Here is a 72089-nt window from a genome sequence, read left to right as displayed (position 1 = left end):
AGTAAAAACACTCTTGTGTCTCAACCATTTGTGAGAGTTTCCTCCCTAGGGAGTGAATACTTTTAAGCCTTATCTTGCATAGCAAGTGGCGGCACACATCCACTCATCTTCAAGGTTGCCATGGCTTCTAGCCTAGCCTTGTAGTGGCGTGCTTCTCACATTTTTTTACCATTTCTTTCCTTTCCATTTTATGTTTTCTTCTTCCTTTAATTATTCTTGGTTTTCTATGGTTTATGTGTTTTCCATTTCCTTTTCATTTTGAATCAATCCATCATCTTCTTCTCTTGAGCTTTGTGAAAGGAACCTTCACATCTAGATAGCTTGTTATTTTAATGTCCAGTGGGGATTTCACTTAGCTTTCTTAATCAACTCACACAATATTCAATAATCTTAATAAGGAACAAGATAATCCTTCATCATTTGGTATCTAGATCCTAGGTTATCTTGAATATGGTGTTTTTGATGTGCTAACATTTTCTTGTTGTAGCTATCTTGGTATGGTTCAAATCCACTTCCATGACACAAAAACAATGCTGGCAGAAAACATGATGATTTTAAAACATTAATTAGCACCAGGTCAGCGGTCCAAAAATTACATTTTTGGTGTCCAAAGAAAGCTCTTTGAGTCTAGGTTCCAGAAAAAAAAAGAACCAATGCATTTGGAGTTCTGTGGAGAAAGTTATGATCAAATTAGTGAGCAAAGGTCAGATCTACCAAGAATACGTGAATCAGCATTTTAAGGTTCTGTTGTGGCAGTTTGGCTACGGTTTTTGCACCTCTTTAAGCTCCTAAATGTGGTTGGATAACATGTCTTTGGATGCTTAGTCTTTGAGTCTCAAATCCATGAGTTTAAATGCATGATAGCTACATGTTTGTGTCTTTGTGTATGTCATGTTGAGTCTTTAAATGTGCCTAACTTTTGCTTGAGTCATATGTCATATGTTAACTTGAAGTTTTATTGTTCTTGTTTTTCCAAGTATTTGAATCTTGCATTCACTTTATGTCTTGCTTGATGTATGCTCCATGAAATTGATTTTGGCCTAAAACTTGAGGAACTAAGTGTCCAAGCCACCTAAAACTCTTTCTCACCATTTTATGAAACTAGTTGTGAAAGAAGAAAATTTTGCACCAATTTTTGCCTAAAACCTAGTGCAACCTTGCTCTTTGGTGAACTAAAAGTGTGTTTTTCACTAGGTGATTATGCTAATAGTTTTCATACTTGAGAATTGGGTGATATTGGCTAATTAGTTCCATGCTTTAACTTGGTTATGATCTTTCTTGGTGTATGCATGATTTAAGACTTGAAGATGCTTGTCAAGTACTTTCCATAGAGTCTTAAAAATTTGCTTTTCTTGTGTTAGTCTTGTTCAAAGTTTTGTCACCAATATTTTTCTTTCCTTAGAGTTTAGCTTTCCTTGTTTTTGTGCTTTTCTTGCTTGTCACTAGGTGTTCTTTGTTTTGTTTCAGTAGTTTTCTTTTCTTGAAACTCTTGGGGTGTTGTGGCCGAATCACTTGTCTTGCATTTGAAAGGTTTTGAACAAGTTTTTAAAAGTGTTTGCTTCACTCCTTTGGTGGATTTTGAGTGCTACCCTTGCCTTGTTACTTTGGGAGTGTGATCTAAACACTTGGGTTGCATTTTGGGTTGGATTTGGTCTCGATTTTCATGTTGTCTAACCCCTAATCCATTTATTTTGTCTCGGATTTGAGTGTTTTTGTTGTAGAAATCATGGCAAGTTCATCAAATGCACCTACACCAAACAAAAACAATACATTGATGAGATTGCTTCGGGATTTGGAGGTTTCTAAGAAGGAGGCCTTTGAACAATTGAGAAAGGATAAGGAGCAAAGTGACCTAAGAATCCAAGAGCACATTCAAAGGCTTGAAGCTAGGGAGCAAGAAAGAGAGGCTAGGAAAAAATGGCATTCTAGGCGCAACCCATCACAAGAGAAGCAAAAACCAAAGATTCTAAGTTCAAAGGAGAAAATGACACAAACATCTATATTGAGTGGGAACAAAAAGTGGACCAAATTTTTACCATTCATGTAGTTAGTGATCAAAAGCAAGTAGATTTGGTAGTTTTAGAGTTTGAGGATTATGCAATGACTTGGTGGCATCAATTATGTATGGACAATATTAACCAAGAGTCACTCGCAACTTCTTGGAGGGACCTTAAAAATTTGATGCGCGCTAGATTTGTTCCTTCCTACTATAGGAGGGAGACTCTTTTGAAGCTCCAAATGCTTCAACAAGGGTCCATGTGTGTGGATGAATATTACAAGTTAATGGAGTCCATGCTTCTAAAAGTAGGACTCCAATTTAAGAGTGAAGAGGAAAAGGTAGCTAGATTTGTGAGTGGGTTAAGGAGGGACATACAAGATTTAGTAGAGTTATATGAGTACTCCTCTCTTGACAAAGTTTTACATTTGGCCATCAAAGTTGAAACTCAATTGCAAAAGAAAAAAGAGGCCAAGAGGAGTGGTTCATACAATGACTGTTATTCTAGTACTTGAAAAGATAAAGAAAGAAAACATGATAAATCACCACTCAAGAGTTCCCAAGACCCACCTCCTAGGACTAATTCATCTAGGCCTTCTAATGAAACTCCTAATTCTTCTCAAGGTACAAGGACAAGTTCTATAAAATGTTTTAAGTGTTTGAGATATGGGCACATAGCTTCAAATTGTCCTACCAAAAGAACCATGGCTTTAAACCTTAAAAGAGAAGTAGAGAGTGAACATTCTTCTCCCCCTTTCCCCCAAAGTACTTCTTCCCACACTTCTTCTTCAAGTGAAAGGATTAAACCCCTTGAAGATGGATTGTTAATGATAAGGCACCAACTAAGACAAGTTTCCAAGGAACTTGACCCTTCTCAAAGACAAAACATTTTTCATTTAAGGTGCCATATCAATGACAAACTATGTCCCCTCCTCATAGATAATGGAAGTTGTGTAAATGTGGCTAGCACAAGGGTTGTGGACAAGCTTGGCTTGAAAACTATCCCTCATGCCAAGCCCTACAAGCTATCATGGCTTAAGGAAGAAGACATTAAAGTAACTCAACAAGTCCTCATTAACTTTTCAATTGGAAATTTTAAAGATGAGGTGTTATGTCATGTTGTGCCTATGGCAGCAACTCATATTTTGCTAGGTAGGCCATGTCAATTTGATAGAAAAGTCTTTTATGATGGCCGTGCTAACACCTATGCTTTCTCCTTCCAAGGCAAGAAGTTCACACTCCTACCTCTCTCACCCAATCAAGCAAATGAGAACCAAAATAAAGTGAAAGATAAGAGAAAAGATGAAAAAGAAAAAGAGCAAGTTACCTTGAAAGTGTTACTTACCTCCAAAAAAAGATTTCCAAAGCAAGATGGACATCACCATTCTTCCTTCTCTTCCAAGGCTCAAAAGGTAGACCTAATGCGCAAGCATGAGAGGAAGAATGGTCTAGAAAATAGGGATGGCCTAACCAAAGCTACGGGTAATACCCTTACAAAGGATGGAACAAGAGCTCATAAAAGGGAGGTGCAAATCTTCCCCCAAATCAAGTCAAGCTCCATCTACAAAGGCTTAAAGAATTTGTGGTCAAATTCTCTCAAAGGAGGGGAGGATGATGAAGGATTGACCCCAACCAAGGATGGAGGCACATGCTTAAGAAGACTAAGCATGTTTAGAAAGGAAGTTCACTAATCCTTCATCCCTTTCATTTTTGTTTGTTATTTTTGATTCCCAAAGTTGACTTAGTTGAATCAACTTTAGTTGACTTGTTGACCTTTGACTAAGTTTGACTTTTTGACTATAGTTGACTTGACTTAAGCCAACATGCTAATCTATGTTTATTTGTTTTGTAGGTTAATTAGGAGTAAGAAAGAAATGCTAGGGGGTGCATGGTGATTGGGGAGCATAAATGATGTGGAGGAGAGAGTAAAGCAAAGGCATAAAGTATAAAGTAAAAGGCATGAAACAAGTGTACCTATGTACCTTTGGTTTCCTTTATTTTTAGCACACTTTGGCCACATTTTGGAGACATATGAGACACATTCTTTGTTTCCTTTTGTGCTAGAACGAAATTAGCCTTGCACACACCATAGTTAGGTCTTTTGTCTCTCATTTTTGTAACCTTATTTGACCTAGTTTCTAGAAGCTAGGGTTAGGTTTTTGTAGAGATATCCTTAGGTATATTTTATTTGCTTAGAGACCCTTACACTCTTCTATATAAGGGGTGCTTCTAGACATGTAAAAGTGTTGAAGATTTTGAAGTAAAAACACTCTTGTGTCTCAACCATTTGTGAGAGTTTCCTCCCTAGGGAGTGAATACTTTTAAGCCTTATCTTGCATAGCAAGTGGCGGCACACATCCACTCATCTTCAAGGTTGCCATGGCTTCTAGCCTAGCCTTGTAGTGGCGTGCTTCTCACATTTTTTTACCATTTCTTTCCTTTCCATTTTATGTTTTCTTCTTCCTTTAATTATTCTTGGTTTTCTATGGTTTATGTGTTTTCCATTTCCTTTTCATTTTGAATCAATCCATCATCTTCTTCTCTTGAGCTTTGTGAAAGGAACCTTCACATCTAGATAGCTTGCTATCTTAATGTCCAGTGGGGATTTCACTTAGCTTTCTTAATCAACTCACACCATATTCAATAATCTTAGAAAGGAACAAGATAATCCTTCATCAGGAGGTGCACTTTGTCAGGACTCTTGATATGAGTAATGGAAAGTTATGCACTTCACTAGGGCTCTCAATATGAGTAATAGGAAGTTATGCACTTTGCGAGGGCTCGATAAGAGTAATGGAAGATTGCATATCTCGTCTAGGCTCTTGATATGAGTAATGGGAAATTGTATACTTTGTCGGGACTCACTGTGAAAGTAATGGGAAGTGACATCTTTGGTAAGTTGCGTACGAGAATACGTTGAGTGGTTGGTTATGAGAAAATGTCATACCATTAATATTACTTGGTGATAATATGTTAAAGGTGGCATGTTTGGTTGTGAGAACATGTGATAGGTTGGTAACTTAGTTAAGTTTATGCATATGTTGTGATAATGTAAGGTGAGTTATTTGTGGATATTATATTGCAGTATGATGTTTTATATGGTTAGCTCACCCTTGCATGTTTGTGGTTGTGGTTTCCACTTGCGATGATCGTATAATTTGTTATACGGGAGTATATGGTAATGTAGATGTTAGTGGAGATACATAGTTGTGAGGAACTTGTGGGCAAGATTTGGGAGTTTTATTTGAAAGCATTTTGAAAATTTTGGATTATCATGTAATAGTTCGCTACTTTGAAAGTTATTTTCATTTGGAAGGTTTTGGAACAAGTTTATTTAATAATATATGCCGAAATGATTATAGGCGAATTTTAATGATGTTTTACTTTAGAGAATAACGTTTTATTCGAAATAAAATTTTTGACAAGTAGTTTCGTAGATACGTTTTGTGAAGTTTCCTATTTTATAAGTTGGTATAAAAGGTTATTCTTGAAGTGTAGGAAAATTTTAAATTACAATCGACATCTTGGAAAGGGTGTTATAGTCGAAAAAAAGCATAACAACCATTCTTCAGGGACGTGAAACTGCATGCATCAATACATTCTCTCTTCAAGCCCAAGTGTTGAAAAAAGAAGAAGATTGATTAAAAGATTTTGATGATGATAAAGATGCTGAAGAAGATACTAGAAGATATTGAAGACAATATATTTTATGTTTAAAGATTCTTATTGTAATAGACTTAACTTTTTCTAGTTAGGTGTACGATTGTTAGAATATTGAGTACTGTGTTGTTGCTAGGAAAGCTCGTCATCCTCTATGTGACTCAGGGGGAGCTTTTGTTCTTCTCTTGTGGTTGTTCAAGAGAGGTGTTTTCTAATCCTTACTCTTTTATAATTTGTTCTAATCTAATTATTATAGTGATTGAGTTAATCTCTTTGTTTAAGAGATTAACAACTAGACGTAGGATCTTTTGATCTGAACCAGTATAAATATCAGTGTGAATCTTCTTCCCTTAACTCTTTTATTTATCTGCACTTGCATTTAAAGTAACTGTGATTTTAAGTTAATTAGTTAAATTCTGAGAAAATTTCTTAAAACCTGTTAAAACTTATAAAAATCCAATACTGCCCCCTCTTGGTTTTTGACCATTGTTTAGTCATTCTGCTATGTGATACCAACAATTGGTATCAGAGCTTACTTTGATAGTTATTCAAATTTTTCGAAAATGGTAGGGGCAAACCAAACTTTTGCTGAAGGTGCGTCTATCAATAGACCTCCACTTTTTACCGGTGAAAATTACCTTTTCTGGAAAGTTAAAATGAAAATATTCTTGGAATTAGTTGATAGAGGTATTTGGGATGTTGTTTTGAATGAGCCATTTGTTCCTGTTAACATTGCTAATGAAGTACAGGAACCAAAGTCTTTTGCTTAATGGACTGTTGATGAAAATAGGCGAGCTCAATATGATGTTAAAGCAAGAAACATCATATCATCTGCTCTAACTCTTGATGAGTTCAACAAAATTTCTGTTTGCACCAGTGCACGCGAGATGTGGGAAATCCTTCGAGTGACTCATGAAGAAACTGATGATGTCAAACGGGCTAGAAAAAACTCTTTGATTCAAGAATATGAAATGTTTCGCATGCAGCAGGGAGAAACCATCTATGATGTGTCGAATAGGTTCACACACACCGTCAACCATCTTAGTGGGCTAGGTAAAAGCTTTGATACTGATGAACTTAACATAAAAATTCTTAAATCCTTGAATATGACTTGGCAGCCAAAGGTGACGACCATCACAAAGTCACAAAATCTTGCAACAATGACCATGGCGGCTCTCTTTGGAAAACTGAGAGAGCACGAGCTTGAACTGGGTAGATTGAATGATGAAGAAGATCAAGGACGAAAGAAAAATATTGCATTCAAAACTGAAGTTGTCAAAGGCGAGAAGCAAAAAGAGGAAGAATATTATGATAATGATGAGAACCTTAGTCTCATGATAAATAAGTTCACAAAGTTCATGAAGGCCAAAGGCATAAATCAATTCAATAGCAATAAGAAGGAGAATCAAGGAACCTCTTCAAACTTTAAATGTTATGGATGTGGAGAATCTGGACATGTAAAAGCAGATGGCCCAAATTCAAAAAGGAGTGATGAAAAGAAAAGTAGAAAATATTATAAGAAAAAGGCATACATAGTGTGGGAAGATAACACCTCAAGTTCATCCTGCTCTGGTGAATCTGATGAGGAAGAAGCAAAATTTTGCCTAATCGCTAATAATGATCACTCTGACAGTAAGGTAAGCCTATCTGAAAATGAAAATGATTATGATTCTCTTTATGATGCCTTTCAAGAATTTCTTGCTAAATCTAGTTAACTAGATATTGCTCACGAAAAATTAAAAGGTGATTTTAAAGAATTAAAGAGCAATCTTGAAAAATCTCTTGAAGAAGAAAAGTTTTAAAAGATAAAATCTTAATTTTGGAAAATAGAGAAATTGAGACAGTTGAATATGCATCTTGCAAGAGCTATATGTTTGATTTAATGATTTTAGAAAATCAACTTAAAGATGTTTTAGAAAATAAATCTTTTGAAAACATGTTTTTGAGAAAAAGAATTTAAGTAGAAACAAATATATTCCTAAAAATAAAATTAAAAGAACTCGTAGAAAATGATTTTGAAAGAGGTAAGATAGAATCAACCTTGTTTATTAAAAGGGTAGGAAAACACATTTTATTGGTTCAAGTTTATATTGATGATATAATTTTGGATCAACTAATAAATTTCTATGTGAAGGTTTTGCAAGTATAATGCAAGGTGAGTTTGAAATGTCAATGATTGGAGAATTAACCTTCTTCCTTGGATTAAAAATTAAGCAAATGGAAGAAGGGACATTCATATCCCAATCTAAATACTGTAAGGAAGTACTTAAAAAATTTGAAATGGATACTGCTAAAGCAGCAAGTACTCCTATGGTAACTTCTTGCTATTTGGATAAAGATGAATCAAGTATTAAAGTAAATCAAACTATGTTTAGAGGTATGATATGGTCTCTTTTATATCTTACTACAAGTAGACCTAATATTATGCAATCTATATGTGTTTGTGTTAGATTTCAAGCCAGTCCTAAGGAATCACATCTTATAGCGGTAAAAAGAATTTTAAAATATCTTAAAGGAACTATATCTTTTGGACTTTGGTATCCTTCTAGGGCCTCACTTAGTTTAATAGGGTACTCTGATGCTGATTATGGTGGCTATAAAATAGATAGAAAAAGTACTAGTGGTACTTGTCACCTCTTAGGAAGCTCATTAGTTTCTTGGCACTCCAAGAAACAAGCCTGTGTGGCTTTGTCAACTATAGAGGCTAAATACATAGCTACTGGAAATTGTTGTGCTCAAATTCTCTAGATGAAACAACAGTTAGAAGATTATAATATTTTTCTAAATCATATACCTTTGAAATGAGATAATACCAGTGCTATTAATTTAACAAAAAATCCTATCATGCACTATTGGACAAAACACATTGAAATTAGACATAATTTTTTAAGGTATCACATAAGTAAGAGTTACTGTGAGATAGAATATGTAGATACAAAACATCAATTAGCTGATATTTTTACCTAACCTTTAGCCAAAGATAGATTTTATGAACTTAGGAGAGATCTGGGAATTTTAGCAGTGTCTTAAAAATGCACCAAATTGAAAAAAAAAATGCACAAATTCACACTTTATAAAAATTTCAAAAAACAACGTCAATAATCGATTACCACTTATGGTAATCGATTACCAGGTCATGTTCCTGTTTCTGGCTTCTCAAATTATGAGCAAATAATTGATTACCACTCATGGTAATCGATTACCCAACTTCTCTGGACATTTTATTTTTCCAGATTATGAGCAAATAATCAATTATCACTTACGATAATCGATTACCCACCTTCTTTGCCCCTTGATGGACTTTGAAACATGAGCAAATAATCGATTACCACGTTTGGTAATCGATTATCCTTCGTCGTTGAGCTTTAAAATTTCCTAAATTAGCCGTTGTAACATCTAGATTCTCCATTAATCAAACCGTTTTCCTTCTCTTTGTTATAAAATCTTCTTCCAAAACCAACTATTCACTCACAAACATCCAAAAGTCACTTTTCCCTTTTCAAAACCCTAAACACCTCTCCTTCATTTTCTGCAAATCAATGGCAGAATGTTGTAGGAAGATTCCCACTCGTCGGCGCAGTGCTCAACCTTCATCCTCTATTGATCTTCCTTCGAGAGATGCCTTAATTGATGGTTGGATCTCTGATGAAAACAGACGCCCTGAGTTTCTCACCCTCTTCAAAGAAAAACCATTGCAAACGCCTAAGTTTATCAACAATGGATGGTTCCGAAACCAAGGATTCTCTTGTCCTAATCTCTTCAAGGAACAAGGCCTTTGATTCTTCACCGAAATGAAAGGTGTTTACTATCCCAATCTTGTTCATGTTTTCCATTATAACCTCAAATTCAGGGGAGACATTGGCTATACAAAAGTGAAGGGAGTAGAGATCATTCTTGATGATGATATCTAGACCAACGTAGCAAGAATTCCTCCCTCTACTGAATCCACATCTATCTTGTCCACTCACATCGACGAATTCAACAGAATTCTCACATACCAATCTCTTTTAAGGCAGCTTGATCTGCAAATCAACAAAAGGTTATTGGCTAGCCGTTTCACAATTGAGGCAAGGCTGCTTCACTATCTCATTGTATGGATTTTGTGCCCACGTGGCACCAATCATGCTCAAGGCAGTGAAACCGATCTACTGATCATCTACTGTTTAACGAATCATATTATGATTGATTGGTCAATGTTGTTTATGGAAACCATGCTCAAGGCAAGAAAGCTTACTCAATATCATGTTCCGTACTCTCTTCTTATGTCTCACATATGTGAGTACAAACAGGTTCCAACCGAAGGGGAACTCTGTCAAAGCACCTCTCTTTCTAATGAAATCTCTAACTCTTCCCTCAAGCAAATGAAAATTGTGCAATTTGGAGGTGGGTATGTTCATAAAGATGATGTTCTTAACTATAAAGATGATGAAGGGACTCCCTCACGAGATCTTGTCCCTCGTCCAACCAATGATGGTTCTTCAAGCAATGCTACAACATGATCCTCCACCTCCTCAGAACACCATATTCTTGGTATGAATCAAAGACTTGAGGACTTCTTCCTTCTATCTACATCTCGCCATGAAGAGGTTCTTAGGTCTATTGGAGAAGTCAATACTAGGATCTCCAATTTAGAAACAAAATTTGATGCATTCACTCATGATGATGACATGAGTGAAGAATTTTAAGGAGAGCTAGTTGTTCAATTTACTATTATTGCTTCTTGTGTTATGACTTTTTCTTTGAATAACAATTCTCTATGTTATATTTGTCTGATGTGTTCTTACTCTCCTTCATGAGCCCTTTTTATCTTCTGATCAAAATAGGGGGAGAAAAAGTTTAAAGGGTTATTTCACTATTAATATTTCTTTCCCATAAGTTGTTTAAATGCAGGAATTTCAGAAACTTTAAACATATAATTGATCATCATCAAAAAGGGAGAGATTGTTGACAAAAGAATAAGATTGATTAAAAGATTTTGATGATGATAAAGATGCTGAAGAAAATACTTGAGAATATTAAAGACAATATATTTTACGTTTAAAGATTCTTATTGTAATAGACTTAACTTTTTCTAGTTAGGTGTAAGATTGTTAGAATAACAACCAGCTCGCAACTCCTCTAAGAGAAACTCAATTTTTGCAAAAATCAGTATGGTAATCGATTACCAACTTATAATAATTGATTACCAACTCAAAAATTCTATTTTTCGAAAATCCACTTAAGATAATCGATTACCATTACCAAGAATGGTAATTGATTATCATTGGCAGTTATAACTTGGCTCTTGAAAAATGACTCGAAATAATCAATTACCATTTTTGGTAATCGGTTACCACTGGCAGTTATAAAATTATTTGTTCAAACATGTACATGAGATAATCGATTACCATTTTGGGTAATCGATTAACACTACAAAGCTTTGTTTTCGAAAATCACTGGAATAATCGATTATCTTAAGTGGTAATCGATTATCCTTGGCAGTTTCAGTTAAACTCTTCATTTCTAAATTAGCTTTTGAAAATCTCTTTAAATAGAACTCAGTTTCCAAACTTCAAACTACCTTTTCAAGATTCAGAGTTCTTGTGCTGTAACTGCAAAGTGTTGCTCTGTGAGATTCTTAAAAATAGCTTTGAAAACTATAGTGTGATTGAGCGATAACTTTTTCTAAGTTCTTAGAAGATTGAATACTGTGTTGTTGCTAGGAAAGCTCGTCATCCTCTGTGTGACTCAGAGGGAGCTTTTGTTCTTCTCTTGTGGTTGTTCAAGAGAGGTGTTTTCTAATCCTTACTCTTTTATAATTTGTTCTAATCTGATTATTATAGTGATTGAGTTAATCTCTTTGTTTAAGAGATTAACAACTAGATGTAGGGTCTTTTGATCCGAACCAGTATAAATATCAGTGTGCATCTTCTTCCCTTAAGTCTTTTATTTATCTACACTTGCATTTAAAGTAACTATGATTTTAAGTTAATCAATTAAATTTTGAGAAAATTTTTAAAACCTGTTAAGACTTATAAAAATCCAATTCACCCCCCTCTTAGTTTTTGACCATTGTTTAGTCATTCCGTTGTACGATACCAACACCAAGAACATGGCATTTTACTCTTCGCCGATGAGATCCACAAACCTGTAAAACTGAAGTATAAACTCGTTAGTGTGTAACTATGGTTTTACTTGGAAAAATCCATGTACTTACTTGGATCTAATAATAGGATCCATGTGATATTTTATTTATCTTTTAAATATATATATATATATATATATATATATATATATATATATATATATATATATATATATATATATATATATATATATATTATGAGATATGTGATGATGTTTACGTGATATGAACAGAACCTACTCATGATTAATAGAATTCATTCATCATATTTATTATTATAAATGTTATTATAGGGAGTAATATAATCTTATAATCATTTATTAATTATAAAATCACTAAAAGATCTCTTGTTGACTTGAGTATCGAAGTCCTTGCAAATGGACTTCCCCTATCCCGATGATTCAGAGCATGAGAGCATGTCATCAATTTGGTCATCCAATTTAGGAGACTTCTTGGTCAAATTTAGTAAGAATAATATGTAAGCATATGTATGTACATGTGTATATATGTATGTATGTATTATTATTATTATCGTGTTTAGCCGAAGAGTCTCTGAAGTGGAGTGTGAGTTTCTTGAGAACCGAGTTATTGTTTCTTAATGAGAATGCTTTGAGTTTTAAAGAAAAACAAAGTGGAAATTCATATACAAAAGACTCTTTGATGTTTAAGTTAATAAAATTTAAAGGAATTGCAGAATATGTGAGTATAATAGTGAATAAGAGAATTAAGTCAATACTATTTGTGGTAACATGCTCTATTTATAAACTTCTTGAGCCTATAGATTAAGAAATATAGATATGTTAAACAGTTATGTTATTGGAATATTCATGAATATATTATATTATTATTTCATATCAATGTATCCAATTTGTTTGGGTAACAATAATATTTTTAAGAATATCACACTTACCTCCGAATACATTGAGGACTTGCTTCGGGTATATCAGATCGAGTACTCCAATAACACCTAAGTATTTTTAAGTTGGGTATATATATATATAAAGTATTTCTTTTAATAAGATAAATCAATAAAAAAATATTAACAATAAAATTGAAGCTAAATATATTAATAAAAAAAATATAAGTATGTTTTAAATTAAAATGATAGATAAAGAAATGTTTCTGCAAGAGGAACATAACAATGTGAAAGGGTTATCTATGAGGATTATTTCATGGCTCATTGATACCCAACCTCTATAGTGTATCCTTCTTGAATGAACCTAATAGTTATATTAGAGTCAATGGTTCATCTTGGTAATCGACTTGAATGATTCACAAAGGTTTCAAGCCAATGTCCTGTTATGGTAGTGATGAAGGCATGACCACCATATCTAGCACCATGGAAGCCATCCCAAGGAGAGTTACAAGAAGCATGACAAAAGGGGAGGCTTTTCCTTTTTTTATCTATATTTAGTATTGCTTTACTTTCATTTCCATGGAGTTGGCTTGGTTGACTTTTCTTAGTTGACTTGTTGACCTTGACCTTAGCTTGACTTGTTGACTCAAGATTAACTTAACCTAAGCCAATATGCTAATTCAATTTTACTTGTTTTGTGGGACCATTAAAAGGTGGCGCAAAAGGTAGACAAATGATTCATTTGGAAGCATTTGAAGAAAACATGTGGAGGAGAGAGAAGGAGGAAGACATTCTAGAGGCATCTAGAATGAATGACCACATGTCTGGGTCAATAATCCATCTAGAAACATCTAGAAACGACACCTCCTATGCCTTGGCCGAGAAACATCTTGTAGCATGCCTTAGATTTCACCATTTTGACCTATCTTCTAGATTGTAGGGTTTTATTTTACATTAAATCCCTTTTTGATATTTATGTGCTTTTGCTTAGAGACCCCTAGAGACTTCTATAAAAAGGGTCCTCTAACACTTGTAAAAGGGTTGATCATTTTGGGAAATTATAGACACATTTGTGTTCAACCTTTTGAGAGTTTCTTCCTTTGGGAGTGAATACTTTTAAACCTTATATTGAGCCTAGACTCAAGTGGCGGCACCTTCCACTCATCTTCAAGGTTCCATGGCGGCACCTTCAACTTTTTAGGTTCTCAATTTATCAAGGTTCACAATTACTCATGGTTATCAGTTTCTCACATTTTTCAATTTCTCACATTTATCAATTTCTCACAGTTCTCAATTTTTCAAGGTTCTCAATTTCTCATGATTCTCAATTTCTCACGTTCACAATTTCTTAAGGTTATCATGATTCTAAAGTTCCAATGGTTCTCAAATTCTCATGGTTCTTTGTTTTTCTAGGTTCTCAACTTTTTAGGTTCTCAATTTATCAAGGTTCACAATTTCTCATGGTTATCAGTTTCTCACATTTTTCAATTTCTCACGGTTCTCAATTCCTCACATTACTCAATTTCTCATGGTTCTTAATTTTTCAAGGTTCTCAATTTCTCATGATTCTCAATTTCTCACGTTCTCAATTTCTTAAGGTTCTCACAATTCTAAAGTTCCAACAGTTCTTAAATTCTCATGATTCTATGTTTTTCAAGCTTCTCAACTTTTTAGGTTCTCAATTTATCAAGGTTCACAATTTCTCATGGTTATTAGTTTCTAACATTTTTCAATTTCTCACGGTTCTCAATTCCTCACATTTCTCATGCACAATCTCATTAGCCCCAACGTTATTCCTATGCCTCCTATTAGCCATAGTTTGTGCACGCCACATTTTTCAACTATTCATATTAAATAGCTCAGATTATCACAAAAACAATTAATTCCTAACAATAAATAGCACAACATAGGTTCATAAACAAAACGCAGTAAGCTCACTCCCCCAAAATTCCCAAAATTCTTAAAACTTTTGCTCTGATACCAAATGTAATTTTCCTATTGGAAATTACTTAATTAAAATAAATAAATAAAGATATCAAATTCAAACGTCGTAATTTTATTATTCCCAAATGCAAGAAAATTTAAAACATTATTCAATGCACCATAATTTAAATGAAACTAGAATAATAATGTTATTACAAATTCCAAAATAACGATTACATAACATGATTAAAGCATAAATAAAATCTCGTGGTCTTGCCTCTACGGACCTCCCCGCTCGTAGTCTTGCTCTACGAACCTCCCCGCTCGTAGTCCTAATCTACGGACCTACCCACCCATATCCCCACACGAGAGTAATAAAATATGAACCTCTCCGCTCATATCATCACGTGTTCACTACCATCCATGAACCTACCCGCTCATGGAACAACATCTCTTGATCCAAGTCTCGCATCACTACGAACAAGCAACAAACACGAACACTGCCTGTAGTGTTATCGCCTGACGCAACCTAAGTGCCGCCAGGCGAAATTACTGTACAGATCGCCTGGCAGGACACCCTTGCCGCCAGGTGCCAGGCCTCTCCTAGACCTATTGTTTCAGGGTCTATCGCCTGGTGGGTCACACCTTGCCGCCAGGCGCATCGCGGTGCAGGGACTTCCTTGATGGACCTATCGGCTAGCGGGTCACACCCGTGCCGCCAGGCACTATATCAGTAGCGATACTTTACTGGTTTTAGCACCCCAAAACAGATTGGCTTACAGCCCAAAGAACTTCCAAAGGTCCAGAAATACACTCGTTAATCAAGGTTAAATTCTTGGTGTTCTACAACCCTCATATGGTTCAAGTGCCTTTCATTCATAAATGTTAATTCCCTTTCCAGACCTATGATTTTATCAAGTACCTTAACATTGCATAATACCTCAATCAAGCTTATGAAAGTGATCACCAATCTAGTATCTTACAAATTTAGGCACACTACTGCTACTACACTGCAATGATCCCAATTACATTCAAATATCCTTTAAATTACATTTATACAAATCATGAGTGATACCTAACCCAATATCGCATAATCACTTAGTATCCAACTATACTTATTGAAAGAACCATGCTTTCTAGAGCCTAAAATTCTAATTAGAATTGTCATCTCCCCCCTTTTTAATTACCATTCCTACAATTGTTCATTGTCATTAACATCTCCTCACTCCTCTCACATGAACTCATTCTTCATTCCCCGATATGCATTATTTCCTTCTCGTTTCATCACCTAATTTCTATTACGACTCACTCCCATAGGCCTCTTCCTCCTTGCCAGCCACTTAATTTCACAGAACCCAAAACATGCACCGCCAATTAAACCAGCAATAAGCACTGCTCTCCCGCCTATCGCCCGACAGCACATTCTAGCCGCCAGGCGGCACATAGCATTCTGGGTAAAACCAGATTACATTCACACCAGCAAACGACCCAAAATTCCCAATTCGCATTTCATTTAATTCCTTACATAATCTCAGACCAATTTCTTATCTCTCACTTTCGATCCACTTCCCCTAAAATTTTTACAACCGAAATCTCATCCTAATCATACCCACGAAGTCAAATCAATGAACAATCTCCCAAACCCTAACCAAGTTGCCGCAATTGAATGTGTTACATTCAATCACCAAGATACATACGCACACACAAACACTTTGTAACATTTGTGAATTTCACACTTTTCATGAATTTATATCACGCACATGACCAATCCAGGGAATCCAAACCATCATAGAATCCAAAGAATTGCAAAAATTAGTTCCAGCTTGCGTCGCTTGGCGAGCTCACCCTTGCCGTCAAGCGGTTCATCTCAAAATCCTAGAATTGGGTTAATATTCATGCGTCGCCTGGCAGCACATTCAAACCCGCCAGGTGGTTTCTGGGAATTTTCCAGAAACACGAAAAACGAGCAAAATTTTGATTATGCAGAACATCATATTCATACAGTATAACATGAAAATAATTATAGGACATCTACACACGAAAAAGAACTCCCCTAAGCTTGGATAATTCTTGCTCACTTGGAAGAATTAGGACTTCTCTTGTGCCACCACTAGTCCAGCGTTGTCCTTCTCCCAATGCACTTGATGTTGTACTCAATTCTCCTCAAAATCACTTTCAGACTCTCTCTCTCACTGCCAAATTTGTTTGCCCTTTTGCTCCCTCACTTTTTCTCTTTTTCTTCTCCAAAAACCACATTAATTAGACCATTAACTAAGCCTTAATGCTTGTTAATGATATGAAAACGAAAATGGCTTTGAATGTGGTGTTAATGGCCATTCAAATACCATTAGTGGCTGCCTTCCCAACCCACTAGGCTGCCCTTCTTGCAGCCAGGGTTTTTCTGACCTTTCATATTCATGCCAAAAGAAAATTTGGCAAAAAGAAAATTCAATTCGTTCTTAGCAAGGTTTGAACACGCAACCATTCAATCACAAAGCAATTTCACAACCAATTTATGTTTCGTGATAATTCCTATAATTTTAAGATTACATCATCACTAGGCACATTCCAACATATCATTAAAATAATTCACATATTAAAATATCACACAATTGGCATACATAGGACTTAAACCCAAGTCCTCTTACATAAACAAGTACTCTCAACCACTTGAGCTAGTACTTTTCTACATTGTAACAATTCGCATTAAATGCCATAAAGGCTTCTACTACCCACACTTATTAAATAATTATTTATTTAATTATTTAAATTTCTCGGGTCTTACACATGGCTTCTAGCCTAACCTTATAGTGACATGCTTCTCGCACTTGTCTATTTCCTTGCCTTTCCATTTTATATGATTTATTTCTTCTTCATTTTGTCTCGACTTTCATGCTTAATCCACCTTTTACTTTTGTTGTATGATTCAATCCAATTTCTCTTCTTCTCTATAGCCTTGTGAAATGCACATTCACATCTAGATAGTTTACTATCTTAATGTCCAGTGAGAATTTTCACTAGGTTTTCTTAATCCACTCTCACCATATTCATAAATCTTAAAAGGAATCAAGATAATCCAACATCAGGTAGCCTACGATATAAGTAGTTAAAGGTCATTAGTGAGATACACAAGTTAAGAAACTCAGGAAAACATACCCATAAACACATATCAAATGAGTTAGTGTTAAAATTAAAGAAAGCAAAAATAGCGAGTTCCACTGGTAACTCGTAGATATTTCCACAACTTGTGGATTCAGCTATAAGAAAAAAATTTCAAACTAGTAAGTTACATAGGTAACTAGTGAGTATTTCTACAACTTGTGGATTTGGCTACAAGAGGTAGAATTTAAACTATACAAGCAAAAACAACCATACTCTCACCATAGATCAATATCATCAACATGCATTCATTAATTTAGAAAAAAACACTACAAAGCAAAACAATACTAGCTTCCCTTACGTGACAAAGTGGCTCGACCGACCCAAATAACTCTAAGAATGCTGATTTAGATGCAATTGTAGTAATCGAGATGCTTAGCAAGTCCATAGCCATCAACGCAAGATTTGGGAAACGTTCGTTGTTACTCTTCCACCATTCAAGAATCGATAGCTATTGAAAAATAAATATCCAATGTGGGCTTGTCCAAATATGGACTTTGAATAATAATAATTAATAAATTAGAAGACAGTAAATAACTTGAATAAAATAGGTTTGGCTTCATAGAAGATGAGGATAAGGCATCACTCAGGTTACACTTTACAACATTTGAAGTTGAAGTTTTTGAAGAATATTTAGAGAATAACATGTATAATTTTTCCTTTATCTTCCCCACCTTTTGTTCCCAACAAAGATGATCAACTTTTTTAAAACATAAAGATTGATCAACATGAAAGAACTCTCCATCACAAATCAATGAATTTTGAAAAGCCAACTGACTTTTTAAAGTTTTCACCAATATATCATTGCTAGAAGCACTACCTAAAGTGATAAAAATATTTTCTTTTCAATTCCCCAATGATGCAAACATTCGTTTATCTTCTTAGACAACTCAAATCTAGTGTGAGATGGGGGAAAATTCAAAAGTTAAGAATTTTTGTATTCAACTTCCAATTTGAATCAACATAATGAGTTGTTAAACTTATATAACCCTTAATAGTGCAAAATGTTCATAAATCAGAAGATAAGCAAATCCTACTCGTAACGTTATGCAACTCTTCCTTCAACTTGTTCTTTTCTGTTCCAAATATTCTTGATTTGTCCTTTTTAATAATATTCCTAGAAACAGGAGTTGCTTCAAGATTCAACTAACTTATCCAAGTCCTAAGATCTAGGTACTCAACAAACATGAATGGTAAACCAAGTCAAATAATTAAATTAGAACACAATTCACGGGAGACCATTTAGTCTATTTTGTAGGCTTTCAATTTTCCTTGCATTACCACCATCATTTGAACCACATATTCAAATTTGGTTTTGGTACACTTTTCAACATGACACTTTAATGGGAAGTCCCGTATTTTGCACCACCAACTATATACTTTTGGTTACAACTATTACACTTTGGCTTCTCTTTTTCGTTCTCACAAACCCTAATTCTTTGTAAAGAATTTCCAAACATTAGAGGACAATACATTCTTCTTTTTCTAATCAGCTTTAACACTTTCATTATCCAAAATATGTTCAGTCACATTCTTGGTTACATTATCTGATTTGTCATGGACATCCCCATCAACAAGTTTGCTAATTGAATCTTCCATAATGATTTTCCTATTACGCAAAACTAATACTGAAACATTGAAATTAAACTATCCCTACTAGAAAAATGCAATTTAGACACCAAAATAATTTAGTCGCAAATTGTGACTGATACATCCACCGAATAATAGTAGTCACAAATTAGACACTGATTTAGTGAGTGAATGAGTATACAATAATATTTATTGCTATAGCTACTAAAATAGCGACAAAAAATGTTTAGTCTCTAAATATTATGTTTTAGCCACTGATTTAGCGACCAAAATAAATTTTATTTTGTAAAATATATTTAAATATTTAATATAGTAATTGACAACTGAATATTTTTTGTCACTAAAATATTATTTAATATGTAATGTTTTAGACACTAATTTAACAATCGAAATAAATTTTATTTTGTAAAATATATTTAATATGGTAATTAATTATTGTATATTTTTGGTAACTAAAACATTATTTATTTAATATAAATTTTAATTATTTTAATTATTTAATTTTGCATTTTGAGTAATTAATTTTTTTACTATTTAATTATGACATGATTGAAAACTATTTTGTTAATTACTATTAATTTATTCTAATAACAAGGTTTTGGTTAATAAAAAGAATAAAATTAGAAACTAATAATTTTATTTCTTATTAGAAATAAATATTATATAAGCTACCATAAATTTGTTAAGTTTTATAACCTTATAATATAATTAGAATTGTATTTGTAGTAATTATAATCTTAATATATATATATATATATATATATATATATATAATTAGATGTATATTCCAAATCAAAATTGTTCATATACAATTTAATATCTAATATTATTATATTTAAATGGTAACATATTTCAAATATTTAAAAATAATTATATTATTATATTATTTCAAATTATTTATTCCCAACAAATTTATAATGTTCTAATTATCCCAAATTTTTTTTATTTCCTCTCTTTTCAGAACTAAAAACATGACTTAATAAGTAAAACTTAAAAAATTAACAAAATTTTATGATTCTCTCTATTTATGGACTAAATAATTTAGAATCAAAAATATTTTTCTACTGTGGGTAGAATAAAGAAAAGAAATAACATTGCTTTGACCTAACTCCTTTATTGCAATGGTGAAAAGAACACTCGTTGTGCCATTATAAGTGTCATCTTGTTTCTTCCTTCTCACCGTCGGCTACCGACTCACTTCAATAGTTGCTACCAGTTTCGTCGTCTCATCGGTTCCACCTTTTCAGTTGGCTTAAGTTTATTAACTTTATCATTCATATACATCACTATACCACTATGGATTGTTTGTTTTCCTTCATATTTGACACCCATTTTTGATTATGTAGACTAAGGACCTAGAATGACCACCAACTGCATGGGAGGTTGTAGACAGAACAAAAAAAATTTAAAGAATGGAGAATGGGTCAATGATAAGACCCGTGACCTTGTAGTATGTTTAAATTTTAAGTTATAATTTAATGTTTGTTACATGGTTTCTTCATAATAATCACATTTTTATTTCATTTTTAGGACAAATATAATCAACGACGAGATGAAACCTAACAACATCAAATGATTGAAGGATCATCTTCACAGAACTTTCATGGTTCCTCCATTGATGACAATGAAATATACTTTACTATAGTTGGAAGTGGAAATAAAAAGGGTAATGTGTATGGACTTGGTTCTTTGAGTAAAAGGTTTACTACTTCTATAGGTGCTTACTCTTACTCTAGTACTAGCCAAACTTCAGTAGTTCATCAAATATAAGAAATGCATGAAACTATTTAAAAATTAAATGCTAAACTTATGGCAAAGGATACCAAGGAGAGGACACTTGAAGAAAAGATGGAGCACTTGATGAAAAATCACGAGCAATAGAGTGAACACATGCGCCAACAAGATAACACGCCAACAAGATAATGCGCCAACAACATGAGCATATGAAACTTATTTTGCAGCACATCCAATTGAATAATCCTATGCCAACTCCTCCTTCAAATCCTCCTAGTAAGGACAATATAGTAGACTAATCTTGTGATTGTAAACCATAGGACCATTACTTATAATTTTAATTGCATGATGACTTCAAATTTGCTTAGAACTATATCCATTTTTCTTTCATGTAGGATCATGTAATAGATATACTTTTAATTTTTATATTAGTTTTAATACATTATATATTTGACTTGATTTTTGTTTAGCATAATTAAATTTCTAAATATTGTGTATAAGTAGGTAAAATTCACTGGTGCAGGGAAGGGAAATGACAGCGGTTATTTTCAGTTTTTGGCTTCGGGTCCGCAACCGAGGCATATACGGCCGAGGTAAAAAGGTAGTTCTTTATGCCTCGGTTACAAACTCGAGGCATATTTAATATTTACTGCCTCAGGTCTATTTTAACCGCGGCAGAAAGGTACATTTACTGCCTCGGGTCTGTCTCAACCGAGGCATATAACTATTTAAAAAAAAAGAAAAATTTGAATTCTCTTCTGCAATAGTAGCAAGAGTCGCTCCTGAACAGAAATCAGAGCCAACAGGTTCCAGTGAAGTACGTACTAAAGGCTTCTTCGATTGCTTCTTAACCAAATAATTAGATCTTGCCTTTTGTTTTGATTTTTGCTCCATCTGAGATCGTTCAAAGCCAATCCTTAACTTCTCAAACTTCTTCCGTCCAAGTTCTTGTATTGATCGTGCCTGTGAAAAATATAAGAGTCACACAGTAAGTAGAATAAAGCAATCATTGACGTAGAACACAGTGAAGCATCGAACTATATACCTGTTTGTGGTCTCTGTTGCATTGTATTGCATTGCGTTTGAGAAAATTAAAAATATATCACTCTGCATCCAACGTGTCATGCAAGAGCCCCACAGCCACAACTGTAGAATTGGAACCAATCAAAGCCAGCAACACAACAGTCTCCAAACAATGCTGCAAGTAAGGATCCCCACTAGCCCGCATCTAAAAAAAAACACAAACAAAAAATCAATTCACCAAAAGTCCAAACAAAACCCCAACACATTCCTCACAAACCCATGGAACGTCTGCTGCTACCACAACACGAAACAGGGCCATGAAAAACAGACACGGGACTCTGATCCCTCGTCGCAGTGAAGTGGCAGCGCAACGGTGCTGGCGAAATGGCGCAACAATGGCGTTGGCGAAACGGCGCAGTAGCGGTGCTGGCAGAACAGCGCAGCAGCGGCGCTGGTGGAATGACGCAGTAGCGACGGCCACAAAACCACCTCCTCCACGGTGCAGCGGTGGTGAAGCTGGAACAAATGGCTAGGGCGCAGTGGAAGAAGAAGAAAATATTTGGATCTGCGTGGGGATGCTCGAAGAAGAAGAATGGAAGAAGATGCTTTGCGCGGCTGCGAAAGGATTTGGGTTTTTTTAACCCTAAGAAGCCATATATGCCTCGGTTGGCAGCTGGCTCGAAGCAAAAAAGCACCCTACGGCCTCGGTTATAAAGGAACCGAGGCATATTCTGTCAGTGAATTAAAAATTAAAAAAATATAACCAAGAAACTGCATCGGGTAATAAAAACCTGAAGCAAGAATGGTATTAGGCCTCGGTTCTGTGGTAATCGAGACATAAAAGCAAATAAAAATTTTCAAATTTTGTGGACAGCGCGAATTCGTAAAATTTTTTAAGCTATATGCCTCGGTTAGTATGACAACCCAGGCATAAAAGGTGCCTTTTATTACAAAAATGCCACCGCGTTTTTATATGCAGCGGGTGCGCAGGAACCGAGGCATATACTATGATGTAGAAACTCTAAAATGCACTAGTGATTATGTATACAAATGTAGCCATAAAAGATATTGTGGTTGATGTTTTTTTTGCCATCGATTTTGCTACCGAATTATATTTGTAGCTAAATGTTTCTAGTTTTTGCCACCGATTTAGCAACCGAAAAATAATTTAATTAAAAAAAATTGTTCATTATTAGTGACCGAAAAATTAATGGTCACTATTTTATCACATTTCTGATCGAATTAGCGACCAAAGTATTTTAAAATTATATCTTTTTTTCTTGTTAGCGACCGAAAAAAAGGGTAGCTAAATTTTTTATACTAGCCATCGAATTAATTACAAAATTTTTTGTGGCTAAATTGGTCTCCAAGAGTTAAATACGACGAATCCTTTTAGCAACCAATTAGCGACCACAATTTCAGTTGCCATTTAGCGGCTAAATTTCAATTTAGTCACTAATTAGATTGCGACTAGGATTTTCGACACTACTTCTGTTCAGTCTTTATTTCGGTCGCTAAACGATTTGCGATCGATTTTTGGCCATTTAGCAACCAAAATGAGTGGTCACTAAAACACTTCTTTTTTGTAGTGTATAATGCAAATGGAAAGTTCAAACTAGGTATTTTTGTATTCTAGAACTTGTGTTGACTCTTAATAATACAATATATTGTATACACACTTTTAACATGATATAGGCCATTTTTTATCATTGCCAGCACCCAAATACAACCTACCTACACTCTTAGAGCATTGCACCCATGATTTGAGCTTTTAACATTTGTTGTATACATTTTACCCTATTAACAAGCCCATGATCAGAAAAACCATAAAAATTATCCTGCCTAAGAGTTGTGAAATAGTGAAACAAGTGGAGTGAGTGTGTATAACTCAAGTGTGGGGGTGCTGAGGTGTTTCAAAGTGAAAAATTGTTGCATAAAGTGCTGAAATAGCAAAGAAAAGAAAAGAAAAAAAAAAGAAAGAGAAGAGAAAACAAGTGTTGAAAGTTGTCAAATGAAAAAGAAGCACAAGTTGCAAATAAAAGAGAGAATGAATAGCGGAAAAGAGAGCATAGTTGGTTGATGATAGTGTGATGCCAAAGGCTAAGCCAGACTTGAATTCACACCCTTAATCACTGCTGTTTCACTGTTTTATTGCTCTTGGACTCATAACCCTGCAACCTTTGTTGACTCACCCCTAGCCAAGCCACATTACAAGCTGGAAATCAAGTCCTATTGATTCTAATGTGTTTATGACAGGTTGGTGGATGTTAGAGTAAACACTTCCCATGAGAATTTGAAAGTTGATGAGTGTATACAGTTCTTTGTGAGGTCACTTCTGATGTGCACAAGTGAAGAGCAAGTTTGTTGCTATACCATCATGATTTGGACTTCATTTTACTGGTTTGGATGTCCTTGTACTCATTTTTGCTTATCTTGTATATATACACATTGGAAATTGATAAATTGACGGAGAGTGAGTGCTAAAATCTTGTGAGAACTCTATCGTGCAGTTGATATCTTGTTTTTAGTTTTGCTTACGAGTGCATATAATTTAAGTGTGGGAGTGTGAAGAGTCCCCAAGTGGTAGAATTTTCCAAAGTTAAAAACACTCTTTTAAGGGCTTGTTAGTGAGAGTCTTAGTATTTTAAGACATTTTTAGTGTAGATTAGATAGATAGACTTTTTTTTTTTGTATTTTCTCTTATTTTGGTAGTTTTTAGACTAGTTTAGTGATAATCTAGAGTAGAGTAGTGTTGTCTTAGACTTTCTTACTTTAATTTGCTCTAGTTTAGACTTTAGTTGATAGCATTGGATTATTCCATTACGTTTTAATTCTAATATTGGTTTTGTGTACTTTGCATTATTAGTTTAAGTCTTAGCTTGATTGTAGTTTGCTTATAGTAGTTTAAGCAGTGTTAGTATTAGATTCTTGTAATTGTTAATAGTAGTGCAGATTTTCTTTTCAATTTCAGTTGTTCTTTTGATTATTCAGTAGTTAATTCCTTTTTCTGTTTTTAGTTTAGGACTAGTCTTGCTTAGTAAAATGTTAGTACTAGTCTAGGAATGGTTTGATCTTAACTAATTTCTCAATTTCTTTGTATTTCTCCATGTGCAGACTTTACTTTCCTTAAGATTATACATCATTAGCATAAATAGTAACATGTTCTGCATTTCATTAACGCGTAATTATAGTAACATGATTAGACCTTATAATGAGAATTTCTTCTAACAATTGCAAAATTTTCAGGTGCACTTAATTTGAACAATGTGACCTATAATTGAAGGTGATAATGCATTTAAGCTAAGAGGGAAACCGAAACCAACCTGCATTTCATTGAGAACATACCAGCTGCTGAACCTACTGTCATGTGACTTAGGAAGGGTTGAGGCGTGAGCTGTTACCCACTAGAACAAGTTAGGAACTCAAATGATTAAATCTAAAGAGTTACAGTAACCTACAGTAGAAGGTAATGAAGAATACAACTGGAAAGGAAACTTGCTACTGGTTCCACTTGGAGAAGAAGCTGTAGGAAGTTATAACATATGCATAGTCAATGTTGTAATTCAGTGAGCACATAGTGACCATTTCTTCATTCAAGAAGTACGAAGTGACTCTTGAAAATCAAAAGAAGAATCAAATTCGTAATTAAGTTGAAGATGAAACTGGTTTGACAGTTACTACTGTTAATGTGCACTATTTCATTCCTGATTCATATACTTTTAGGTGTTTCATGTGTTTTAGCTGCAAAATTGTGTTTTTCCTAGGCTTTGCAAAGTTCCACATGCTTCTAAAACTCAATTCGAACAAGTTCAGATTAGGAATTGATGAATTTCAGTTTGGTAGTTAAATCTGTTGACTAGGGTTCTTAATTTGATAATTTTCTTTTTAATTGATATTTTGCTAAATTTCCGGTTTTAATTCGAGATTGTGATCGTGCTAAAGTATTTCTCATCATTCATTCCATCTAATTGACCATTTATGCACAAAAAAATTCATTTCGGTCACTTACTAGCCATACCGTAGTTCATTTTCATCTTTTACTGCACTTTAGTTTGAATTCAGTGATTTACATATGTTTCAGTGATAATAGTGTGCTATGACTCCTATTCCTCTAAGTAGTAAGTCTGTCAGTCAACATTTACAGGTTTTACCGGTCAACTCTTCACTATCCAGCTCCTGAGCATTCTTGCTCATGCCAAATCCTCGTCCAAGTGAATTGCACAGTCAAAAATAACACCAATTAAAACCACTCTTCGCAAAATTATTCACTAAAACTATTTATATGTGATCCTAAAACTAATGCCATTGTCAAAACTAAAATGGCATGAGTACTAATATATGCTATATTATTTCCTAAACTAACTTTCTAAAATCTATTCAATCAAAGAACTAAACTAAAAATATTCTAAACAAGGTTAATCTAATGACACTTAATAAAAGTTAAGACTATCATACTGTAAACCAAATTTGAGTCACAAGATAAGAATTAATCACTAAAACATTCTTAAGAGATAAAAGCACATCAAATTGTGTCTCATCAATTACCTGAATAGATTTCGACAAATAAAATCTCAATGTTTCACTCAAAATCCAAAACATGAACTATTAAGAATGGCATCATCAGGGTTAGAGTTTTTGATACGTAAAAGTTAGTGAATGTACTATTAAGAGATGTGGCTCAATTGGCCGATAAAGTGAGAAAAATTGAACAAATTAAATATGTAAAAGAATTGTATCAATGATTCAATAAATCTAAGAAAGAGTGACTTATGTGTGCACTTTAAGTAGTATGTCTGCGTATAGTACAAGGTCGGGAAATACTCGACTATGTTGTTTATTGAAGGCCTAGAAGGCCTGGAAGGCCAAGTACATGCATAAATCTGAGTAGTACGCGATCATGTTGTCATTAGGAGCTTGGAGGGCCTAGAAGGCCAAGTCTAGGGTCAAATAGTACTCGAACATGTGAGACGTCAATGGTGTGTGTGGTACATGGCCGAATAGTACTTGGCCATGTGGGACATCAATGGTGTGTGTGGTATATGGCTGAATAGTACTCGACCATGTGGGCCGTCAATGGTAGGGCCGAATAGTACTCGACCATGTGGGAGGTCAATGTAGAGAGTCAATGTATCTTTATCAGAATGGTCAGAGGAATGATTCGGTGGACAAGGCATTAATTAGCAATTAACCCACTTAATGGTATGGAGGTTACAAGAGGTTATTCATTGAAATTCTGATAAAGGATTGATCCCTGCCAAAGATGATGGCCCATGGCACATGCTTAGAAGAAAGGGAGTTCCTTGATTCCTTCCTTTGCTTTTATTTTATTTTCTTTAGTTTAAAATTCCATTAAGTTGGCTTGGTTGATTATTTTTAAGTTGACTTGTTGACCTTGACTTTGGGTTGACTTGTTGACTCAAAGAATTAGCTTAACCTAAAGCCAACATGCTAATTCAAAATTAACTTGTTTTGTAGGTTCATTAAGAGGTGGGGCAAGGAAGGACAAGTGGCACATTTAGATGGCTCTTGGAGAGCACATGTGGAGGAAAGAGAAGGAGCAAAACTTTCTAGAAACATCTAGAAAGGATGACCACATGCCTTGGCCATCAAGAAGTCTAGAAACGTCTAGAAAGAGCATCACCTTGCCTTGGCCAAGAAGGCTTCTAAAATGTGTCCATGTGCTCCTTTGTTGACCTACTTTCTAGACTCTAGGTTTTGTTATTTGCATTGTAATCCTTTTTAACTTATTTGTTTTTGCTAAGAGGCCCCTAGACACTTCTATTTAAGGGGACTTCACTTGTACAAGGGTTGAACATTTTGGAGAAATTAAACACCTTTGTGTATCAACCATTGTGAGAGTCTTCCTCTTTAGGGAGTGAAGTTCTTTTAAACCTTATCTTGAATCTTAATTCAAGTGGCGGCACACATCCACTCATCTTCAAGGTTGCCATGGCTTCTTCTAGCCTGGCCTTGTAGTGTCGTGCTTCTCACATTTTTATCATTCCTTTCCTTTCCATTTTATGCTTTCTTCTTCCTTTGTGTGTGTGACTTGAGTTTTACTCTTTTTATGTGCTTTCCACTCTTATTTGTTTTGAATCCATCCACTATTCTCTTCTCTAGAACCTTGGAAAGGAACCTTCAAATCTAGATAGCTTGCTATTTTAATGTCCAGTGGGGATTTCCTTGGTTTTCTTAATCAATCATCACCATATTCATTAATCTTCTAAAAGGAACAAGATAAACCTACATCACATTCATAAGGGAATATAAACGCTTATAAAGGTAATTAATGAAAGGTCAGTAGAAAAAGGTAGTTGAGTCTTAGGTAAAGAACATGTTGACTATTATAGTAGAATAACTCATATTCTTATCGATCACTAACTTGAGCGTCAGAGTACTTGTAGGTACCCGCTCCCCCTCTTTCTCTAGATCAAACGAGGACATTCTAACAGGAGCTAAACACTCTTCAATTATAGCGACAAGGACAAGGTCATACCCCGCAGGGCATATCAGTTCCATAAAAGAACATTTGGCGCCCACCATGGCTTCGAAGCATACCTAGACGGGATGGTCTCGACAAGGAATATGACAGACCAAAATGCAACGCTATAGGAGATGTAGGAAAAGATGCATCAAGAGATGCAAAGGCAACTAGAAAAGTTAATGCGTAAGAATGCAGAAGAAATTAATGCTTTGAGGAAAGACAATCAGAGGATGCGTAGGTAGTTGGAGGATACTTCCCGTCAGGTGAAAATATCCCGTCACCTGCAAATTAAGGATGAAGCAGATTCAACATGGAGAGAAGAGTCACTTGTAAATACTGTGACCAACCAGACCCTTGGAGGAACCCTTAAAGTAGGGCGACAACCCTTTGCAAATGAGATATTGGAGGTAGAACTCCTACCTAGGTGGAAGGGCCTCACAATGGACCGATACGATGGAACCATGGATCCTGACGAACATGTAGACATCTTCACGACATAAGTGGGCCTGTATGCATCTGGCGATGTCGTTATGTGTCGCATATTCCCAACTTCTTTGAAAGGGCCAACATTGAATTGGTTCACTCGATTACCTCTAAGGTCTATCGATTGCTTTGAAACGTCGACAACATGTTTTAAAACACAGTTCGCCACCAGCAAACCACATCACCTCACTTTGTTGGCTTTGGTTAGCATCCGACAAGAAAAGGGGGAATCCTTGCATATGTTTATAGAGCAATTTAGTAAGGTAACTTTGAACATACCAGATCTCGATCCAAATGTAGCCTTGCACCACCTAGTTACAACCCTTAGGCTAGGACCTTTTGTAAATAGTTTGTGTAAAAAAATAGTAGTTGACTTGGACGAGTTGAGAACTCGAGCTACAAAGTTCATGTAGATGGAGGAATTGGTAGAATTCCGCAGCACAGCTAGGGTGAAAACTCACGACAGAAAATCCAAGGAGCGGGAAAGGCGAATATCGACTTGAACGTTTATCTAGAACTCATATACCAGTAACACGGAATGCATCACATTTGAAATTTTATTACAATTAACATTTTTGTATTGCTTGATGATTAGGGGTGGCAAAACGGGCTGGACCCAACGGGCCAGCCCGTCAGCCCGTGCTAAAAGGAACGGGCTGGGTTGAAGATTTCAACTCGTCAGCCCGTTCTGGCCCATCCCGTCCAACCCGTCAACTTGACGGGCCAAAGTACGGGCCGGCCCATCCTGGCCCGTTGGTCCGTTTTAAAAAAATAAAATAAAATACAAATAATTAAAAAGATTAATTTTTTAGATTATATATTTTAAATGTAGAAATATATAATAGTATTGTAATTTAAATCATTAACACCTACAAATTAAGTTTGAATTATTAGTTATAATTGAATAATTTAATATGTAAATTTAATAATTATTTTAACTTATCTAATTAAAAACATTAACTAATCAATTAAAAGTTAAAATAATATTTTATTTGATTAAATATGAATTTAATAATAATTTATATGTATATATAAACAAATTTAAAAAATAAAACTAATTAAAAAATTTGAAAACCAATTAAAAAATTTTTTAAAAAAAACTAGACGGGCCGGGACGGGTTGTGATTATTGGCCCGTTTCTGTTTGACGGGCCAGCCCGTCCCAACCCGTTTTTTGACAGGCCACATACAGGCTGGGCCAAAATGGGCCGGGCTGGCCCGTTTGCCACCCATATTGATGATGTACTCTTTCCTATCTTGAAATTTTTTTTCCTAAGGAGGGTTTTGATCAAGGAGGTTTTAACCAGGCATCCATTCAAAAAAAGACAAACTTCTTTATATATCATGTGCTTACATTTTTTTAATTATCCTGAAATATAGGCTAAGAAGCTTCATCAGCAAGGATGATCCCTCCCATAACTTTACTTTTACATGGGTTAGGAAGCTTCATCAGCTAGGATGATCCCTCTCATAACTCTATTTTGTCATGGGCCAAGTAGTTTCATCAACTAAGACGATCCCTCCCATCACTCTACTTTTACATGGGCCAAGAAGCTTCATCAGCTAGGATGATCCCTCTGATAACTTTACTTTTACATGGGTCAGGAAGCTTCATCTGCTAGGATGATCCCTCTCACAACTCTATTTTGTCATGGGCCAAGTAGTTTCATTAACTAAGATGATCCCTCCCATCATTCTACTTTTTAATGGGTCAGGAAGATTCATCAACCTAGATGATCCCTTCCATCCTATTTCTATTTCATGAAATGTCAAAGAAATTGGGGGACTAACACAAACTTTCATCTCATGATGAAGATTCATTTTAAGGTATTTTATACTATATTCACAAAATTATTTTACCATTACAAGTCCCGCCAACTATCAAATAGGGGTTCATAGGGTTGAGTACTACTCGACCAATGAGGTGACCTCTCACCAGATCGAGAACCTCTCAGATTCAAGGACTAGGAAAATAAAGTTGAGTTAGTTTGCTTGAGTCTAACAATTGTCTTAACAAATTTTCTAAGTGACGTCCCATTACTACACCCCTTACTTGAAATTCAGAGCATGTAAAAGAGTTTTTAGAGGAGTGATCGACACTATACCAACCTTTTAAGCCAATAACGTCATGGTAGCTGCAATCCCAATTTATTTTCAAAATTTCAATTACAAATGTATTAAGTAAGGCCCCTGATACATCTAGTCCAAGATGGTCTTGATACATATAGGACAAAATGGTCTTGAAACATCTCGGTCAGGACAACCTTCAAATATTGTGTAAGGCCTGATATAGACTCTTGCTTCACTTTGTTTGTTGTGAGCTTGGGGTGCAAGTGTATAACACAAGGTCGGGAAATACTCAACCATGTTGTTATTGGAGCATGTGGGACTTGAACATACCAGGTGATGAAGGATTATCTTGTTCCTCTTTTAAGATTATTGAATATGGTGTGAGTTGATTAAGAAAGCTAAGTGAAATCCCCACTGGACATTAAGATAGCAAGCTATCTAGATGTGAAGGTTCCTTTCACAAAGCTCAAGAGAAGAAGATGATGGATTGATTCAAAACAAAAAGGAAATGGAAAGCACATAAACCATAGAAAACCAAGAACAATTAAAGGAAGAAGAAAACATAAAATGGAAAGGAAAAAATGGTAAAAATGTGAGAAGCACGCCACTACAAGGCTAGGCTAGAAGCCATGGCAACCTTGAAGATGAGTGGATGTGTGCCGCCACTTGCTATGCAAGATAAGGCTTAAAAGTATTCACTCCCTAGGGAGGAAACTCTCACAAATGATTGAGACACAAGAGTGTTTTTACTTCAAAATCTTCAACCCTTTTACATGTCTAGGAGCACCCCTTATATAGAAGAGTTTAGGGGTCTCTAAGCAAATTAAAGATACCTAAGGATGTCTCTACAAAAACCTAACCCTAGCTTCTAGTAACTAGGTCAAATAAGGTTACAAAAATGAGAGACAAAAGAGCTAACTATGGTGTGTGCAAGGCTAATTTCGTTCTAGCACAAAAGGAGACAAAGAATGTGTCTCATATGTCTCCAAAAAGTTGTCAAAGTGTGCTAAAAACAAAGGAGACCAAAGGTACATAGGTACACTTGCTTCATGCCTTTTACTTTATGCTTTATGCCTTTGCTTTACTCTCTCTTCCACATCATTTATGCTCCTCAATCACCATGCGCCACCTAGCATTGCTTTCTTACTCCTAATTAACCTACAAAGCAAATAAACATAGATTAGCATGTTGGCTTAAGTCAAGTCAACTATAGTCAATAAGTCAAACCTAGTCAAAGGTCAACAAGTCAACTAAAGTTGATTCAACTAAGTCAACTTTGGGAATCAAAAATAATAAACACAAATGAAAAGGGATGAAGGATTAGTGAACTTCCTTTCTAAACATGCTTAGTCTTCTTAAGCATGTGCCTTCATCCTTGGTTGGGGTCAATCCTTCATCATCCTCCCCTTCTTGGAGAGAATTTGACCACAAATTCTTGAAGCCTTTGTGGATGGAAGTTGACTTGATTTGGGGGAGGATTTGCACCTCCCTTTTATGAGCTTTTGTTCCATCCTTTCTAAGGGTATTACCCCTAGCTTTGGTTAGGCCATCTTTATTTTCTAGACTACTCTTCCTCTCTTGCTTATGCTTTGGGCTTTCCTTTTTGGCTTGGGAAGAGAAGGAAGAGTGATGCACATCTTGCTTTGGAAGAATTTTTTTGTAGGCAAGTAAAACCTTGGTGAAAGCTTGCCCCTTTTCTTTTTCTTCTTTATCTTTTCTTATTATATTTCTATCCTTATTAACTTCTTGAGGTGATAGAGGTAGTAAAGTTGTCTTTTTCCCATTTTTGAAGAAAATGTATTGGTTGGTATAGCCATCATGTAAAGTTTGTTTATCAAATTGCCATGGCCTACCTAGTAAGATATGTGTGACTTCCATGGGAACAACATCACATAGCACCTCATCTTTGTAGCTTCCTATAGAGAAGTTAATTAGGACTTGTTTATTGACATTTATTTCTCCCTCTTTACTTATCCAAGCAAGCTTGTAGGGCTTAGCATGAGGAATGGTCTCTAAGCTAAGCTTTTCCACCAACCTTGTGCTAGCTACATTGGTACTACTTCCTCCATCAATAATTAGAGAGCAAACCCATTTGTTAATTTTGCATCTAGATTGAAAAATGTTTTCTCTTTGAGTTGGTTCAAGCTCACTTTGATCTTGACCTATCATGCGCCTTAATAACATAGGGTCTTTCTCAAAATTTTTAGTTTTACTAGAGGAAGAAGATTCTTTTGAAAGAGAATGGGGAGATGAGTGTTCACTTTCAACATCATTACTCTTCTTTAAGATCATGGTCCTCTTGGTTGGGCAATTTAAAGCAATGTGATTATAACCCAAACATTTAAAACATTTAATGGAACTTGATCTTGAAGAAGTGGAATGGTGAATGTGATCACTTGGAGACTTACTTTTACTTGGTGGTTCTTGATGAAAGTTAGAAGGGAACTTATCATGTTTCTTTTTATCCTTTCCCTTCCATGAGTGACTAAAGTAGTGGTTGGGTGAGTAACTCTTCCTTGCCCTTCTTTTTCTTTTCAATTGAATTTCAATCCCAAGGGCAAGTGTGAAAACATTTTCAAGAGTGGAGTACTCATACAACTCTACTTGGTCTTGTATGTCTCTCCTAAGACCACTCACAAATCTTTTTATTTTCTCTTTGTTAGTCTTTTTTATTTCAACCCTACGCATTTGAGACTCTAATTCTTTAAAGTATTCACTCACACTCATAGAACCTTGGTGAAGCCTTTGAAGCTTCAAAAGAAGTTCCTTCCTATAGGAGGGAGGAACAAATCTAGCGCGCATAAGAGTTTTAATGTCCATCCAAGAAGCCGCGGGTGGCCCTTGGTCATAATTCTTACAAACTTTATGCCACCAAGTATTGGCATACTCCAAAAATCCTAAAACTACTAGATCAACTTGTGTTTGATCCTTTACATCATTTTCATTGAAAATTTGATCAACTTTAGCTTCCCAATCAAGGAAGACTTTGGGATCACTTCCTCCATAGAACTTAGGAATCTTTGGAGTTTCCATCTCTTGTGATGGGTTGCGCCTAGAATGCCCTCTTTTCCTAGCCTCTCTTTCTTGCTCTTTAGCTTCAAGCCTTTTAATGTGCTCTTGGATTCTTATGTCACTTTGCTCCTTGTCTTTTCTCAATTGTTCAAAGGACTCCTTCCTAGACAACTCCAAATCCCGAAGCAATCTCATCAATGTATTATTTTTGTTTGGAGTAGGTGCATTTGATGAACTTGCCATGATTCCTACAACAAAAACACTCAAATCTGAGACAAAATAAATGGATTAGAGGTTAGAAAACATGAAAACCGAGACCAAATCCAACCCAAAATTGCAACCCAAGTGTTTAGATCACTCTCCCAAAGTAACAAGGCAAGGCTAGCACTCAAAATCCACCAAAGGAGTGAAGCAAACACTTTTAAAAACTTTCAAAACCTTTCAAATGCAAGACAAGTGATTCGGCCACAACATCCCAAGAGTTTCAAGAAAAGAAAACTACTAAGACACAACAAAGAACACCTAGTGACAAGCAAGAAAAGCACAAAAACAAGAAAGTTTAACTTCTAAGGAAATTTTGTTTTAAAGACAAAACTTGAACAAGACTAAAGCAATGAAAAACACTTTTAAAGACTCTATGGAAAGCATTTGAACAAGCCAAGATTATACCTCAAATTATGCATACACCAAGAAAGATCATAACCAAGTTAAAGCATGGAACTAATTTGTCAATATCACCCAAAATCCAAGTATAAAATTTGGTAGCATAACACCTAGTAAAAATGGCCAAATGGATTCACCAAGCAACACATTAGCTCTCGGCCAAACTGTTTTTGGTCATGAAAATAATTTTTCTTTTCAAAACTAGGTACTTAAGATGATGAGAAGGATATTTTAGGGTGTCTTGAACACTTAGTTCCTTAAAAATTAGGTCAAAATCAATTTCAAGGAGCATGCTACAACAAAAGACATAGATCTCATGCAATAGCTCAAATACTTAGAAACAAGAATAAGAAAACTCAAAGAACAATACGACATGACTCAAGCAAAAGTTAGACACATTTAAAGACTCAACATGACATACACAAAGACACAAACATGTAGCTATCATGCATTTAAACTCATGGATTTAAGGCTCAAAGACTAAGCATCCAAAGACATGTTATTCAACCACATTTAGGAGTAAGAAGAGTAACAAAAACAGTAGCCAAAACTGCCCAACATAACCTGAAAAACGTTGATTCGCGGTGATCTCGGCAGCTCTGACCTTTGCTCACTATTTCAATCATAACTCTCTCCACAAAACTCCAAATGCATTGGTTCTTTTTTTGTTAGAAACTAGACTAACAGAGCTTTCTTTTGACATCAAGAACGTAATTTTTGGATCACTGAGCAAGTGCAGTTTAATCTTTTAAAATCGTGAACAGTTTCTACCAGCATTGTTTTTCTGTACAATGGAAGTAGATTTGAACCATACAAAGATAGCTACAACAAGACAAGGTTAGCACATGAAAAACACCATATTCAAGATAACCTAGGCTCTAGATACCAAATGATGAAGGATTAACTTGTTCCTTTTTTAAGATTATTGAATATGGTGTGAGTTGATTAAGAAAGCTAAGTGAAATCCCCACTGGACATTAAGATAGCAAGCTATCTAGATGTGAAGGTTCCTTTCACAAAGCTCAAGAGAAGAAGATGATGGATTGATTCAAAACAAAAAGGAAATGGAAAGCACATAAACCATAGAAAACCAAGAACAATTAAAGGAAGAAGAAAACATAAAATGGAAAGGAAAGAAATGGTAAAAATGTGAGAAGCACGCCACTACAAGGCTAGGCTAGAAGCCATGGCAACCTTGAAGATGAGTGGATGTGTGCCGCCACTTGCTATGCAAGATAAGGCTTAAAAGTATTCACTCCCTAGGGAGGAAACTCTCACAAATGGTTGAGACACAAGAGTGTTTTTACTTCAAAATCTTCAACCCTTTTACATGTCTAGGAGCACCCCTTATATAGAAGAGTTTAGGGGTCTCTAAGCAAATTAAAGATACCTAAGGATGTCTCTACAAAAACCTAACCCTAGCTTCTAGTAACTAGGTCAAATAAGGTTACAAAAATGAGAGACAAAAGAGCTAACTATGGTGTGTGCAAGGCTAATTTCGTTCTAGCACAAAATAAGGTTACTCTCTCTTCCACATCATTTATGCTCCTCAATCACCATGCGCCACCTAGCATTGCTTTCTTACTCCTAATTAACCTACAAAGCAAATAAACATAGATTAGCATGTTGGCTTAAGTCAAGTCAACTATAGTCAATAAGTCAAACCTAGTCAAAGGTCAACAAGTCAACTAAAGTTGATTCAACTAAGTCAACTTTGGGAATCAAAAATAATAAACACAAATGAAAAGGGATGAAGGATTAGTGAACTTCCTTTCTAAACATGCTTAGTCTTCTTAAGCATGTGCCTTCATCCTTGGTTGGGGTCAATCCTTCATCACCAGGCCAAGTGTAGGGCTAAATAGTACTTGAACATGTGAGACGTCAATGGTGTGTGCGGTATAGGGACGAATAGTACTCGACCATGTGGGACGTCAACATAAAGTTAGCGTATCTCAGTCAGAATGGTCGAAGGAAAGATTATGTGGACAAGGCATTAATTAATAATTAACCCACTTACTAGTTTGAAGGTTACACATTCATAAGGGAATATATACGCTTGTAAAGGTAATTAATGAAACGTCAGTACAAAAAGGTAGTTGAGTATCAGGTGAAGGACATCTTGATCTCTTTGTTATAGCAGAATAACTCATATACTTCTTGATCACTAACTTGAGCATCGGAGTACTTGCAGGTACCCGCTCTTTTTTTTCTCTGGATCAGGCGAGGACATTCTAACAAGGGTCGAACACTCTTCAATTATAACGACAAGGACAAGGCCATACCCTACAAGGTATATCGGTTCCATACAAGAACAGTATGAAATGTTAGATATTGATGAAGATAAGAAGAGTGAAGGAGGGGTTGATAACATAGCCGAGTTAAGGGTATGACCACCTTATACATGCAAATTACTACAAAAGGTTATGTAAATGAAAATATGGCCAAACAAATTTACTCATTTGATGTATCGAAAGTTAAAAAAATATTTGATGTTTTGTTGAAAGTTAAACAAATACATTTAAGTGATGATCATAAACTACCTTCTATGGAACAAAAAAAGGGGAAAAAGGTATTGTAAATTGGATAATGTTTATGGTGACATGACATATAATTGTGTGTATTTTAGGAATCTAGGATGTTATTGAACAATGTGGGCTTAAATATAACAATCTAGGATGGTATTGTCCCCTTCCAGAATCAAGTGGGGTATATCGAGCCATGCTTCCACACTAAGGATGGTGTTGGTAATATTGGGTGTGTGAACATGAGAATGAACACATTAGAGGAGAACGATGCACCATTGTGTCCTAAATGCAACACTATATTTGATTGATTTGCTTTCAAAATCGAAAGAAGAAAGAAAGCTAATATTACAAAGAATAAGTAGCAGGTAAGCCAAATGGAGGACGAGCAAAGGACAATGAAGAATTTTCTACCACAAGCAAGCATATCGTTGAATAAATGGGTTGGAAGGCACTCATTCTACCTCAGGTACCGAGGATTACCAAAGGGTAAGAATGTGTTTAATAGGCTTTCCTTCAATCTGAACACAAGGGGCGATTACCTATTCCAAAAGTAGTTTTATCATAAGGCATCACGGGTTAAGAGGCCACGACCTTTGTAGAGGCAGGTACAAGAGAACAAGGTTTTTGAGCATGGTAACTCGAGTGAGCCTAAAAGTAAGATCTTTGCAGAGACGTTAATTACCAAGCTGGGGGCATAGACGCGAGCTACCAAGACTTTAATGTTGGTGTCATATCAATTCTTCATCACAAGTTTGCAAACCAATATGAGAACAACTCAACGATATATGATTTCCATTGAGAATATCATTATAAACCAAATATTGAGGAAAAAGTGATATGGGTTCAAGAGACCACATGTAAGAGGCTTCATCAATCAGGATGCTGCATATATCAAACCACCTTTCAAGGAGAACAGGTTCCACCTTAAACCATTAATGATGTAGGTGGACATAGAAGGCTAGATGGTGGATGAAGTACTAGTTGATGGAGGAGTAGCAGTTTGTATCCTACCCAAAACCATGTTGAAAAGGTTTAAGTTGGGTAAAAAGGACTGGTAAAGAATAATATAATGGTGACCAATTTCAAGGAAATCTCATTTTGCTCAAGAAGAAGTTTCTAAAGCTAGAATTCCTTCTCCTTAAGAGGATGTTAGTAGATGTTGCTTTGATTGATAAGATGAAACAAATGAAGCATGAGTGGGTGAAGGAAAATTTGAATGCTTCATCTTCCTCTGATGCTACACACCTTCTCCACCCAAAATTTTGTAGCTTCTTTTTTGAATTTGTATTCTTCCTTTGTAATTTGATTCTATCCATAAAAAAATTGTTTCCTTCGTAATATATGATCCTTATATTTTATCCTTACTTATCACCTTTGTCATGATTGACAAAAAGGAGAGAAGTGGAAATGAAACATGCAAGAAACATAAAGATAACAATTATAAATCATGGGGGAGAATATAGGAAAGTTGATTTAATAAAAATAAAGACAATATAGACATATAAGTTAAGGGTAGTATATAGTAAAAATGGACTTAATAGAATACAATCCTAACAAGTGGTTATCAACAAAATATAAATGTATATAATAATCAAAAATTGGTGTATGATTTATATGCTAATCTTTACTTGCTTATTCTTTGATAAATTATTGTTTTACTCTGATAATCAAGTTTAACTCTGATATTGATACATGTTGCATCTTATAAGAAATAATTCAACAAGTTATATCAATTTAAGTTAATTGGCAACTAATATCAAAATGAAAATCAAATGATATTGTGATTAACAATAGAGTCAAAATTGAATGTTAATTCTGTTATCTATAGAAAGAAATAATTCTTTTAACACAAGCAAGATAACATGTGTTTACATATAATTTTATCATCATAAAAAATGGGAGAAATTGTTAGCATTACACACTAGAAACCCCATTAGATGAGCTTTAGAATGTATATGTTTTGTTAATAACAAATTGTGTAATGAAATAAATAGAGATATGTCAATACACATATGTTCCAAATAAGCTTATATTGACTAGAATTATATATTAGATAAAGCTTTGGACATACGAAGGTCAAGTCAGGTAATATACTTTATTAGAAATACATACATGACCATTAGACGACTCAAAAACCCATGAATTGATTGCTTGTAAATATGAATATGCATATGTATATTTTATTAAGCTAATGTTTGTTCAATAAGTTTATGCCAAGCAATGCAAAATAAAGAACAAGTTAACAGTTCAAGAGAGAAGCAAACACATGAAACAACAAGGCTTAGACGAGCATAATTGAAACCACTAAGTTGAAGGCTAGATCATACGACCAAGGTAATGAAACAACCAAGTTATCAAACAAATCAAGTTCTACACAAGTGTTACACAACTTGGACTAGTTGGATGCATTAAATGACCTAAGATTTCATGGTCAAAATACAAGGATCAGATGACTTAACAATGTATAGCAAAATGAATCCAAGAGACATCTATATTGACTAGACGAGTTAACTTAAATGGTAAAGCACTGGACTTCTACAATGGAGTTGAAGATTTTAAATAAGCATCATAAATAGCTTATATAATGGATTAAATGAGCCAATGTTGAAGCACACAAAAGATACCATATAAGTATCTATTAGACAAGTCAAGTCAACTTGTGAAGCAAAATATTGAAACACCTATCAAATGACTAGTTCCATTAAGTGACCTAATTGAAAGGTCAACTAGATGAGTAAAAAGTCAAAGTGCAAAATGAGTATTAGATTAATCAAATAAATCAAGTTTAGAATGGCATGAAAGAATCTATCCAATCACATGGTGATCAAGATCAACTATAAATTGACCCATAACATGTGAACATTGAAATTGATGATCAAGTCTCAACATTATTAGAAGATATTCTTATTGAAGAGAATTGAAGCATTCTTTGATTGAATATTACAACTGTTGTCATATATTCACCAAATAATCACTTGAAAAAAATACTTTATAGATCAAAGACTCCAAGAGAATAACCAAATGATTGAAGCTACAACTTTATAATATTTGAAATTCAAATTGTTGTCTGGCTGAAAATGAAAGAATTGATAATTCACAAGATGTAATAAACTATGATTGATAATCAAAAACTTCCAAGTGAAGAATGATGAAGATATTTAAAGATATGAAGATATCATACATCATAGTGTTGAAACACTATCAAATCTATTATTGAAGAGAAAAGAGAAAGAGATAATACTTTGAGTTTATATTGTTAAATCCAATTGTTAAAAAGTAGTGATATTGGGTTGAGCAAAAACCATTGTAAATCCTTCATTGTGTAAATTCAACCTTGTGAGCGTGATGGTAACTCTCCAACTTGAGAGATCATTTTGATAATTGTAATTATAATTCTTGATCTTAGGTGGAGAGAGAGACAAAATACTTGGAGAGTTTAAACTCATTGTAACCTAGAGAGATTTATACTCGTATTCCTAGAAAGGACAAACTCGTGCACTTAGAGAGGAATGACTTGTTGTAAATTGGAGAGGTTGTTACATATTGCTAGTCAAAGTGTTGATTAGTGAATTTATTAAGTAAATGGTTTAAGAGGCTGGACGTAGACTCAAGTGGAAGTGAACCAGTATAACTCCTTGCTCTATTCACCCCCCGTCCCTTTTAAAGCCACATTGCACTAACAAGTGGTATCACAACGAAGTTCTGTGGGAGTTCTTAACATGACTAGAGGATATGTTCATGTAGACAATATGGAGAACACTGAAAAAAGGTATGATCTATAGAAAAAGAATATGATAGCATTATTGAGTACAATCAATCAGGATGTGGTAAACATCACTAAAAATGGCATTCCCACATTGCTTGATGATAAGGGAAAATTACTTCCTTGAAATAGTTGGTAAAAATAAGAGATATAAATCTAACCCATGATGAATCCAAGGAAAATTCTAACATCACAAAATCATAATCAAATCATGAGAAACATTCCAATCTCATGGCAAATGTTGTAGACGAACCCTCATCATACAATACTAATGGAGGAGAGGTAACATATCTAATTTAAGTTATATAACGACTATTCCTAATTATCATATGGTTGTTAAATCACATAAAGCACTAAATAAAATTCACATAGAAATGAAAAATTAACAAAATTACAAGAATAAAGTCGTTCAGTCTTTTAATGGGAAAAACAGTAAATCTTCATAATTAGTTGGGGATAGAGTATAACGAGAGAAATAAGAAAATTTGTGAGCAGAGAATATACTTTCATCATTCGAATAATAACATGATCTATAAAATTATTAAAAGGAAACTGCACATAACATCAACATATAAGTTTAATTGGGATTTCTTATAATTGGGTTTATTGAGCATGAGATAAAAAACATGTTAAATAATTATCTAGGCAATGTCTTATATTTTATTTGATATTTTTAAATATTATCTTATTTAATTTTATCATAAAATATCAAAAGATAATAACAACCAGATCTTTTTAAATATGGCAATATCTTCTTAAATCCTTTTAGATCTCCATAACAAACAAATATATCTTGAAGATATTGGATTATTTAGAAGGTAATTGGAGAAGATTGCAAAGGGATGATTTGGAAAATTAATCTATTTAATTATATAAGAGATTATCAACTAACTATATTTGTCAAATAATTTTAAAACTGACTATATCTCTTCAAATACTTTTAGATATTCATAATCACTGTAAAGATAAAGAATATTTAACTTTATCTTTATTTTAAAATATATTTGAGAGATTTCAGCAACATAAAAGCCCAATCCAAGTCCTATTAAAGAGGCCAAGGGGGAGCAGAAAAGAGAAGCTCGAAACCTCGAAGTTTAGGAACCCTTTCGGGGATTTAATTTCTTTCTCTCTCCATTCTTCTCCTATTTTTATTTTATTTTGATTTCATGGAGTGCTAAGCTTCAAGGGTTGGTTTCACTATAATTTCATTATGGATTCTGAGGTTACAATGCAATAATTGGTTAGTTCATTTGATTATTCTTGTGATTTGTATTTTTCTATGTCTTTTATATATGAATCAAGAGTAATGATTTTAACATTGTAGCAATTTAGCACGGTGTTAGATCTACATAACATATTAATCATATGAGTTCAAAGACTCTGGACCAAGTACCACAAACTCTCCATCCTGTTGCCAACACAAAGGTGTCCGACATCTCCTGCCATATAAGGCCTCGTAGGGTGCCATCACAATGCTGGAATGGTAGCTATTATTATAAGTAAACTCCACCAACGGTAGCACATCACTCCAAGTCCCGAGGTGATCCAGAACACATGTTCTCAATAAGTCCTCCAGAGACTGTATGGTTCTCTCAGACTGGCCATCCGTCTGAGGATGGTATGCCGAGCTCATTCTCAACTGAGTGCCCAAAGTGTTCTGCAACGACTGCCAGAACCTCGAGGTAAACCTCGGATCTCTATCCGATATGATACTCTCAGGCACACCATGTAATCTAACTATCTCCCTGACGTACAACTCCGTCAGTTTATCCAGAGACATCTTCTGATTAATAGGTAGAAAGTGAGCGCACTTCGTTAATCTATCCACTATTACCCATATGGAATCATGCCCCTTCACTGACCTCGGTAGGTGAGTAACAAAATCCATGGAAATGTTGTCCCATTTCCACTGAGGGATCTCGAGAGGCTCTAACGTACCACCTGGCCTCTGATGCTCTATTTTCGCTTTTTGACACACTAGACAAGATGCCACATAATCTGCCACATCAGTTTTCATACCAGTCCACTAGAAAGTCGCCTTTAAGTCCTTGTACATCTTAGTCATACCTGGGTGTATGCTAAGACGACTCTTATGCCCTTCATCCAAGAGTATTTTCCTCAGTACCCGACTATTGGGTATACACACCCTCTCTCTGAATCGCAGGATGCCATCTCTACCCATCCTGAAGTCTTTTCTCTTCTCTATGCCCAACTCATTAATGATATGCTGCAACTCCTGATCCTTACCCTGTTTCACCCGAACCTCATCCAAGAACTCATTAATGATATGTTGCATCGTATGTGATATGTCTCCATATCTAATCCCAGATTCATATCTCGCAGCTTCTCGATCAACTCCAACTCCTTAATCATCATGGCAGACACATGAGATTTCTTCCTGCTCAGAGCGTCTGCTACGACATTAGCCTTACCAGGATGGTATAACAGCTCAAAGTCGTAGTCCTTCAGGTATTCCATCCAGCGCCTCTGTCTCATATTCAATTCCTTCTGATCAAACAAGTATTTCAAGCTCTTGTGATCACTGAATACCTGAAACTGTGCCCCATACAAGTAGTGCCTCCATGTTTTGAGATTAAAAACCATTGCCCAATTCTAAGTCGTGAGTAGGATAATTTTTCTCATGCACCTTCAGTTGACGAGATGCATAAGCAATAGGTCGTTTCTCCTGCATCAACACACAACCTAGACCTTGGTATGAAGCATCACAGTACACCTCAAACGTCTTGGCGGTGTCAGGAATAGCTAATATGGGTGTAGTGGTCAATATCCTCTTCATATCCTCAAAATAGACCTCACACTTGTCTGTCCAAGAGAAAGGCTGGTCCTTCCTAGTGAGTTGAGTCAAGGGACTCACCAGCTTGGAGAACCCCTCCACAAATCGCCTGTAATAACCTGCCAGACCTAAGAAGCTCCTTACCTCAGTAACTGTTTGTGGTCTCTCCCACTTCACCACTGTCTCAATCTTCGCTGGGTCTATTGTTATGCCTTGGGTTGAGCTTACATGGCCCAAGAACTATACCTCATCTAGCCAAAACTCACACTTTGACAGCTTCCCATACAGTTTATGCTCTTTGAGAATTCCTAGCACCACTCTCAGATGATCTGCATGTACATCCCGACTCTCCGAGTATATTAGTATGTCGTCAATGAACACGACAACAAACTGATCCAGGTATGGTCGGAATATTCTGTTCATGTAGTCCATGAAAATAGCATGAGCATTTGTCACCCCGAACGGCATCACTACATACTCATAATGCCCGTAACGTGATCTGAATGTCGTCTTCTGCACATCCTTTAGTCTGACCAAGATCTGATGATATCCAGACCTCAAGTCAATCTTAGAGAACACTGCGGCTCCCCTCAGCTGATCCAATAGATTATCTATCCTCGGCAGCGAATACTTATTCTTTATGGTCAGCTTATTCAACTGACGGTAATCCACACACAACCTTGAACTACCGTCCTTCTTCTTTACCAGGAGTACTAGTGCTCCCCAGGGTGACGCCCTTGGCCGGATGAACTTCTTCTCAAGCAAATCTTCAATTTGCTTCTTCAGCTCACCCAACTCCGCTGGTGCCATTCTATAAGGCGCCATGGATACTGGGCTAGCTCCAGGGATGAGATCAATGGAGAAATCCACATCCCTACTCGGTGGCAACTCGGGTATTTCATCTGGAAATACATCGGCATACTCCTCCACGACTGGAATCACACTGATATTCTCGGCGGTACTATTCTTCTCTGCATGAGCCACTATCATAAAGCAGGTGGCTCCGGCTTCGGCTTCGTTCATCGCCCTCTGCGTCGAGATTAACTCCAATCCATCTTGTTCTGGGAATACCAAACTGCGCCGTCCACAATCAATTATGACGTGATTTTTAGACAGCCATTCCATCCCCAAGATTACATCCAGTCCCTTCAAAGGCAAGCACACAAAGTTCACCTTGAATCTGCAACCTGCCACTTCCATAGAATGACCTGAGGAGGGAGTTGACACAAGCAACTCACATCCTAAATCACGTGTCACCAATTGCAATCTCCCCACGCACACATTAGAAATAAAAGAATGGGTTGCCCCGGAATCAAACAACACCAATACCAAATTACCAAACATTACACAAGGTTCAAGGATGAGATTACCCGACTGTGTAGCCTCGGTAGTGGTCAGGGTAAAGACTCTGGCCGCTGCCCTAGCTCGCTCTATTGGCGATGCTACTGCTGGTTTCTCCGCACCAGGGCTCTTCTTCTCAGGGCAATTGTTCGTGAAATGACCTGGTTTGTCGCATATGAAGCACTTGCGACGATCACTAGATCCCCCTACCCCTCCGGTCAGCTGTGGACAATTTCTTTTTAAATGGAGTCCTCCACACTAGTAATAAGTAGGACCCTGAGACGTCTGTGGCCAGCTATACGGCTTCTTCATTTGCTGTGCCTCTGCGACATTCCTCTGATGTCTACTCACAATTGGGCCAGGGCCCTTCTCCAGGTGCTCAGCACTTTTGGCCTATTCCACCAAGATTAGGAATCTCCTCTCTCGCAACGGTGTTACCACCCTCTTCAACTCATGTCTGAGTCCTCGTTCAAACATTAAACATCTCCATTCTTCAGTAATGGCTTGCGAGTAATACCTCGCCAGGTGCTCAAACCTGTTCACATATTCCTACACCGTCATATCTCCCTGCTGCAGTGCAAGGAACTCAGCTTCCCTGTCTTGTTTAGCCGTGTCAGGAAAGTATTTCTCCAGGAAACGCGTCCTGAAGTTGGTCCAATCAACCTGTTCCTCTCGGGTCCGCATCTGTTGTTGCATCCCCCCCACCAGTACTCGGCATCATCATTCAAAAGGTAGGTGGCAAACAGTAATTTTGCTCATCCGCGCAGTTCATCACTGTGAATATCTTCTCACACTTGCAAAGCCAGGCCTCCGCTTCATCAAGAGATGCTTTACCAGTGAACTCCGCTGGCTTGTGGCGTAGGAAATTCTCCACTGTAGGCACCATAACTGTAAGACCCGCTAAATTTAAATAATTAAATAATTAATTATTTCATTAATGAGAGTGGGAGAAGTTTTATGGCATTAAATGCTAATCTTCATGACGTGGAAAAGTACTAGCTCAAGTGGTTGAGAGTACTTTGTTTGTGTGAGAGGACTTGGGTTCGAGTCCTAAGTATGCCATTTTGTGTTATTATTCATTATTATTTTAAATATATGATGATCATGTTGTGAAATAGTATGTTTATTGGATAATGATTGTTAGCATGAAACATGAATTTGGCTTGATGGTTTGGCATTGACTTGGTATTGATATGGTCGTGGTTCAAGTCCTGCAGAGCTCAAATTAAACCTTATATATTTTTATGGTAGATTTGGGCGGAATGGGAAGGGTTAGAGGAAACCCTAGCTGACCTAGCAGCCAATGGAGGTTGAAAAACTGTCAAGGAGGGGTCATGAATGGCCATTAACGATTAATTAAAGGAGAAATCCGTTTTTACCCTATCAACTTAAATTTAGACATTGTTTAAAAGGTAAAAATGGAGTGTTAGGAAAGATTTTGTCAAGTCTGAGTCTATACTAGAAAGAGAGCACGAAGGAAGAGTGATTGTGAGTATTGGGAGAGGTTTGGGGTCTGAATTGGTAGGAGAGCAAGAGGGTGATTGACAAAGAAGGAAGAAGTAGCACTTTTAGCAAATTGAGCAAGGAATCCAGGTTAGGGGAGTTCCTATTGTTTTGTATGATGTTGTTTTGATTTATCATCGATTGAATCGTGATGTATGCGGGGTTGGGATTACAATTTTTGTGAAAAATCAGAGATGAAATCGGGTTTTTGGAAATTTTCCAGAAACCACCTGGCGGGTCGCGCATGACCGCCAGGCGACACAACCACCAGACCCAGTTTCTGGGTATCACTGATGAACCGCCAGTCGGCACGAACCCAGTTTCACTGTTTTTGGTCATTTTTTATGTTTTTGGGATACCTGTGATGTGGACGTGATGTCTGTATGCTTGAGGGTGAATTTTGATGTTGAAAGGCTCTGCATATGTTGATTTTGTTGCAAAACACTATTTTTCGATATGAAATTGGGGGTTGGGATTATGATGGCCTCAGTGATCAACAACGTAAATCATGTAAATGCTTGGTGGGGATGGCTTTGCAGAATTGAGATTAATATATTTGATGTATGATTTCGGGAGGGTGCTTTGATATAAAACTATGTCTGTATGAAGGGGAAGATTGGATAGGCAGGTTTGCGTGCGTTTCGGTGCAGGAAAATAATCTGGAGATTTCCAGATATGTATGCACCGCCTGGCGGTGCGTGATCTGCCGCCAGGCGGTTTGGGAGTGCAGTGAGTGTTGTACAGCTCTAACAGGCAAGTTGTAAGTGTATGATTTAAAGAAAATTGAATACAAAAGGGAAAAATTGAGTTAAATAGGACTAAGGGGAGATTGAGATAAATGAAAATGTGAGGTATGATATAAATAGTAAATTCTTTTAAACGTGTGGGTGTAAGTAGTAATATAGTTTCAGGTGGTATGTTAATTTGAGAATAAGAGTAAGATAAGGGTATATGAAATGGTATGGTTAGTGTGATCTTTTCTTAGGCATGTGTTGTGATTGTGAATTGTTGGTATGGTACATATGTAATATGGATTAAAGTGTAATGTCATGCGGTATATAAATTCCAGAATGTGTGGTTTTATGATTGGGAGTATGCGGAATGTATGAGATATGTTTAAAAGGGGTAAACGAGGGTGAGTATGGATGCATGATAATATTGGATTGGTTGGCATGCCTAACTGAGTGTGATGTAATTTGTTATAGATATATGACTGGTAAATCATAATTGTGTTATACTTGGGTGATTCGTATGTTTGGAGATCCGTTGGGATCTGTTGAGGTGCTTAAAAACCAGTAGCATTGTGCTACTGGTATAGCTCTTGGTGGCGTAAGCGAGCCGCCAGGCGGATGGGAAATTAAATCAGTGATAGTGGTCACAGCGGAGCGGAGCGCCTGGCGGAGGGAGTGAAGGCGCCAGGCAGCGACGACGAGCCAGGGAGTGATGCCGCCAGACGGTGACGGTACTGTGAGTGTACTGTGGGCGCGTGGCGCCTAGCAGTGTGTGATGCCCGCCAGGCGGTCTAGAGTCAAGTTTCGCCTAGGGCGTGTGATGCGCGCCAGGCAGTTTTGGTTCAGTGATGGTGCGCGAGGAAAGTTTTCTACACCGCTTTAAGGGATGTTCATGATGCGATGCTTTGGCTGGGGGCCTAGTTACAAGTGTAACTTGTATTGGGGTAACACGTAACCACTCCAGGTTGTAGCCTGGTGGTTTAGGAAGTCCAGTGGAGTGTGCGAGTTGTGGCTCGTACGGCGAGGTTCGGGTGATTGCCCTCTTCAGAGTGATTCTGATAGAGATATGGTAGTCTGGAACAGCTACAAACTTATGTTTGTTTTGGGGAGCTCCACTTGGTGTCACGGTGAGATGTTGTGGCAAGGTTATTCCCATGTGTGGACTATCAGGTGGTGGCCTGTAGTCGGAGGGGCGAGTAGACACTCGTGCAGCAAAGATTCATCATTGTTCTCACTTAAAGGATATAGAATTGATAGACGTCTAATGAAAGTGCTGGAAGTGAAGTAGTAAAAAGGAAAAGGGGGAAAGTGTATTATTTTGGATTTTTAATTGTTAACATGGTGTTTAATATTATATTGTTGACTTTATTTAAATGAGCTCACCCTATCTGTGTGTGTGTGGCGATGATCATGTAACTTGTTACATGGGAGCAGACGTTGATGTAGGTGAGCAGGCAGATACTTAGAGACGGATATCTCTGGGAGATTTATTTTATCACTAGTTACTATGTTGCACTATGGAATAAATTGTAAAAGTTTTAGACATTTTATTGATAATATGAACGATGTGACTCATTTTCCTTATTTTGTAATGGCGCATTGAATTTTTAAATTTAAATTTTCCCGCGTTTTGGGAATTGATGATAAATAAATGAGGATGTTGTTTTATTTTAATTCTTATTTATTTTAAATAAGTAATTTTCGGGTAGGATGTTACACTAACTGGTGCAATGGCAGTCCTAGGCTGCGCTACCACCGGTGTTTGCATCGCATCCACCATCCGATGAATGGCCTCCGCAATGTCATCAGCACCACTATTCCTCCTCCTTCTGTTAGCAGCCATAGCTTGGATACGCCACATTACAACTGTTAAAACCACTTCACTTAGTTAAACAAAACCACCAATATCTTACTTACATACCACTAAATCACACACACAATCAAACGGTAAGCTCACTTCCTAAAAGCCCCAAAATATTTTTTAAAATATTTTCAAAACATTTGCTCTGATACCAATTGTAACATCCCTAAGGAATATTACTAATATTAAATAAATAAATACCACATTGATTATAACTATTTCCCAAAAACGCGGGAAATTTAAAAACTTTAATTGCAGCATAACTCAAATATTCGCAATTACTTTAATACAAAATATACCAAAGTTCAACATAATCATAAATTACATCAAAATCCATTAAATGAAAATCCTTTCAAAAGCCCCAAGTAGACCCTGCTCTCCATCTCTAAGTAGCTCCTGGCTCACCTGTCACATCATCTGCTCCCGGATAACAAATTATTCGATCATCGCCATACACATACAGATAGGGTGAGCTATGCACAATAACAATATAAAAATATATATGAATTAAATAAACATGTTTCCCCACCCAAAACAATATAAGTACAAAACTCATAATTTCTAATTCACCCAACCATGACCTCATAGTCCTTCACGATTCATATGCATGAACTAAGTCTTGGGACTTCCCTGTGCTCCCACGAAACTAACTCATTCATGGTCCAACCCTATGAGCCTATCCCGCTCATAGTCCTGCCCTACAGACTCCTCGCCTGTAGTATAAACATCCAAGTCTCATAACTTGGACCCTAGCACGCACACAATCACCATACTATGGACTCCTCGCCCAATAGTAGCCAACGGGAACATAACAGTTCCTTGCCCATCGTGCGCCCGACACATGCAATCACCATACTAAGGACTCCTCGTCCATTAGGAGCCGACGGGAACTCAACCAGTTCCATGCCCATCATGTGTCCAACCACCGAGCACATCCCAAACCCCTAATGGACTTAGTCCTTCAAGCCCAAACATCCCACCACATGCATATACAATCTATCCTTATGATGAACAGCCAAAACACCCACTCACAAGCACAAGAAACATAGTAACTCGCATAAACTCGCTTAAGCTATGGACCTCTCGCCCAAGCTAAGCCCGCAGCCTCACTTAGGCTAGCTCACTTCGCCTGAGCGAGCTTAAAACAGCAACAACACCAAGTTATCTCGCTTAGGCGAGATCCTCTCGCTTAGGCGAGTTCATCTCTCGCCCGAAAACACAATTCAACTCGCTTGGGCTGAAATACACGTGAAGCACCAAACATTACCAAGACATCTCGCTTAGGCAAGGCTATCTCGCTTGAGCGAGACTCTGGTTCGCTCAAAAACCATAAACTCCTCGCTTGAACAAGAAGTTGCCCTCAACACCATCTCGCCTAGGCGAACATCTTTCGCCTGAGCGAGAGTACGTGTCGCTCAAACCTAATCCACGTCGCCTGGGCGAGACGCTCTGGTAGCAACAGGGTTTGCGTCTCTACTAATCTCGTCTAGGTGAGCCTGGCTCGTCTGGGCAAGAATTGTAGGTCCTTACGCTGATTATGCACGCAATAGCAGTAACCAAATACCAATTTGCACTCCAATTCATACCAGGTTACTTTACACATATTTGAACAACATTTATGCATAATTTAGACCACATTTGGTTCCCAAAACACCAAGCACACATAGTTACATCATATCCAATGCATAATTCCATGGTATTCATACATTTAGGTCAAAACCCCGATACAGCAGGACCAACCCATAAACCCCAAAATTCATCTCACTCTCAACACGAAATTCATCACACAAAAATCAGTACACTTAACACGTATGACCTAAAGCATGTAAATTTGGATTTAGCTCCCCTAACCTAGATTGAGTGCTCAACAATTGTGAAGACGGAACCCCCTTGATTCAAAATCCTTTCTTGCTTCAACCCTTGCACCTCAAAACTCAGTTCACCCTCTCAAACTCGTGTTCCTCTCAAAAACAAATTCTCAGCACTGCCAAAACCCTTCCCTTTACCTAATTTTTGGCTTTTATATGTGCCTTTAAGATGGGTATTAAAAATAAGACGAACTTGGGCTTAGGGTGGGTTTTAATTCCTCTTAATGTTAATTATTTAATAGTTTTCCAACCCTCTTGGCTGCCCCCATTCTGCTAAGTTCTCTACCTTTCCACATTCACTCTAAACCAATTTTAATAAAAATAAAGGTTAAGTTATGTCTACCAAGGTTTGAACTTTTGACCCTCCACTCATAATGCCAAGCACAACCACTATGCCAATTCACATTTGGTGATATAAACAATCAACATAAGCTTACCTTTCAAATTCCACACTCTTACATATTATTAAAATAAATCATAAAACAACAACACAAAATGGCATACAGAAGACTCGAACCCAAGTCCTCTCACACAATCAAAGTACTCTCAACCATTTGAGCTAGTACTATTCCACATCACATTAAACCACAATTAATGCCATAAAGGCGCCTTCTACCCGCATTTATTAATTAATTATTTATTTAATTAATTAATTTTTCTCGGGTCTTACATGCCACACACACACTCAACATACTCTAGTCTTATAATCATACAGTCTTATATTTATATAGCTCATACCCCAATACAAAATCACACTTCCATATGTTCACAGTTTCACAATTTCAAACACACCTTTACACGACTATAAAATTTTTCTACTACTCACTCCACATGTTACCAATTTAGCATTTTCAATCATTTAACCCAATCACACGTGGTGCACGTAATTACAGTTTTCCAATAGCTTCAGTTCATATCAGCATAAGACTTTATTTAACGTGACACGTATATCTCAATCATCACATACTCATACACACTTCATGTGATATCTAATACCTGAATTCCCTTCACCTCACTACCCTACTAATCCTTATCAGACATACAAGTTATCTAGCAAAACACCTAATACACCCAATCACAACGGAAAATCAAACTGATCAGAAAAACTAAGGTGTCGCCTGGCGGCAGCCCAAGTGCTGCTAGGCAGTGCTTGACAAATCTGGTTCTGCCCAGATTTACGTCGATGCGATCTTGTTTCACAAGCACTACAATCACAGTACCATTTTCTCACACTGAGATAATTTCACATGCACACAAATAATAGAGTTCATACCTTACTTATATTATCATCAATTTCGTAAAACAATGCATTGATCATACACATAATTCATGCTTAATTATTTCCAACCCCAACATGACCCCTAATTACCCAACGTCCATTCACGAATTCATGCAATGGCCAACAATCAAATAATTTCTGATCATAATTCGTCATGTTAATGGTACACGTTCAAATGGAAATCCCATTTAAGCATCTCCACACCACTAACAAACCAACCAAAGCAGAGAAAATAGAAATGTGGCATACGTCGCCTGACGGGTCACCACCAGCCGCCAAGCGGTTCATAGGGAAACCCATAAAACTAGGCTACAACCACATGTGTCGCCTGGCGGCGCATGAGCCACCGCCAGGCGGTTTCTGGAATTAAAACACACAATAAGAAGTCCCCTAACCTGGATTCCTTGCTTCCACTTGCAACCACCTAGCTAGCCTCTTTGAATCCCAAAGCTTCCTTCCTCCTTCCACCTTTCAACACCTCTCTTCACTCTCCACGACCCTTAAGTAATCTGAAATGTCTCTCCTCACTCTATGCACCAATGGCAACCTCACTAGCACTCTCTCTCACCCTTAATGGAGTCCTTAACTATGCCTTAATTTGGTTTAATGGAAGCAAAACGAAAATTAGTTTAAAGGGACTTAAGAGTTATTAATTGACCATTAAATCATGGTTTTCCATGAACTCCTATCTTCCTCACAAATTGGCTAGGGTTTTCAGGCTCTTCACATTCATGCCAAAAATTGATTTTAGCAAAAAGAAAGTTAGTTTGCTCAAGCCAAGGTTCGAACCCATAACTTCCCAATTACCAAGTACAATGCACATACCAAGGTTCAAATTATATCATAAAAATAAAACTAAAATTAAATAACACACAAATGTTATACAAAGGAATTAAACCCAAGTGTCTCTCATATAATCAAGTACTCTCAACCATTTGAGCTAGTACTTTTCCACATCATGAAAGTTAGCATTTAATGTTGTAAAGGCTTTCACAACCCGCATTTATTAAATAATTATTTATTTAATTATTTAAATTCCTCGAGTCTTACATATATACCCTATATATTCACCTCTAGGCTCCCCTGTGCAAATAAGTTATGATTTTCAACTTGTTAGGCATATAAAAAGTCCAATTGTAGATGACCTAAGCTTCATGGATTGGGTAAATGACCAGATTCTCAACTTGATAATACCTTTACAAACTATAACATTATATCTAGAACAAAAATTAATCCAAGGTAGACCATGGCCACCACTTTCTACAAACCTTGTTCATATAAAACCAAGAACATGACCTCTATTACAAATAAATCAAAATGCAAATTATGAAAAGACATGTACCAAAATGATGCCTTATCTTCCCCCTATTGTTTATCTTAAACATTCACATCTAATTAGACCCTTACAACCTCTCTCATGTCGCACCAAATTACCAATTTAAGTGTTGATGTAGAGCCAAAATTGATTAGATTGGCCCATGTATACTATGTACCACTCCAATCTCAATAACCCTGACTATCCCATCACCTTTGATGACTAAAGGATCTTAGGGAACCACATAATAAATTTTTAAATGTTTTGCCAAGCACGTAAATGTTATTAAATCTTTTCCTATTAACACTATGCTACCAAATGCATCAAAGATGAGACAATGACTAGGTTCAAAAAAAACCTTTCAATCCTTTATCATTGTAACATCTTAGCTGGATATTACTTCTTTAAATAAAATCTAAATTATAATAAACATAAATCGACACAATTTATAAATAAACTTATTTCCCAAAGCACGAGAATTTATTTCATTAACAAGCCAGAGTTCCAAAATACATTAAATCCACCAAGGATCCAAGTCACCAATTCATAAAGTATAATAATGGAAATATAAAGAAAAGTAGTGATAAAATAGTCTCTATGAGATCCTCATTCTAGCCCTGCTCCGGCACTAAGCATCACCAGCACCACCTGAAACATTATATGCTCATGTGTAACAGGTTACACGATCATCGCCAAGCACAAACAGATAGGGTGAGAGCTCAAATAAAATTAAAAAAAAATAATGTTAATAAATTGACACTTAAACCCACGACCCTTCTGGGAACTATAATCCTAAGACTTGATAAAACACAGCTTCCATTGTATGCCTCCTGATTTTACACCCTTTGATGATATCATTAGGATGACTCTTACAACCACAAGCGCCAACTCACAGTCCATCCATCTATCAGCCACCACCTGTAGATCACACGCGAGAATTATCCAGTCACGGACTACAATTCGTAACACTAAGTGCAACTCCTCAATACAGGTCTAATCCATATTCATCACAAGACTACCAGCCACAAGTAGCACGTTCTCACCAGAATTCCAATACCATCAAGCTCCAACCTAGAATGGTCACATCTTTAACTCCCTATTACAATCCAAAACTCGTAAAGGGCCCCCAGCAAGTCATCTCCTCATGGCCTCTATCCAAAGTTGTGTAGAATCCTCCATCGTAACCCACTCTGCACATGAAATTGTCTGGCGCAACACCCGCGTCGCTAGGCGAAACAATGCTCCAAACCGCCTAGTGGCACCACACACCGCTTGGCGCCACGCACTTTCCAGAATCCTTGTTTGACAATTTTTGCCTAACAGAACCACCCTTTCCGCCAGGCACCACGCATTCCAAGGCTTCCCTAGTTTTGCCCTATCGCTTGGCAGTCCACCTCATGTCGCCAGGCGTCACACTAGTAGCGTCACTACTACTAGTTTTTTGCAATTTGGGACAGGTTCCAAGGAACCCAACACTCCTCATGCAATCCATTACACAAAAATGCCTATCTAGTCATAATAACATGACTGAATCACAATCTAACACAATCATATACATCATGAATTCATCACACAATCTCTTTTACCAAGGAAAACAAGCCTTTTATATCTGTAACCAACACACCTTTTGCACTTAAAAGAAAGTTCCCAAACACAGGAATTGGACACCACCACTATCAAAGTAAAACAACCCTTATTATACTCTTTTATTCCAATTAAGACATGTTCAACCAAGTTTAATTCCAATTTATAATCCCATGTCTAGCCTTTGTTCCCTTCCCAAGACACTTTACTAAATAGGTCAACCTCATTTAAAAAAATCCATATAACATCACTAGAGCACCCAAAGTCCACCCAGCACATCTAAAATGCGAACTTCCCCATTTCACTGGTCGGTCGCCTGGCGGTAGGATGCATACCGTCAAGCGATGCATAAAACCTGATCATGACTCAATGTTTTCTACATCTGTAAATTTGATTTCTTTCCCTAGTCTCGATCCAGGTAATCCAATTGTACAGAATATCACATTAAAACAAGAATCCAACAGGCATACTCAAATCAATTCAATCCTACCCTGATCAGCGCACATAATAGAACCCACTGATCGAGGTCGTACCCGATCAACTAAGTTTTGGCCATCAACTAAGGCCTTAAAACTGCCATCAAGCTCTCAGAAACTCATGTTTTGGCAGCATCATTCCACATTTTCTTTTACTTTGTCGTGTTCCCAATTTTAGTTGTGTACTCTCATTGTAATTGTGGCCTACTTAGGTGTCTTAGGGAACCATAAGGTGTTCAATCCTATCTCCTAAGTAGAACCTTTCTCTCCTATAGTGAAACGTTTTAGTGGTAAAAGTGTTGAAAGTTCTAAGTGCTTTCTCACCTTACTTTAGGCCACATAGTTTAGATTCATGTTTTCACGTTGCATAGTGGCTTGTTTTGTGAAACCATAGTCTCTAAAATTTTGTCAATTAGAGGTCTGTTTTTAGTGTTAAATTTCTTTGAGTCTTGTTTTCTTGTTTTGTGCTTAGTAACTAAAGTGATTCTATTTACTTAGCACTTAGACAATTGTGTGATCTTTGAAACCTTTTACAAGTGTATCTTGGCAAGGATTGACCTTGGTATTTAAGAAGTCTTAAAGACTCACCTCGCCTAACCTGGAGGTCCACTTGTGATTGATTTCCTCTTCCATACTTTGTTCAAGTTTCATAAGTTCATTCAATCACCATGAGTACATATTCTACATATAGTCCTAGGATGCATAAGCAAGGTAGTCATGAGTTGCATCATACATTTCATAGTGACATTTCATTCTTTGGGGAGGATATAGGACCAATATCATTTAGAGATTGGATATGGAACACAGAAAAATTGGTACAACCATTGTTTAGTAAATATAGTCAATTTGACATTCTTAGGCATGTTACTTCTAGGTTTATAGGACGTGCATCCAAGTGGTGGCAAAAGAGGCAGTCTAGAGTACAAAAGGGGAGAGAATCATGCATTAACACATTTTATGAATTAAAAACATGCATGTGGAAACATTTCATTCCCCCTTCATTTAGGATAACTCGAGAGCAATAATCTAGGATAGAAAACTTCATTGACATAGGTGATGCATTCATCCAAAATCTTGCTAAGTTTTGTAGACTAGAAAAAGATTTTAAGAACAATTTGGACTCGCTCTTGATTGAACAAAGAGAGAGAGAAAAATAAAAGAGAACAAGAGAAAAGCTTCAAGAGTTTGAAAAGCAAAGAGTAATAAAAAAGCTTGCGAAGCTTCGTGCTGAGGCACAAAAAAGAGAACAAGAGGAATATGAGAAAAATGAGAAGAAGAAAAGATATGAGGAAGAAAAGGAAAGAGAGGAGAGTCTTAGAAAAGCCAAAGAAGAGAATGAAAGAAAAGAATTTAAAGAAAGAGAGAAAATTAAACAAGAGAATGAGCTTGAAAGAAAATCACAAGTGGTAGAGTTAAAGAGCATTTCAAACGAAAAAAGGGAACTCATTGTTAGGGATTTGGTGTACCATCATTCACCAATTCCTTCCATGAAGACCCAATTTCCAAAGATACTTTTTCCATCTTTAAACTCTTCTCACTTTTTCATTCAATCTTTTGTTTTTTTCCCTCTCAAACATTTTGTTTTCCATCTCATTCACTTATTTCATCCTCCTCAACATTTTGTTTTACACATATTATGTATAGTGCATATCACAAAAAGTTTTTAACAACATTTTTATGTATTATTCGTATCATTTTCAAAATTATTACTACTTAGAATCTTTACAATCGGTACAAAAATGTTGCAAATTTAATTTTTTTGTAATACTTGAAAAATATCTTCTATACATTTTATAACATTTAAAAAAAAGGTTACCTATATACATTTTCTAACATTTAAAAGAATGTTACTAATTGTGTTATTTTGTAACAAATAAAAATTGTTACATATTGCCTTTTTTTAATATTTTAAAATTATTACTATTTATCTATTTAAAAAAAAAAGAAATAGGTGATATTAATTCACTTTTTATGATATTGAAACAATCATATGACAAGATTTAAGTAAAAATCAATTTTGTAGTACCATAACATGCTTCATACAAGATTAAAGGGTAATATAAATCTTTATATAGTAATTTTTCTAAAAGTACATAGTAGATTCATATTAGATTTGTAAGTTTGAGACAAAGCCATCACATTACCATGTAGATATAATATTGAGTACACCTATATAGGAAACATAATAAAGTTGCTACAAATAAGTACCTAACTACACTAGCATTATGACATGCTAGGAATCAACAATAAAGTATGCCACAATAAGAAAACATGTTCTAAACAAATTACAATTAAAAACAATGTATACAACCATAATAAAGGTCATTATTTCTTCCCCTTTTCTTGATCTTAGCACCACTAAAATTTCCTTTCTATTGTGTCATGGCTTTAAACTCATTTAACACCTGTAAAAAAAATATGGTTAAGAATAAATAGGATATTACTCTTGTATTGTGATTACAAAGAAAATAAATAATGCTTTCATCTTGAGAACTGATTCAATTGGATAGATTTCTTCAAGTCCTGGATCCACTAATTTGTGAATATCTTCTAAAGATTTCTTCAAGTCCTCTATGAATTCAGCACATCGAACTGGAAAGAAAGTTGAAAACCACAAAATATAACTCTAGAATCTATTTGATAATCAAAGGTATGGAAATACAAATATAATCAACAATCGAATGCTTAACATTTTTAGAAGTAGAGCAATTTTCCAAACATAGTTGCCACACAACAATTCCTCAACAAACAAAACCACAATTCCAAGAGACACAACATCGTGTCAATTTAGTCTTTTTTTTCAATGGTAAAATTAAATGTAAAAAAAATTAGTTAGTGACTCAATTTGACTAAAGTTTAAACCTTTTGCACTAAAATGATAAAAAAAAATAGTTAGTGAACATCCAAGTTTTGTCCATGACTTTGGTTTCCTCGTTAAAATGACAACACAGCTAACTACAATTGAAAAAAAAAGTACTAAAATTCAAACAAAATAATTTGACAAGAAAGTTTATTCTTTTCATGGGAAGAGAACTTTGACAAACAAAAGTCTCCCAAAAATGTTCATAGAGAAAGTTATTCAAATAGACCTCATGCAAACAATTTGCACAAAAATAGCCCAAGATCCACCAATATACACATAACAAGACAATATATATACATTTTTTCTCTGAGTGTATCACTAATGAATGATTAAGTTTTAAGGAAAGTGGACTAAATTGTTTAACATTGGCCTCAGGAAATGTATATTACACCCATGATGTTGGAGGATTTGAAAGATTTTGAGTTTGAAGATGCTTTACTGAGTGAATGCTCCCCTCGAGTTTTGTTGTCACATGGATGCTAAAAGAACACTATGTGTTCCTGCAGAACAAATAAGATAAGTTAGGCACAAGCGTCACCTTACCAAGTAGTCCGCTATCTCTTCGGTTGGTCTCTCTTTGATCGACACATGTCAGCTTAAACCCAGGAGGGGTTACCTGCAGAAGAATCTCCGAAGCTCAAGTAAGTAAACAATGTGCACATCAAGACAACCAAGTATTCAGCCTAGGCCGACTTAGCCTAACTTATACCAGTCTTGACCTAAACTAAACATCTAAAGGGACAACCCACACCAGCATAAGCCATCAAGACAAATAGTCGGCCTAGACCGACTACTCCAGCATATCCGCTAAGTTTAGAACCTAGGCCGACCACTCTAATGAACTCAACATAATGGAAGCGTCCACGTCCAATAAACCTTAAGGGCCTAGGTTAGGGCCCTGGCCCACTCACAAGCCCTACCTAGAGCCCAAGTCAAGGCCCAGCCCATGGAATGGTCAAACGTCATTAATGCTCTATAAATACACGTGGACCCCATCATTTAAAGGTACGCATTCATTAATCACTGATTTGACTCTCTGAGAACTTTGACTTACTTGAGCTTCGGAGATTCTTCTGCAGGTAACCCCTCCTGGATTCAAGCTGACCTGTGTCGATCAGAGAGAGACCAACCGAAGAGATAGCGGACTACTTAGTAAGGTGACGCTTGTGCCTAACTTATCTTATTTGTTCTGCAGGAACACTATGTATTCAAAGAGCTCTTTTTTTCCAACTCAATTGTGGCATGTATATATACTCTCTTATAGTTATCAAAGAACGATGACACCAAGTGGGGATCAAATATTTTTACTGGCTACAACAAACACAAAAACTGGAATCATCCTACCAAAGAACTACTGGAAGTATAGACAACCATACATTGACTCCAAATCATGTTTGCTCTGATTGACAAAATGTTTAGAATGCGTAAAATGAAAAATAATAAAGTAATTCTTATTATTTGTTTAGCTCATGACTATGTATTGTTGTTCTAGTTTTGTTTCCCAAACATCTTAGTAACTCCTCAAAAATGTATCTAATCATTACCATATTTGGTTGGATCTAGAGAAGTTCATATGTATTTAATCATATATTGAAGAGTATATGAAAGACAAAACTCTTCTAGGGTTAAGAACAAACAATAGAGACAATAAATTAAAAAAAATAGAAAAAAGACGAAGATGCAAGAGAGGCTTTGATATTAGGTAAATTATAAGTGCATGGGAAAAACAATATGACATGCTTTTGAAAGAATCCAAAGCAATTAATACAACTCACCCTAGTAATAGAAATGGAAACCTCATCCCATATTCCAGTATTCACATCTTTGCAATTATATTTAACAGCTAAATTTCTTATTGATATACAGTTCGCTCATAAGCAATGGCAAACTACTCCAAATTTTGTTTCACTTTCTTTTCTTTTTTAGTTCATATATAGGAGGACATCATAAAGTCATCAAAAGGAAAATATAAAAAACATATCCAAAGGAAATTCAAGTGTCATATTAGATAAACTTGCTCCCACTTTGATGTCTTATTTTGCCTTCAGCCTAAATGATCTTTTACATTAACTTTAATAGTGAATACAACTTATTGACAAAGTAAAAGTGTCTCCATTTGTCTAAAAAAAATAAACATTCTAATAATTCAATCACAAAAACTTTGTTAAGTGAGATATCCAATTTGTTAGTGGATATTCAATATACAAACATTATATTTCCTTAAATAACTACTTGAAACTACAAGCCTAATAATCAATTAAATTACTCTAGACATAAAGTTAATAATCAAGAAAACATGAAACAAATGCACATACATATATACCACAAAAGCATTAAAATCTTCTAATGAGTTTTTCTTCTAACCAAGCTACAATTCAATATAAAATGAGTCTTGTTATGTAAAGGCGAGACTATGATAGTTTTCTAATGAGTCCCTAAAGTCCAAAAATCAAATCAAACACACATAAACTCTACAATTTTCAATGAGCTCTAAAATTTAGTGAGGCCACTAACCAAGTAGGGAACACTATTAACTTCTATAACACATACATGCTATGTTAGGGGTTGGAACATAAAGTAAAGTTTATGTTCTATAATGTAGGATCACATAAACAAATAAAATAACAATTTATCAATATATTGTTTAAAATTTACACATTTAGATTATGAGCGAAAAGGAGTAAAAGTGGAGACAACAAAATAGTAATATAATCATGAATGTACTTCATAATAATAGAAGGCAATGTAATGGACAATAACAAGACAATCATGAATGTACTTCTGATGGAGACGTGACAATATGCAAGGGTAAGGATCCACTTGAAGAACTTGGAGGACCTATGACAAGGGCTGGAGAAAGGAAAGCAAAGGAAGCTCTTCAACAAGTGTTGTCCATATTATTTGAATATAAGCCCAAGTTTTAAGGAGAAAAGACCAAGGTTGTGAATTGTATCATGGCCCAAATGGAAAAGGAAAAATGTACCAATTTGCTACAATTTTTTTTAAGTTAATAGTTTGTTTAAATAATGGCTCAATCCTTTGTAAAATTGGCTTATCAAATTATGTTTTGGGTTAATCAATTAATGGGCTCTAGTTTGATTTTATTTCAAGTTGTTATAATGGCCCAATTGGCAACTTAGTCAACAGCCTTCTGGAGACCAAGAGGATGCATAGCTAGAATGCTTTTGGGTGACTTTTGGGTTGCAACAATTTTAGTTACAATCAACCATTAAGGGGTGGGATCAGTATTAGCTTAAGTGGGATGTAATTGCAATTAATGGATATTTTGTAATTTTGATGGTTAAAGTTTCTATATAAGTTGAATCATTTTTATCAATGAAGACAAGTTGAGTTTTATTCAGAAATATTAGAATTCATCTCTTCTATCTTAGTGAGAATGATTCAAGAACCCTTGGTTGTATCAAAGGACTTTGTCATCCTTTGTGTGTTGCCTCCTTTGGAAAGACTGGGTCTTTTCTTTCACCTTTCATATTTACCTCTTGTTCTTTCTTCTTCACCCAAATTTCATAAAGAGAAAAAAAAAACTAATTCTACCCAGATTTATCTCGTGGCCATAACTCTCATTCCACTTGCCCAAAAGTAATGTTTTTTAAGCCTAAATTATAATTCAAAACATGAAATTTCACCTCGCTTGGAAGCATGTCAATTAGAGTTTTACAACCCGAGATGTTGACATTTCCACAATACTGTCCAAACTAGAATTTGAACCTTTTTCTATTCCACATTTTCACTACTTTTCCAAGTTTCCTACAAGGTTCTAGACCAAAAATCCTAAGACAACCCTTGTGCAAATAGGGTTCACATCAACTTCACATAGCAGACTTTCATAAAGAGACCAGATAGATATTTAATACCAAACACAATGCACTGAATGAATGAAACACATTGTGGAGTCAAGTCTTAATTCATCATCACCATCCACCTCAAATTATAACAAAATATCAACATATAGCATTTGGTTTACAAAAAAACGAGCAGGCAAATCTACAAAGTCTATAAGTCCCATAATACTCTAGAAGATTGAAGATAAATTTGTAAAGTTGTGTAGTGCATAGTAAGAATGAAAAATTGTGACGTTCTATCCTAAAGTTGTCAATGAATCTTAATATATAAAAAGTCAACTATTGTCACTGATAAGTGAGGAATTTAATCATTTTTTCACATGCTCGATGAAATAGGCTTCGCACAAACCTAGCTAAATAGACTCACTTGATAAAATCATAGTAATCAATCTTGGATAATGGTGAATAGCATCAAACCCTTAAACATTAGGATTGGATCATGAATTGTAGGGAATATTTGTTATAATTATTCTAAAATTTTGAGAAGCTAATTAAATAACTTATACCACATGCAAAAATGGTAAAGATAATATCCAACAGCTAAGACATGATCATAATTAATGATCAAAATGAGAACATAGCATTGTCATGGGGATAGAAAATAAGAGTGTGGCTAGAAACTCTACCTCAACACTGGAAATATCTTCAAAAAACTTAACAAAAGTAAGAATTTAACATAAATAAAGAGACGAAGATAGTCAAAATGGCAGAGAGAAAATTGATCTCAACATAATTAGTTTAGGATATCTCTATTTACGACGAGGGGATGAACTTGAAAATAAAAATTGAGGGAAATTAGGTTAATGTGTTATTTGTTTGTGCATAAGAAGTGGAATCGCATTGTTGTTACCTCATATTCGACCTTGTGTTTATCGAAATCCTCAAGAGGAGCGTAGTATTTGGCAAGACGAGCCTTTATGTTCTGCAACTGAAAGATTCAGATCTGTGAACACGAAAAGGTAAAACAATTTACAAAAACAAAATTGAAATTGTTCTACAACCAAATGAAAAATTGAAATCATTTCTTGTGATACTAAGAATCAAAGTTCGAGTGTTGTTGTTTGTTTTGCATGCACAAAGCTTATCCTGTTTTGTGACGATCGAGTGTTGTCATTTGTTTTGCACATACAAAGTTTTTATTGTTTTGTGAAGTCTAAGTATTGCCAAGGGAGCATTGTTCTTGATGTGTTAGTTTTGTTTTTAAGAATAATAGATGATAAATTTACTTATTTTTTATTATTCAATTAGATGTGTTTGTCCAATTTAAAAAAAATAGTTTGAAGAACAAATAATTTAATAATATTATAAAATAAATAATAATATGTTTTTTCAAAAAATATTAATATTTAATATTTAACAATATTTATTAAAATAATAATATAATAAATTAATTTTATTAAAATAGTGACATTTATTTAAAAAATGTTACTATATAATTATTAATATTTGTAGGAACATCTATTTAAAATATAACTATTATAATATTTTTAATAATTGTAACAAAGAAAATATTACTAATGTAAAAAATAGTATAATGTGCTATGGTAACGCTTTCAAAAATGTTACAATATTATATTTAATAAGATTTTTACTAACATTTTTAAGAAAATGTAACTATATATTAACATTGTTAATAAATGTAACTAAAAAAAGTTACAAAATCTAGGAAATGTTGTAGTGTAAGTTTAGGTCTAGATATATTACTCATTTTTATTTTAAGTAAATTATAAAATTTTAGTTTAAGTTCCAAAAATATTTATTTGTATTTTGTTACTAGTATTATCTTGTCTTTTTTAATTGATTTTTTAAATATTTTGAAATTTTTCTTTCAATTCGTTTACATATTATATATATATATATATATATATATATATATATATATATATATATATATATATATATATATATATATATATATATATAAATGAGACACTTATGTATAGACACAAAAAAACACACTAGAACTTACATAATTTACTATAATATCTTTATATGATTTACAATTCTGTCTTTGCTTTTATTATTTAAGTTTCTTTCATGAAAATATATCGTCTTTTGTCAAGTTTGTCCCGATGAGCATCTTGTCACTTCTGTTTTTTCTTTTAAAACTTTTTATTATGGGAATCTTGTCATATCTTATTTTTCTCTATCAAACTTTAACGATGGGAAATCTTGTCATATATTCTTTTAATCAGACATGTCATAGGAGTTAAATTGATTACCTTCTTTTTCATAGTGGGTCTTTAATGTTGTTGATTTTTTTTTATTACTTGTTCAAATTTTTTCATGCTTGTTGTTGTCACTAATTCTACTAATAAACTTTGTTTTTTTCTGAAAGATAAGATGTAATTCAAGTAAAAAAAAAGCGAATTAATAAAACTCATACAAAATAAATAAAAAAAGAATTTGAATCAAAATGTTAAATTTAATAGATATAAAATATTATTATTTAAACAAAGTAAAAGTATATGATAATTATCCACCATGATGAAGTAAGTGGTGGAATTTGAAGAAATTGATATTGTTTTCTATTGAATGATTCCGTAAGTAAGGATGGGTGTAATTAAGCTTAAACTATTTAAAAGGATTAAGCCATATGAAGTTATGATTTAATGAAAAGAAGGTAGGTGTAGGTGTGAGGAATAGTATCGCAATCATAGCAGGTAAACATTCCCCATGTTGGAGGAAAAGTATAAATTAAGAAGTCATAAAATTGGTTATCAGTCGTTATTATAATTTGACCAAGACCAATAAAATATAATTGGAATAGAATTAATGATGGATCATAGATGGCACGTGACTGTCTCCTGGAATAGAGGGAATAGAGGGCACGTTCTCTGCATGATAGCAAATGCAGCAGTGGAAGAAACAAATCCAGCTAACTACAAACAAAACACAATGATTATTTGCTTGCACTCCCCCACCACCACAGCAACATAATAATGAATGTCTACAATCTCAACTATTAGCAGCATGTTCATGCTTTCTCAATGTCCTCACATGTAATTTAAGTAAACCCATGATTATTTATTTTGGAATAATCACCTGTTTAGTTCTGAAAATAGATCTCAAACTCAAAGGATTAAAAGCTATGTTTATAGAGATCATTAGTCTTAAACTCTTAAACAAGGCGATATACCTCTTACTACTAAAAATAAATTGGTAGTTATTTTTTCGATTACCTTTATATACGAATGTTTAATTAAGTTTTAGATACTATATAAATTGAAATTGAAGTATTTTTAATTAAGTTTTGATTAAAAATTATTTCATTGGCTGTTTATTTATTTATTTTTTTGTCTAGGTGTCTTGTTATTTAACTTTCTTGTTAACATGGTGACACAATCATTATTTTCATTTTTTACTTTTATCTTCAACTAGTCGATTAACTTTTTTTTCTCTCTCTTCAACTCTGTAATTTGTCTATCAACTCACTCTCAAGCAGGACATGAGTAAGTTGACCGGTGAGTTTAAGAGAAGAAATAAGTGAGTTGACTAATGAATTAGATACGGTAAAACAAAAGTAACAATCACGTCATCCTATTGACACCAAAATCCAACGGTGGAGTCTATAGAAAATTAAGAAAAAAATGAACATTCAATAGAACAAAAATTTTAATAGACACCGTAAAAAATAAATAAAAACACTAGGAAAAAATAGATTGAATTGTATTTTAAAATATTTTGTAAAATTTCACAAAAATATTGTCAGATGATGAACAATTTAACAATAGCCTATGACCTTAAAAACCTTAGTTTCAAATACTCCTTAGGTTAGCACAAATGCAATAACAATAAACTACATATGACTATGTTGGTCCAGTTGTATATTAAGGAGACAATGAGTTGGTATGGGGTGTCAATTAGCATAGTATCAGATAGAAACCTGAGGTTTACCTCTAGATTTTGGTAGACATTGTAGGAGGCGATAGGAAGTAGTTTGAGGTTGAGTTCAGCTTATCATCCTCAAATTGAAGGTCAAACAGAGAGGACTATCCAAACTCTAGAAAATATGTTGAGGGTTTGTGTCCTGGATCACCTTTGGAGTTGGGATGAAGTGCTGCCTCTAATGGAGTTCACCTACAATTATAACTTTCATGCTACTATTGGCTCTCTACGAGGCTTTGTATGGAAGGAGGTGTAGGACTCCCCTGTGTTACTTACAATGAGGGTGCAATTGTGGTTGGGCCTAAGTTCCTGCAGCAGACTAAAACAAGGGTGAGGTTCATACAAAAAAGGGTGAGAAAGAAACCTTTAGAGTTTGAGGTGGGACATCATGTGTTTTTAACAATTACTCCTACCACTAGGGTAGGAAGAGTGTTAAAATCCAAAAAGCTTTCCTCTATGTTTATTAGACCAAATCAAATCCGTTGGAAGATTGAACCAATAACTTATGAGATTACTTTACCCCTTCATTTTACCTAGTCCACATAATTGTTTCATATGTCTCACTTGAGAAAGTATAGACCAGACACAAATCATGTGTTAGAAGTAGATAATGTCCAATTCAGGGAAGACCTTTTAGTAGAAGCAAAACTAGTAAGAGTGGTGGATCATCAAACGAACCAATTAAGGCACAAAGAGATATGTCTAATAAAGGTGTTTTGGCATGAGGAAGTTGATAATGAAAAATTGGAGTTAGAGGAAGAGGTGAAGAAGGTTTAACCTTACTGATAAGGTTGTCGTTGACGCAATCAAATTATTACTACTAAACTATAACAACTTTATTATTGTTAAAATAGTAGCCAACAAAATAGAAAGAGTAAAGTCAACCCTAAGTCGTTTCCCAAAGAACACAGAATTGATTCCTAACAAGTTAGTTCTTATAAAATATATACAAAAGAGTTAGTCAAATAAAATAAAAAATACTATAAGAAAATAAAGAGAAATAAGATCAATAAATATAAAATGCAATGAAAAATCAAAGAGATAACAATGAGATAAAATAATAAGGATGAAAATAGGTTAATTCCATTGCTTTTTCAAAAATAGATTTATCATTGATCATCTAAAGATTATTGTTAAATTAATTATTGTTGTAGATTTGCAAATCAATCAATGTAAAGTCTTAATTAATTTGTTGACGTTTTCACTTTTAACCAAAGTACAATCTCAATTAAAAGTAAGAACTTTTAAATTATCCATAGGAAATTCAACCAAAGTACAGTCTCAATCAAATTATGCCTAATCATGTCTATTCCTTTGTCTCTTCTCTAAATAAAAAGTTTAATTAATCAAAGCAAAATCTTGACTAATTTTAGTTAAAGTAATCACCTTTAATCAAAGCAAAGTCTCAATTATAAGTAAAAAATCATTTAATCACATAAAATTTTCTAAATAAAATCAAAGTAAAGTCTCAAATAAATTTAAAAATCTTTTGACTAATATGATTAGCATGCATATATATTTAAACACATTGCTAATTAGCTAGAATGTAAAATAAGTTTTATTTGATTCAAAAACAAAAGGCATAGATAAATTGAAACCTCAACAATAATAAAAAGAATAAAGAAATTATTTTAACTTAACTTTAGAATTCATAATGAAATTACAGTGGATCCAATCCTAGAAGCTTAGCACTTCATGAAATCAAAATAACATCAAAATAGAAGAAAAGATTGGAGAAAGAGAATGAAATTTGGCCCCCCTTAAAGGGTTCCTGAACTCCAAAGTTCTCTTTCTACTTCTTCTCGATTTTTTATATAGAACATTCATTAGGCTTGGATTCTAACTCTTCTGTTGCTAAAATCTTTTATTATAATATTTCTCAAATATCTTTAAAATAATCTAACAGATCTGGTCAGTTTTTAAGAATAAATGGTAATTATTCTTTATTGATATGTTTTGATATAATTAAATTAATTCTTTAAATTATCAACAATTGAATTTCTATCCAATTTTTCGATTCAACCCTCTTGTTTGAGAGGAACCTAAATATTTTAAGATGGATAGTTGACACTTGGACCGTCAGGTTATGGTTTGATAGGTGCCATGCTCGCTCCTTCTCTCAAATTAGGTTTTTCTTGTTTGACTGGAACCTGAATATTTTAAGATGGATAGTTGACACTTGGACCATCAGATTAGGTTTTGACACATGTCAAGCTCCCTCCTTCTCTCAAATTAGGTTTTTCTTCCTTGTTGCATGCTCGTGTGGTTGTGGTTACTACATCTTTGCGTTGGCGGTCCATGGAAGATGAAGATCTCGTGGTGGCTGAACGTCAAGATGGCTTACAATTCTGATCACGTGTAGGGTCTCGTGTTGCTAGTGGAGTGAAGGTTCATTTCAGCATCTCACTCATGGTGGTTTTTGATGTGGAAAAGATATCTATCAAAGTTGCTTTGTGTGCATGATGCACGATTTCTAGCGAGGGAGCTCTAATGTGGTACGTCAGGATCTGGGTGCGTCGCCATCATTGCGAATTTCAGTAGGGTTGCTGAACTAACATCGCGTTCATGTTCAGGTGTGTTACAATGGTCATGAAACTCTGGCAAATTGTAGGTGGTGGCGTCTGGGTCGCGAAAAGGCATAGACAAACTGCACTTCCGACATGGCTGACGGCGTGATGCTGATCTGGCAAGTTACAACTGCGGGTTGGTAGGGATGGCAAATAAACCTATTCCCATAGGTATTGTCCGAACCCATCCTCATTTTTATGGAAAAATCCCGCGGGTTTGGGTATGGGTATGGGTATAGGTATGAATATAGGAAATACCCAACTTTTTCAATTGGGTATGGGATGGGGATAGGGATGTAAATATTCGACCCGACTTTTATTTTTTATTTCTTCTAATTTTTTGGCTTGTTATAAAATTCATTCGCATCTCCAAGATAATTTTGGTCTTATCACAACCTTTATGCAATTATGTTCAAATAATGTATGTCAATTAAATATATTTTATGTCTCATATTTGAATATTTCTACTATTTTTTTATATTTTTATTTATTGTATATTTTCTTTTCACATGACAATGTTTAACACTCTTGATTTAAGTGTTCGATAACAAACTTTTTATTTATTAGGTAATATAAAAAATTATCCTTTTTATTCTATTGTTATTGATTTTTTTTATCTGAAGAACTCTTTTGTTTTCCTAAAACAATTTTCGTTATCTATCAACAATTGACTAAGTTCATATTTGAAAAGTTTTCTTAGATTTCTAAGGTGATTTTCATCTTATTATACCTTTAATTATACATTTGTTTTTCTTTGTGCCATTTCATTCCATGGTCTCTCAAATTGTTTTTAAGACACACATTTGGTCATCTTTTTAATACTTTAATTTTTTTGTTTATTTTTATCATGTAGAATACTATTTTGATATTTTTATATAATTATTTTTATTTTCTAACTCATTATCATACTTTTAATTTTATCAATAAAATTGTATAAATAAATTTTATTTGCTATAATATAATAATTTAATGTAATTGTCATGAATTGTTTTTTTCACCGTCCTTTAAATTGAAAAGATGAAATATCTATGTTAAAATTCTATTATTATTAGTTTAATCTTTGTTCCTTGTGTGATTTTGATCAAGTAATGTATTATAACTTTTATTAGTATATAAAATAAAAGTTTTCATAATTTAAAAAATTAAGGTAAACAGACATTTAAAATATTTTTGAAGTTGAATATTCGTTTTTCTTTTATATTTTTTAAAAAATATTTTTAAATTCTAACAATTAGGTTTCATTAGTGTTTGAATTCAATAAATGTTTTCGTTCTAGTGAAATTTTATTTGGTATTCTAATTTGAAATGTATATAATTGAAATATATACAATTATAATTTCTTTCTAAATATTTTATATTTAAGAAACAAACATCCTTTTAATATTTAAAATGTGATAATATTATGTTTCCTTTACCGTAATTTTTTATTATTTTATAAAAATGAATTAATTAATATTAAAGCAGTAAGAAAGTGGGTTCAGATACGAGTATATACTCGTTGCCTGGTGTGGATGGGAATGGGACAAAATTTTGATACCTATTGGGCTTGGGTATGGGGATGGAGATGAAATTTTTTCTCTAGGGATGGGTATGTGATAGTGAAACATGTCCCCGCCCCGTCCCGTTGCCATTCCAACTAGTTGGGACCTCATCGGTGCAATGAAGGAATTTTTGCTTGAGTTCTAGTTAGAGAGGAGAAGATGGTAACATGGCACAATCTAGTTGGTCAACTGGTTAATGCAAGGATTATGCCACGTGACATGTTCTGGTTGGATAGTTTTAAAAGTTGAGGATTTCCAAATAGCAACTTATGATTGAGGCTATTTTATGAGTGGTAGATAGGGGTGGAAAAACAGGTTGGATCCGACAGGCCAGTTCATCAGCCCATGTTAAAAGGGACGGTTCGGGTTGAAGATTTCAACTTGTTAGCTTATTCTAGCATTGTTCGTCCAGCCCGTCAAATATGGACCAACAAGTCCCAACCCTTTGAGCTTATTTAAAAATTAGAAAGTAAAAATTAAAAAGACTAATTTTTTTATATTATATTTTTTAAAAAGGTGTAAATATATAATGGTATTGTAATTTAAATCATTAACACTTATAATTTAAGTTTCAATTATTAGTTATGATAAAGTAATATAACATGTAAATGTAATAATTATTTTGAGTTATCTAGTTAAAAACATTAACTAATCAATTAAAAGTTTAAAAAATATTTTATATGATTAAATATGTTTTTAATATTAAATTTATATGTATATATAAACAAATTTTAAGAAAAAAAAATTGAAATCAAAATTAAAAAATTAAAAAAAGCCCCTCTAACTCATCTTGTACAAGGTGGTTAGCATTATTGGGCCGTTTCTATTTGATAAATCAGCTTGGCCTGACCCATTTTTTATGGACCACGAACAGGTCGGGCCCAAACGGGGGGCTGGCCCATTTTGCGACCTATAGTGGTAGGATGGATGAAGGTTAGTAGATTAAGGGGTGTAGAAACAAGTTTTGGTGGTCAGATTGAAAAAAGGTGAGTGTATATGAAATTTAAGGGGTGTATGACAGAGTTTTCAAGAATTTGTTGATTTTGACCTTATTTTGGAGGTGTCTTGTAACTTAAACCAAATTATTTTTATACCTTCAATGAAGTTAACTTAACTTTTTTAGCTGCATTAGCAAAACATTAAAATATCTAAAAATAACTTATGCAACTAAAAAACACTTCTTAAGACATTTTTATCTCACAAGCTCAATAAGCTTAATTACCACAAATCTATTTAAAGCAATCTTTTAAAATAGTTCAAAACAAAATGCCTCATGGAGAATAATAAAAAATGCAAATAAACCAAAACAAAACATCAAACCCTAAGTTGGGTCATATGAAAACTTGAATTCAATAACAAAACGAGATTGTTAAAGCTTCAAGGGAACGAAAATGATTGTTGTAACATAGAAAATGTAAACCCCATAGATGAGTGTTGTTCCAAGTGGCAACAAATCAAAAAACCAAAAGGCCCAAGCTTTCCAAATGTGCAGAAAACATAAAACCCAACAATGGATGTTGTCAATAATGCATAAAACATGAGAAAAGAGTG

Source organism: Vigna unguiculata, chromosome 3 (assembly GCF_004118075.2).
Source record: "Vigna unguiculata cultivar IT97K-499-35 chromosome 3, ASM411807v1, whole genome shotgun sequence".
In the NCBI taxonomy this organism is placed as follows: Eukaryota; Viridiplantae; Streptophyta; class Magnoliopsida; order Fabales; family Fabaceae; genus Vigna; species Vigna unguiculata.
This window is presented reverse-complemented; position numbering follows the sequence as displayed.